At 46.8% G+C, this 69,314-nt stretch overlaps 5 protein-coding genes across 12 annotated transcripts in view; 3 read left to right on the top strand and 2 right to left on the bottom strand.

The window, feature by feature from the left end:
- The window catches only part of RAB6A (RAB6A, member RAS oncogene family), a 65,426-nt gene extending 56,448 nt beyond the window's left edge, over positions 1–8,978 (bottom strand). For both annotated transcript variants that reach the window (XM_083362192.1, XM_083362191.1), the window contains exon 1: positions 8,576–8,978. In XM_083362192.1, the coding sequence (XP_083218318.1) occupies positions 8,576–8,645 (70 nt within the window). In that variant the 5' untranslated portion in view covers positions 8,646–8,978. The remainder of the gene's footprint in view (positions 1–8,575) is intronic.
- Positions 8,979–15,751: 6,773 nt separating this feature from the next.
- Positions 15,752–29,984, top strand: MRPL48 (mitochondrial ribosomal protein L48). Of its 3 annotated transcripts, XM_083362187.1 has the most exons (8): positions 15,752–15,943; positions 20,260–20,312; positions 21,432–21,475; positions 23,389–23,474; positions 24,510–24,682; positions 25,631–25,733; positions 27,610–27,699; positions 29,660–29,984. In XM_083362187.1, the coding sequence occupies exons 1-8, from the start codon at positions 15,923–15,925 to the stop codon at positions 29,732–29,734; spliced, it is 645 nt and encodes a 214-aa protein (XP_083218313.1). In that variant the 5' UTR covers positions 15,752–15,922; the 3' UTR covers positions 29,735–29,984. The 3 variants fall into 3 exon arrangements, with proteins under 3 accessions (XP_083218313.1, XP_083218315.1, XP_083218314.1); XM_083362189.1 differs by lacking the exon at positions 27,610–27,699; XM_083362188.1 differs by lacking the exon at positions 20,260–20,312 and having other exon boundaries at positions 15,795–15,943.
- A 4,765-nt stretch (positions 29,985–34,749) lies between these two features.
- COA4 (cytochrome c oxidase assembly factor 4 homolog) lies at positions 34,750–36,620 on the bottom strand. Of its 3 annotated transcripts, none has more exons than XM_083361574.1 (2): positions 36,601–36,620; positions 34,750–35,303 (listed from the first exon to the last, which is right to left on the bottom strand). In XM_083361574.1, the coding sequence occupies exon 2, from the start codon at positions 35,291–35,293 to the stop codon at positions 35,027–35,029; it is 267 nt and encodes an 88-aa protein (XP_083217700.1). In that variant the 5' UTR covers positions 35,294–35,303; positions 36,601–36,620; the 3' UTR covers positions 34,750–35,026. The 3 variants fall into 3 exon arrangements, with proteins under 3 accessions (XP_083217700.1, XP_083217699.1, XP_083217698.1); XM_083361573.1 differs by lacking the exon at positions 36,601–36,620 and adding an exon at positions 36,508–36,596; XM_083361572.1 differs by lacking the exon at positions 36,601–36,620 and adding an exon at positions 36,472–36,586.
- Positions 36,621–36,672: 52 nt separating this feature from the next.
- On the top strand, positions 36,673–57,841 carry PAAF1 (proteasomal ATPase associated factor 1). 3 transcript variants are annotated; one of them, XM_083362154.1, is made up of 12 exons: positions 36,673–36,782; positions 38,428–38,468; positions 39,581–39,684; positions 40,572–40,667; positions 42,804–42,902; positions 43,081–43,231; positions 44,685–44,879; positions 46,918–47,009; positions 48,690–48,805; positions 50,424–50,506; positions 52,718–52,800; positions 57,051–57,841. In XM_083362154.1, exons 1-12 carry the CDS (start codon positions 36,730–36,732, stop codon positions 57,126–57,128), a joined length of 1,191 nt encoding a protein of 396 aa, XP_083218280.1. In that variant the 5' UTR covers positions 36,673–36,729; the 3' UTR covers positions 57,129–57,841. The 3 variants fall into 3 exon arrangements, with proteins under 3 accessions (XP_083218280.1, XP_083218281.1, XP_083218282.1); XM_083362156.1 differs by lacking the exon at positions 38,428–38,468 and having other exon boundaries at positions 36,732–36,782; XM_083362155.1 differs by lacking the exons at positions 50,424–50,506; positions 52,718–52,800; positions 57,051–57,841 and adding an exon at positions 48,469–48,612 and having other exon boundaries at positions 48,690–48,789.
- Positions 57,842–61,806: 3,965 nt separating this feature from the next.
- Positions 61,807–69,314, top strand: part of DNAJB13 (DnaJ heat shock protein family (Hsp40) member B13) — a gene marked incomplete at its 5' end in the record, with an annotated part of 12,393 nt that continues 4,885 nt past the window's right edge. The window contains 5 exons of the mRNA XM_083362168.1: positions 61,807–61,874; positions 62,543–62,646; positions 63,562–63,723; positions 66,350–66,507; positions 68,769–68,882. Of these exons, the coding sequence (XP_083218294.1) occupies positions 61,807–61,874; positions 62,543–62,646; positions 63,562–63,723; positions 66,350–66,507; positions 68,769–68,882 (606 nt within the window). The remainder of the gene's footprint in view (positions 61,875–62,542; positions 62,647–63,561; positions 63,724–66,349; positions 66,508–68,768; positions 68,883–69,314) is intronic.

Below are 69,314 nucleotides of genomic sequence, written 5' to 3'. Positions count from 1 at the left end.
TCCGGTTTCAGACCCGGCTACAGCACGGAAACGGCATCGGTCGCACTGGTGGATGATCTCTGGCGGGCCCGGGACAAGGGCTGTTTCTCTGTCCTGGTCCTACTTGACCTCTCAGCGGCTTTTGATACCATCGACCATGGTATCCTGCTGCGATGGCTGGAGGGGTGGGAGTGGGAGGCACTGTTTTATGGTGGTTCTCCTCCTACCTCTTGGGCCACTCGCAGTTTGTATTGGCAGGGGGACAGAGATCTACCCCGAGGCCCCTCACTTGTGGGGTGCCTCAGGGGTCGGTTCTCTCCCCCCTCCTGTTTAACATCTACATGAAGCCGCTGGGTGAGATCATCTGCGGCTCTGGGGTGAGGTATCACCAATATGCTGATGATACCCAGTTGTTCATCTCCACCCCGAGCCAACCCAGTGATGCCCTTGACGTGATGTCCCGGTGCCTGGAGGCGGTGCGGGTCTGGATGGGAAGGAACAGGCTCAGGCTGAACCCCTCCAAGACCGAGTGGCTGTGGATACCGGCGTCTCGCATTGTCCAACATGTTCCATCTCTTTTGATGGGGGGAGAGCTCTTGCCCCCCTCAGAAAGGGCCCGCAACTTGGGTGTCCTCCTGGATTCACAGCTTAACCTGGAAGATCATCTAACGGCTGTGACCAGGGGGGCCTTCGCACAGGTTCGCCTGGTGCACCATTGCGCCTCTTTTGGACCGAGATGCCCTATGCACGGTCACCCACGCCCTCGTCACTTCTCGTTTGGATTACTGCAATGCTCTTTACATGGGGCTGCCCTTGAAGAGCACCCGGAGGCTTCAACTGGTGCAGAATGCAGCCACACAGGTGCTTATGGGAGTATCTCGGTACTCCCATGTTACACCACTCCTGCGCGAGCTGCGTTGGCTTCCGGTTGCCCTCCGGGTGTGATTCAAGGTGCTGGTAATAACCTTTAAAGCCCTACATGGCTTAGGCCCGGGGTACTTGCGAGACCACCTGCTGCCATTGTCAACCTCCCATCGCCTGGTTCGCTCCCACAGAGTCGGCCTCTTCAGGGTGCCGTCGGCCAGGCAATGCCGGCTGGCGACCCCCAGGGGGACAGCCTTTTCTGTGGGCGCGCCGACCCTCTGGAATGAATTGCCCCCGGAGCTGCGGACGACCCCTGACCTTCGGTCCTTCCGCCGTGACCTGAAGACCTGGTTGTTCCAAAAAGCGGGCCTGGACTGACTACGGTTTTAATTAGCTTTTTACTGGTTTTTAAATTGTCATATAATTATTGTATTTATTGTTTAATTCTTTTTTAAATTTTCTATTTTATGTTTTTAATTTTTATTGTTGTGCACCGCCCTGAGTCCTTAGGGAGAAGGGTGGCATATAAATTTAAATAAATAAATAAATAAAAAATAAATAGATAGATAAATAATAAAGGAATTTCCTGTAAGTTGTCAACCACTTCCAAAAACTGCAAATGTACCCCTGCAACCGCAGCATTCCATGCTTTTAAATCTAGCAGTGAGACAGGCTGATTTTTCCAGCAAATATATTCCAAGTATATGCCTCGGGAATCTTTCAATTTGGTTTGTATATTGTTTTCTCTCTACTCTGTTCATCCTTCTCTTGAGGTAACAACTCTAATTGTCTCTAGAGAAAAACACCGCTCTTTATAGTGCTGCCAGTGCACTTCATAACTCTTGCAACAGTACTTTATAGAAAATATCCGGAGGGACAGTTGTCACGGCTAATAGCTATATAAATCAAGTTTGAAAACCTGAAAATATGAGTCCAAATTACTAACTGAAGGATGTAAAAAGGAGGGGGGGGGAGGAGGACCCTTGGCTGACATCCTGTTCTCAGCTTTTCAGGTACAGGTACTTGAATTCCCCAACTCTCCTTCAAGAAAGGACATTATTGTGTAATCTTTTTTTTCTGAATGAGGCTAAAAAAAGTCGTCTGAAGTTCATCCAAATGGCAGTTTCTCAAGCACGCAAACTCTCGAGATATATATATATATATATATATATATATATATATATATATATATATATATATATATATATATATATGGATCCTTGGTTTTTCGGGTTTTTCCCCGCGTAGAACTAAAGGTGTAGGCGCAACGTTTCGACGGAATCCCATCCGTCATCATCAGGCTTTAGCTTCCTTCTTCTGGGAGAAGCATGTGGCTGTTTGTTCCTCTTTTTTAAACTGCCAGAGGGGGTGTGTTCTGTGGAGGTGTGCTCTGATTGGGTAGGGGACCAAGTGTGTTCTGATTGGGTGGGAGTGTGTTTTGAATGGTGGGTGTGTTCTGATTGGGTGGGGGGGTGTTCTGAGTGGATGGGCTGGTCTCAGCTGCCAGCTCCAGACCTGAGCTGGTGAGTTGTGCTGCTTTTGTTCGGCTTCGTGTTTGTGGTGGTGCCATGTTTTTATAGTGGGTGTCAGTTTGCTTATTGTGTGGTTTGGAGGGGTTTAAAGTGGCTGATGTTGCAGCTGTAGTTAGGTTTCTGTTTTGTGGTTGTGTGTCTTTATCGTTGTGGGTTCGGATTTGCTTTTTGAATGGTTGTGTGGTGGTGATGTCATGTGATGTTATCATGAGTTTGGGTCTGGTATCATTCTTTGTGGTTGGGCTTCGTCTGTCAATCAAGGCGGGTTTCCAAATGGCTGGTAGACGAGAGGTATCATCTCGTTTATTCATGCTGTGGGGGCGTTTTTCTATCTCAATGGCTTCTCTGATTATTCTGTTGTTAAAATGTTCAATTTTGGCGATAGTTTTGGTTTTTTTAAAATCAATTTCATGTCCCGTGGCTTCAAAGTGTTGGACCAGGGATGAAGTTTGTTCTCCCTTTCTGAGTGAGTTTTTGTGCTCTTCAATGCGTGCACTTATTCTTCTGTTGGTCTGTCCGATGTATGTGGTGGGGCAGGTGGTGCATGGGATTTCGTATACTCCTTGGTTTTCTAACCCAATTATGTCCTTGGGGTTTCTTAGGATGGTGGATATTTTTCTGTCTGTGTAGAATGCTGTTTTGATGTTGTGTTTTTGGAGGACCTTGCTGATTCTGTCTGTGGTCCCTTTTAAGTATGGGAGGAGGGCTTTGCCATTTTCTTTCTTATATATATATAAAGGTAAAGGTTCCCCCACACATGCGTGCTAGTCGTTTCCGACTCTAGGGGCCGGTGCTCATCTCCGTTTCAAATCCCAAGAGCCAGCGCTTGTCTGAGGACGTCTCCGTGGTCATGTGGCCGGCATGACTAGACGCCAAAGGCGCACGGAACGCTGTTACCTTCCCACCGGAGTGGTCCCTATTTTTCTACTTGCATTTTTACGTGCTTTCGAACTGCTAGGTTGGCAGAAGCTGGGACGAGTAACAGGCGCTCACTCTGCTACACGGCACTCGGGATTCGACCCGCCATACTGCCGACCTTCAGATCGACATATATATATATATACACACACACACACACATACACACACACACACACACACACACACACACACACACACAGAGAATGAACCATTAAGTCAACCCTAATTAGGTGACTTCTCCAAGACCATCCTTGATTTGGAAAGCTAAAAGAAAAATCTTAAAATTTAGATTCCCCGTGCAGATGCCGATGTAAGGGCATTGATTTCTGTGTACTGCCGCGAAGAAACCTGTGTTTGTGGCTTCGTTCACCTTTGCAATAACAAAACTACTCTTGCCGAGTCATATCCATGAGCCTTTTGCTAAGTAAGGCATTTCCTAAATAAAGGTTGTTTAGAATCTATTTAGAGCTCAACAATAAAGGGATGGATTCAGGTCCCCATGCCTATAATATTTTTTTTTACAAATCACCAAGGAAATAATATTATGGTTTTCATTATTTCGTCTGTAGCTTATTTTTCATCACAAAATATCACCAGTGGCCTACACAAAAGCCTATAAACAAAAGTTGGTGAGTTAAGAGTCTAGAGAAGTGTTCCAGTTCCTCTAAAGATAGAAAACTCACTGGATGAACTTCAGACAGTAACTTTTTTTAGCTTTATTTCCCAAGGGCTTTTGTTTTTCAGGAAAAACAAATGGCACATAATAATGTGCCTTCTTGGAGGAAAGCTGGAGATTCCAAGCACAAAATAAACCAGTAACATATTCATAAACAATACTGCACCTATATAGCTGGTTTACGTGTGTGTTGAGTAGATATAAGTGAATGGAAGAACACACACAGGAACATGCACAGTTCAATTCACAATTACTTCAGAAAAGAATGGGTTTCACTTGGAAATATTACTATTTAATCTACAATAAATATTTTATTGAGATCTGTGGTATGCTTGCCACCAACATACCCGCTGCATCATACAAGCAATGGCATCAAACAATACACGAGACAATAAATATCTATTATTCCTAACCGATGGAAAATTGTGATTACTGAGCCAAATGGTAACCATTGGAAGTATATAAATTATGAGTTGTCTTACCTGTGAGATTGGCAGCATATACATTTAATAAATAAAGGTATAAAAAGTACTTTAAAAAGATTCACCTGAGCATTTTTACTGATGCCATGCAGATACCACCAGAATCATAAAGACACCAAGCATATTGATGCAGCTGTTCATGATCTCGGGGTATTTGTCTACACCTAGTTAGCTTTTTTAAAAAACTAGAAAGATTAGGGAGAAATCATTCCACAGCGTTTTATGACTAAGTGGTTCTTACCCCCTGCAAAATAATAAAAACAATACGGAATTCTGGATTTTGATATTGATGGAAGAATGGGAAAGTAGAGAAGAGACAATAGATATCCTGTAGTAAAAGTTTAGATCAAGGGTGTCAAGTATTGCAACTTTTTTCCCATTGCCGAAGTTGGGGTGGGCACTGTTTTGGCACGATGCATCCGGCCCGCAGGCCAGCAGTTTGATACCCCTGATTTAGATTATTATCACTACTCGAAGTGTTTTGTTTCTAAGACTCAATGCCTGTCTTTAAAGCAAACTGTCTACTTTTCACCTCACCCCACACCCTATAAAACCACATCAACCGAGTATGAATCAGCAGTATTTTTACTTTGTAGGTATGTAAACATATTCTCTAATCATTTTTAGGAGCATGAAATTAATAGAAATGTTCATTTTTGAAGAGTGAGGGCAATTACATTCAAGCAGACTTGTCACAATGGTGTACCACAAGGACAATTCCAATATCATGGTTGAGAAAAATCTACCTTTTCTTTCTTAATGGATCCTATCACTGTTCCACTGAAGAAACTAGACCAAAACAAACAGTAAATTCAAGTGCTTACCAAAATAATATTTTAAAAGGATCAGCCCTTAACAAATTTAGCGATTATAATTCTTTCAAAAAATATACATAAACGCCCTTTCTAGTTTTCAACCCAATCAACACTGTCAGGGACAGGTACACCAAAATACAAAGATAATATTCATGACATGTTAATGATTTATTCTTTCACCAAATTGAAAATCTCAGCGCAGAACCGGCCGTGTTGAGTACATATTTATCCTAAAAGAAAACCACTTTCTTTTCATATGGTGTGGATAGCCAAGCTAAATTCTTATGATGAATCTGAAACTACTAAATTATTCCAGACTAAATTCAACAGGGGGTTTCAGAGTGATTGAGGATTTATCTATTCCCAGCAAAAGAAGAAATTACAGAATTACAGAATATCTTAAAATGCAATTAATTGAGAAAACCAAGTCTCTATGGAACTTAGTCAACATACTATTAGAAAAATGTAGTAATTCCCAGATCCAGAAAATTGTAAAATTCCTCCTGAAGTTAGAAATAGCTAGGGTGTTTAAAGCTCATGGTTTCCAAATTAGCAACTGAACTATGACAGGGAGAAGCAGCCAAAGAAAATGAGTGTTTCTTTCCACCGTTTGTGTTAGCTTCCAGTTCCGATGCTCCAGAGAAAACCAAAACAGGCTCAGACACACAACACAATACAAAAATCCCACTGCTTCAGTGTGGTTTACCGGATCAGCCCAGCCAACTAGATGTGCATTAGCATGCTAAGCTGGATTCACAAAATACATTTGCCAACAGCCATGTTTTGGCTTATTATGCAGTATAAATACAAGCTAAGCCTCAGAATTGGAAATAAAAACATGCATTGAGAGGGGCCTGACACCCTGATCTGGATTAATAATTGGGTTGTTTTCCTCCCACTCCACAGAAAGATGGGCCAGCAGCAGAGAATGCCAGGTTGTCCAGCGGCCACTGTGAGCCTTTTAATACACAGATATAAAAATGTAATGAATGAATGCATTACGTTGCTTTCCAGGTAGCTTCTCCTGTTTTTTTAGAAGTGATCCAGTGAAAGCAGAGGTGGTTTAATACAAAGGGGCTTTCTCGGAAAAGGGGAGGATTCTTTTAGGATGGGGGAAAGAGGCTAAGGAGATCGGGACCCTTCCACCACCACCCACCACTATTTATCGTTTGCTCCAAATGGAGGTAATTAATAATAAAAATAATCCAGGTTTCTTTTGGCCCCACCCGGGATCTGCCTTTCCTTCCTGTCCCTCGCTGGTCAGATGGAGGAGGAAATCAGAGTGCAAGAGAATAACAAGGAGGAAGAGGAGGAGATGATGATGATGATGAAGACGAAGATAAGATGATAATGAAGATGAGGAGGAGGAAGATAATGAAGAAATTGATGAAGAATTATAAAAACGACAATGGAAATGATGATGAAGATGATAATGAGGAAGATAATGAAAAAGTGAATGGAGATGAAGATGAGGAAGTTGGTAATGAAGATGAAGACTATAATGAAGATGGAAATGAAGATAATGAAGAAGATGAGGAAGATTATGAAAAAACTGATGGAGTTGAAGATGATAAGGTGACGAAGATAATGAAGACGAAGACTATAACAAAGCTGGAAATGAAGATAATGAAGAGGAGGATGAAGATGATAATGAAGAAGTTGATGGAGATGAAGATGATGATGGAGATGAAGACTATAATGAAGACGGAAATGAAGACAAGGAAGATGAAGATGATGTGGAAGACAATGATGGAGAAGCTGAAGATAAGATAATGAAGATGAAGACTATAATGAAGCCAGAAATGAAGTTAAAAAAGATGAAGATGAAGATAATGAAGTTGATGGAGATGAAGATGAAAATAAAGAAGCTGGAGATGAAGATGATAAGATAATGAAGACTATAATGAAGATAACAAAGATGAAGATGATGATGAAGGTAATGAAGTTGGAGATGAAAATGAAAAAGCTGGAGATGAAGATGATAGGATAATGAAGATGAAGACTATAATGAAGATAAGAAAGATGAAGATGATGATGAAGATAATGAAGTTGATGGAGAGGAAGATGAAAATGAAGAGGCTGGAGATGAAGATGATAAGATAACGAAGATGAAGACTATAATGAAGACGAAAATGAAGATAACAAAGATGAAGATGATGATGAAGATAATGAAGTTGATGGGAGATGAAAAGAAGCTGGAGATGAAGATGATAACGAAGATGAAGACTATAATGAAGACGGAAATGAAGATAACAAAGATGAAGATGATGATGAAGATAATGAAGTTGATGGGAGATGAAAAGAAGCTGGAGATGAAGATGATAAAATAACGAAGATGAAGACTATAATGAAGACGAAAATGAAGATAAAGATGAAGATGATGATGAAGATAATGAAGTTGATGGGAGATGAAAAGAAGCTGGAGATGAAGATGATAAGATAACGAAGATGAAGACTATAATGAAGACGGAAATGAAGATAACAAAGATGAAGATGATGATGAAGATAATGAAGTTGATGGGAGATGAAAAGAAGCTGGAGATGAAGATGATAAGATAACGAAGATGAAGACTATAATGAAGACGGAAATGAAGATAACAAAGATGAAGATGATGATGAAGATAATGAAGTTGATGGGAGATGAAAAGAAGCTGGAGATGAAGATGATAAGATAACGAAGATGAAGACTATAATGAAGACGAAAATGAAGATAAAGATGATGATGATGATGAAGATAATGAAGTTGATGGGAGATGAAAAGAAGCTGGAGATGAAGATGATAAGATAACGAAGATGAAGACTATAATGAAGATGGAAATGAAGATAACAAAGATGAAGATGATGATGAAGATAATGAAGTTGATGGGAGATGAAAACGAGGAGGCTGGAGATGAAGATGATAAGATAACGAAGATGAAGACTATAATGAAGATAAGAAAGAAGGTGACGATGAAGATAACGAAGTTGATGGAGAGGAAGATGAAAATGAAGAAGCTGGAGAGGAAGACGACAAGATAACGAAGATGAAGGCGACAACGAAGAGGGAAATGAAGATAACGAAGAGAAATAAGAGGAGGAAGATAAGGAAGAAGTTGATGGGAATAATAAAAGACGATAGAAAGATCCAAGTTCTCCTGACGGAGCTGGAGGAGAAGCCAGAACCCAGGCGAGGCGGGCCCGGGGCAGCCCCCGCGCTCTTTCCCCCCACCACCACCGCCCGCGCGGGGGCTCATGGGAGTTGTAGTCGGCGCGCCGAGGCGATCGGCGCGCCGCGCTTCCGAAGGGGCAAGGGCCGGGCCGGACTCACCGCTTTGCTCGCCGAGGAAGACCAGCTTGAATTTCCGCAGCGGGTTGCCGAAGTCGCCGCCCGCCGACATGACGAGGAGGAGTTGGAGGAGGAGGCCGCTGCTGGAGGACGACGAGGAGGAGCGGGAGGAGAGAAGGGTCTCCCCGGCTGACTCTCGGGGGGGAGGGAGAGGAAGAGGAGGACGGGCCGCGCCGCCTCAGGCGTTCTCCTCAGGCGCCTGAGGAGAGTTAGGCCTTTCCCGCCACGGAGCCGGCCCGACGCGCGGAGGACTGAGGGAAGACGGCGGCCGGGAGACGGCGGCAGCTCCTCCGGCGGGACTGAGGGAAGCGGCTCCGAGCGGATCCCTCGGCCACGACACCAACTTCGCCCGGGCGCCGCGCTGAGGCAATGCCGGCTCCGCCCGCCGTCCGCCTCTCCTCAGGCCAGGCCCCGCCTCGCGCCCGCCCGCTGCTCGCCGCCGCCGCCCAATCAGGAAAGGGGAAAAAGCAGCCCCTGCCTCGCGCGGATTGGAGGGAACAGGAAAGCGGGGGGCGGGGCCGGGCTCCCGTCGCTCACCCGCCGGCTCCAACCTCCGGGAGGAGCAGGAGGGTGACGCCAGCAGGAGTAGTGCGCAGGCGCCAAAACGGAGGGAGGGAGGGAGGTCTTGGGAAAAGAGAGAGAGAGAGGGCGTGTTTTGCGAGGTCGTGACGTCAGCCTACCTGCGGCGTCACACGGAGGGTAAGCATTGGTCGAAATGACCCCGGGAGGCGGGTTTTGTGGAAAAATCGTTACCCGTTCCCATGGTTACTCGCACCTCCTCTCCCTGCTTGGGTCTCGGGGAACATCCTTAATGGTAAAGGCTTCTGCAACGTGGCGCCCGCGAGTATTATTGTTATGTCTTTACATTTATATTCCGCCCGTCTCGCTACAGACTAGGCAGCATTACAGCTTCCATCATCCTCACCCTGACACGAAGGGAGTTGTAGTCCGAGAGCTCTGAACTGCACCTTGGCCAAAGAAAGTAGAAAAATTGGGATAATTTCATTTTGTATATAATATAATATAATATATAATGCAATGCAATACAATACAATACAATATAATACAATACTATAATGTAATATACTATACTAATAATATAATACTAATATAATAATACTATACTATACTAATAATATAATATAATATATAATTATAATATAATGTAATACTAATATAATATATTATATTAATATATAATAATAATAATAATAATATATAATAATAATAATAATAAACAGGCATATACATAGAATGAAGGCTACTGCTAAGCTTGTAAGCCGCCCTGAGTCTTCAGAGAAGGGCGGGATATAAATGGAATTAAAATAAAAAATAAATAAATAAAAATATAATATAATGTAATGCTAATATACTATACTATGTTATACAGTATTGCAGTTTGAAATCTGTGCAATACCTTGAATTGTTGGGTGACTGTGATTTTCTGTTAAGATTTATTCTTTTCTCCTCTATGCTTGTGAGATTCTGTACTAACACATCAAACAACTGGAGAAATTGCCCCTGTGTGGTCTCCACTCCATCCCGATTTACGGCCTTCCTTACCGCAGTTGTTTTAAGTGAATTGCTGCAATTGTTAAGTTAGTCGGGCGATTCTTAAGTGAATCTGCCTTCCCCTTTGATTTTGCTTGTCGGAAGTTTGCAAAAGGGGATCTCGTGAACGTGGGATGCTGCAACCGCCATAAATATGAGTCAGTTGTGAAGTGTCTGGATTTTGATCATGTGATGATGGGGAGGCTGCAGTGGTTGTAAGTGTGAAAAACGGTCGTAAGTCATGTGTTTGAGCTGAACTTCGGATGGGCACTGAACAAACTGTTGTAAGTCGAGGACTGCCTGTATTAATTATTTATTTATTGGTTTGATTTATTTGATGGCCACTGATCTTGCTTTGAATATAAAGTCGTCCTGGCTTTAGAAAATGTCTAGGCCAGGGCTAGGCAACCTTGGCTCTTTTATGACTTGTGGACTTCAACTCCCAGAATTCCTGAGCCAGCATGGGGGAACTTTGGCCCCTTCATGACTCATGGACTTCAACTCCCAGAATTCCTGAGCCAGCATAGGGAAAAATATGGCCCCTTCATGACTCGTGGACTTCAACTCCCAGAATTCCTGAGCCAGCATGGGGGAACTGTGGCCCCTTCATGACTCGTGGACTTCAACTCCCAGAATTCCTCAGCCAGCATGGCTCAGCTTGGAAACCTCTCCCTTTCCCCTCAGCATGGCTGACTCAGGAATTCTGGGAGTCGAAGTCCACGAGTCATAAAAGAGCCAAGGTTGCCTACCCCTGGTATAGGGCAGTGGTGGTGAACCTATGACACGCAGGCCAGAGGGGGCACTCATTCCCCATGCTGAGGAGAAAGGGAGAGGTTTCCAAGCTGAGCCATGCTGGCTCAGGAATTCTGAGAGTTGAAGTCCACAAATCATGAAGGGGCCAAAGTTCCCCCATGCTGGCTCTGGAATTCTGGGAGTTGAAGTCCACGAGTCATAAAAGAGCCAAGGTTGCCTACCCTGGTCCAGTGTAATCAAGAGAAGGACCAGGGGTGACCTGACAGCACTCTTCCAATATCTCAAGGGCTGCCCCAAAGAAAACTTGCCCGTCAACCTCTTCTCCAAAGCACCTGAAGGCAGGACAAGAAGCAACAGATGGAAACCAATCAAGGAGGGAAGCAACCTGGAAATTTCCTGACAGCAAGAACAATTAATCAGTGGAACGACTGGCCTCCAGAAGCTGTGGGTGCTCCATCGCTCGAAGCTTTTAAAAAGAGACCGGTCTGAAATGGTTTTGGGCCTCCTGCTCGAGGAGTGGGGTTGGACTAGAAGACCTCCAAGGTCCCTTCCAACTCTGTTGTTCTATGCTGGAGGTTAAGATTACCACAAAGCTGCTTCGAAACGGCTTTGCTTCGTCCAAGGAACAGGACCAAACTCGAATGCTCTTGAAAGGAAGGGAGAATAATCAGCAGAATAATTCATTTGTTTTTAAAACGAATGGCAGAGTGACATCGGCGTCTCTTTTCAACAAACGGGGAGAAAAGCCGGGCTCGTGAATGCCGGCCTCGCCAGGAGAGTGACTTTGTGGTTGTCTCCTCTTGCTGGGAGCCGTGGATAATTGATCAGGAAATGAACGAGAGCTGCCCAACTTCGCCGAGGCACGCAACCTCCCCCCCCCGTACAATTCCCACGCCTTTCAATCAAGTTTGCTACAAGGCAAAGCTCCCTGGTGGATTGAGCCCATTAGCAGACCCGCAGGTTGCTAAGCACCTGCCTCCGAGAATATCAAATCATAGCTACCTTGCAGCAACACATCATTACGTGATCTTTTCTTCTTCTTCCCCCCCCCCGAAGCTCTGGTAAACGGACGATGCAGTCTACATTCTATTCATAACCCAGCCAGCTTCCTCCGTGTTGTGTGATTCATCCTAGCTTTTCACGAGGGGGCAACAGCGGCGACCTGCAATCAAATCTTACGGCAGATAGACCACCTATTTGCATCACTCAGGTGACCCTGAGGACACAGGTAAACCTCCAAGTGGCCTCAACGACTCTAAAAAGAATGCAAATGACCGGCTGTCTACGAGGAGTATAAATCCTCCCATTCCTCACCATGCAGTCAGAGCGGATGGTGAAGACGGGAAGCGAAATGTCTCCAAAGAAAAACAAGAAAGTCCAGTTCGTCTCCTGAAAAAGCACCCTTGGGTATTTCCTTGAAGACGTTCCGCTTCTAGTTCCAAGAAGGCTCCACACCCATTTGCACCACTCAGGTGACCCTGAGGACACAGGTAAACCTCCAAGTGGCCTCAACGACTCTAAAAGGATGCAAATGACTGGCTATCTGGGAGGAGTATAAATCCTTCCGCTCCCCACCATCCAGTCTGAGCCGAAGAAGCTTCCTGGATGAGAAGCGAAACGTCTTCAAGGAAAAACCCAAAGGTGGTTTCTTTCAGGAGGCAACTGGACTTTGTTTTCCTTTGAAGACGTTTCGCTTCTCGTCTTCTCCATCCGCTCTGACTGGATGGTGGGGAGTGGAAGGATTTACGCTCATTGCGGACAGCTGGTCATTTGCCTTCTTTTAGAGAGTCGGTGAGGCCACCTGGAGGTTTACCTGTATCCTCAGGGTCACCTGAGTGGTGCAAATGGTTGTGGAGCTTTTTTATGTGTGGAACATCCTGCAGCCAAGAAGGCTCCCCGCCCATTTTCACCACTCAGGTGACCCTGAGGACACACACAAACCTTCAGGTGGCCTCAACGATTCTCTAAAATAATGGAAATGACCAGCTGTCCGCAAGGAGTGTAAATCCTTCCATTCCCCACCATTCAGTTGCCCTGGTTGTTAAGTGAATCACTGCAGTTGTGAAGTGAGTAACACGGTTGTTAAGTGAATCTGGCTTCCCCATTGACTTTGCTTGTCAGAAAGTCTCAGGTGATCACATGACCCCAGGACACTGCAACCGTCATAAATATGAGTCAGTTGCCAGACATCTGAATTTTGAATCACGTGAACAGGGGGATGCTGCAACGGTCATAAGTCACTTTTCTCAGTGCAGTTGTGACTTTGAACAGTCACAAAAAAATGGTTGTTAAGTCGAGGAATATCAGTACCCCCGTCTGGAATGAAACGGCCCCATCCAGTCCCCAAACCAGGTTTTTAGGCTTTTAACCAAAGGCCAAAAGGATGTTGAAAACCGTCATAAGTCACTTTTTCAGTGCCGTTGTAACTTCAAACGTCCATTAAATGAACTGTTGTAAGCTGAGGTCTTATTGAACTAAGGCAGGGGTAGGCAACCTTGGCTCTTTTATGACTTCAACTCCCAGAATTCCTGAGCCAGCATGTGGAAACCTTGGCCCCTTCATGACTTGTGGACTTCAGCTCCCAAAATTCCTCAGCCAGCATGGGGAAAAATATGGCCCCTTCATGAGTCGTGGACTTCAACTCCCAGAATTCCTGAGCCAGCATGTGGAAACCTTGGCCCCTTCATGACTCGTGGACTTCAACTCCCAGAATTCCTGAGCCAGCATGAGGGAACTATGGCCCCTTCATGACTCGTGGACTTCAACTCCCAGAATTCCTGAGCCAGCATGGGGGAACTATGGCCCCTTCATGACTCGTGGACTTCAACTCCCAGAATTCCTGAGCCAGCACGAGGGAACTATGGCCCCTTCATGACTCGTGGACTTCAACTCCCAGAATTCCTGAGCCAGCATGTGGAAACCTTGGCCCCTTCATGACTTATGGACTTCAGCTCCCAAAATTCCTCAGCCAGCATGGGGAAAAATATGGCCCCTTCATGAGTCGTGGACTTCAACTCCCAGAATTCCTGAGCCAGCATGTGGAAACCTTGGCCTCTTCATGACTCGTGGACTTCAACTCCCAGAATTCCTTCTCACCTGGGAAGGGTTTGATGTGCTGGTTGACGTTCATTTCCTCATATAAGCCACCATTCCTGCATTTGCACAACACAGGTAGCCACATGCCAACAAACCCAAATGCAGGTGGTGGGTTTGTTGGCATCTTTATAAAAATTCACAACTCTTTGTTGTTATATCTCATGATTTAAGTTGATTGCTTTTATTTAGTATCCCATGACTATCACTAGTGTTGTATCTTATGATTTGTGATGATTATGACCATGATTTATCACTTGTTGCTTGTATGCACATTGAGAGCTTCTGCACCAGAGACAAATTTCTTAGGTGTCCAGTCAACACTTGGCCAATCAACAATTCTAACCCTAATTCTAAATTGTACTTTCCTAGTGGACAATCAATTAAATATGAGTCAGCAGTGTGCAGCGGAGCCAAAAAAACAAATACAATCCTGGGCTGCATTAACAGAGGGATTGAATGAAAATCACATAAGATACCAATATCTATAAAGTCTTACGAAGACCACACCTAGAATACTGCATCCAGTTTTGGTCACCACACTATAAAAAAGAATTTGAGACTCTAGAAAGAGCACAGAGAAGAGCAACAAAGATGATCAGGGGACTGGAGGCTAAAATATATGAAGAATGGTTGAAAGAAATGGGCATGGCTAGTATAGTGAAAAGAAGGACCAAGAGTGACATGATAGCAGTCTTCCAGTATTTGAGAGGCTGCCCCAAAGAAGAGGGGGTCCACCTATTCTCCAAATCATCTGAAGGCAGGACAAGAAACAACATGTGGAAACTAATCAAGGAGAGAAGCAACCTGGAACTAAGGAGAAATTTCCTGACAGAACAATTAACCAGTGGAATGGCTTAACCAGAAGTTGTGGATGCTCCATTACTTGAGGCTTCTAAGAAGATACTGGACAGTCACTTATTTGAAATGGTAGAGACTCTTCCACTTGAGCAGGAGGTTGGACTAGAAGATCTCCAAGGTCCCTTCCAGCTCTTTATTATTATTCTATGTTTTATACCAGTTTCAACCAAGGGTTTCTTACTATTTCTAAACATTAATATGGAAACGGTGTGCTAGAGCTAAAACATATAGGGAACGGTTGCTGGAATTGGGGATGACTAGTTTAATGAAGAGAAGGACAAGGGGGGACAGGATAGCCGTGTTCCAGTATCTCAGGGGCTGCCCCAAAGAAGAGGCAGTCAAGCTATTCTCCAAAGCGCCTGAAGGCAGGACTAGAAGCCACAGATGGAGACTCACCAAGGAGAGAAACAGCCTAGAATTAAGGAGAAACTTTCTGACAGTTAGAACAATTAACCAGTGGAACCACCTGCCTCCAGAAGGGGTGAATGCTCCAACGCTGGAAGTTTTTAAGAAGAGACTGGACAGCCATTTGTCTGAAATGGTATAGGGCAGAGGTAGGCAACCTTGGCTCTTTTACGACTCGTGGACTTCAACTCCCAGAATTCCTTAGCCAGCCATGCTGAGGGAAAAGGGAGAGTTTCCAAACTGAGCCTTGCTGGCTCAGGAATTCTGGGAGTTGAAGTCCACGAGTCATAAAAGAGCCAAAGTTGCCTACCCCTGGTATAGGTAGGGTCTCCTGCTTCAGCAGAATGGGTTGGGCTAGATGACCTACCAGATCCCTTCCAACTCTGCTCTTCTGTGCATTTCTCTTCTTCCTCTTTGTCTCTCTATGCTCCTTTCTTAGCCAATCAAAACAGCCAGTGCGGAGAGGGCACTCCTGCTTGCCTGTCGCGGAACAAACTCGCCGCGGAACTTGGAGTCCGCGGGAGAGGGAGGAAGGGGGACCGTTTTAGTGACGGACCGCGGAGCTGCGGGGGAACGCATTAGGGTGACCTCTTCGGATTCGTGATTTCAGCCCCCCCCCCGTCGCCGTGGTTACCGCCTGGAGGGTCTGGGGCGTCGCTGAGGATCATGAATGCGGCCTTGGGGAAAGTAGGTATCTTGGGGAGGGGGCGCCCGCGTCCCGAACCCCCATCCTCCTCTGCCTGGTTCAGCCGGCTGTCCTTGAAGTGGGTGGGATCCCAGCTCCCATCATGCCCAGCCGAGCCATCTGGGGGTCCTTAAGGTGGGAGAGCGTGAGCGGATGGAAAAGGGAGGGTGGGGGGACCCAGCAAGTGCTTGGGGAATTGGGGGATTACCTGTCTGCAGGTAATTTGGTTTATCCAAACTCTTATTTTCCCCCCATAATAGGGATGTAAATATATTTCTCTGCTTTTGCACTTTCTACTTGTATTTATTTGGGATTCAGTAAACTTTACTCGTTTCTTTCTTTGACGTTGTATCCCGCCTTTCTTATTGTTTATAAATATGCCCCCCAAGAATAGCAATTTTCTTCCTAAAAATGCCCCGTTCCCCTGGAAGATAAGTTCCAGTTGGTTATTTATACATTTCTAGGTCTTTATTTTATTTATTTTATTTATTTAGATTTATATACCGCCCTTTCCCGAAGGACTCAGGGTGGTTTACAGGGCATTTAAAAGAGAGTCAATGCAAACGTTAAAACAAATTAAAAAAGATTAAATAAAACCCTGAGAACAGTAAAAACCCGATTAAAATTAAAATTAAAAAATTCTCAGCCTGGGCCAGAGAGCTCGAAGAGCCAGGTCTTCAGGTCCCGGCGGAATGAACGGAGGGTGGGGGCAGTCCTAAGCTCCACAGGCAGCTGGTTCCACAGGGCAGGCGCACCCACTGAGAAGGCCCTACCCCTGGGTGTTGTCCGCCGGCAATCTTTAACCGGCGGCACCCTGAGGAGACCCTCCCTGTGGGAGCGCACTGGACGAAGGGAGCTTGATGCTGGCAGCAGGTGATCCCTCAGATATCCCGGACCCTCGCCATTTAGGGCTTTATAGGTCATCACCAGCACCTTGAATCTCACCTGGGCAACTGGAAGCCAATGCAGCTCGCTGGTGAACCACCTGTTCGGTTCCGCCGCCCAGCAGTGGGGGGTAGCATAACGGAAGACCAGCCGCAGGAGATAGTGGTCGGACCATGACAGGGGAACAATGACCGGTGAACCCCCTCCTAGATCATCCAACCACTGTCCAGACAGGAACACCAGGTCGAGAGTGTGACCCCCCGCATGAGTCGGGCCCTGAATTACTTGGGTCAGGCCCATGGCTGTCATGGAAGCCATGAACTCCCGAGCAAGCTCAGACGACCCTCCCAGTGAAGGCAGGTTGAAGTCACCCAGTACCATAAGCCTGGGGAACTCCACCGCCAACCCTGAGAGGGTGTCAAGCAGCTCGGGCAGGGCTGTTGCCACACAGCTGGGCGCCAGGTATGTGAGCAACAAGCCCATCTGAACCCGAGGGCCACATCTCAGGAGGAGGGTCTCACTCCCGCCAGTCTGGACAATGGTGGTCTCCCGCGGCCATAAAGTCTCCCTGATAACCACTGCCACCCCTCCACTCCTGCCCTGAGCCCGCGGCCGGTGTAGCACATGGAAACCTGGGGGACATAGTTCAGTCAGAGGGACCCTTCCCTCCGAGCCCACCCAAGTTTCCGTAATGCATGCCAGATCCACGCATTCCTCCTCGATCAAGTCACGAACGAGGGGAGCCTTGTTAACAATGGATCTGGCATTAAAATAAACCAGCCTAAGCTCAGGGACCTGATCACCCTCACCCCCGGGCAACAGGGTGCTAACCGGAGGGTCGGAGCGCGCCACCGCTCAAAGACAGCGGGGGCGCGATCCCAGATGTTGATATGGCCCTCTTCCCCCCCCGCTTTTTAAAAAAATATAAATTAGTGTCAGGACACTTGGGAATTAATCCTTGACTTAGACCACAATTGAGCCCCAAAAGAATGACGTAGGCAGCATGCAGCTAGTCCTCAAATTACGACCACAGTTGAGCCCAGTTGTTGCTAAGTGAAACAATTGTTAAGTGAGTTTGCCCCATTTTACGACCTTTCTTGCCACAGTTCTTAAGTGAATCGCTGCAGTTAAGCTAGTAACACAGTTGTAAAATAAATCTAGCTTCCTCATTGATTTTGCTTGTCAGAAGGTCTCAAAAGGTATCCTGGGGCACAGCAGGGGTCATAAATGTCAGTTGCCCGGCCTCTGAATTTTGATCACGTCAGCACAGGGTTGAGGCAACGATTGTGAGTGTTGAAAACCGTCATAAGTCACTTTTTTCAGTGCCGTTGTAACTTTGAACTGTTGTAAGCTGAGATCTTATTGAACTAAGGCAAGCGGTAGGCAACCTTAGCTCTTTTATGACTTCAACTCCCAGAATTCCTGAGCCAGCGTGAAAACTTTGGCCCCTTCATGACTTAGAGACTCCCAGAATTCCTGAGCCAGCATGGGGGAACTATGGCCCCTTCACGACTCGCGGACTTCAACTCCCAGAATTCCTGAGCCAGCATGGGGGAACTATGGCCCCTTCATGACTTGTGGACTTCAACTCCCAGAATTCCTGAGCCAGCATGGGGGAACTATGGCCCCTTCATGACTCGCGGACTTCAACTCCCAGAACTCCTGAGCCAGCATGGGGGAACTATAGCCCCTTCATGACTTGTGGACTTCAACTCCCAGAATTCCTGAGCCCGCATGGGGGAAGCTATGGCCCCTTCATGACTCGCGGACTTCAACTCCCAGAATTCCTGAGCCAGCATGGGGAAACTATGGCCCCTTCATGACTCGACTTCAACTCCCAGAATTCCTGAGCCAGCATGGGGGAACTATGGCCCCTTCATGACTCGTGGACTTCAACTCCCAGAATTCCTGAGCCAGCATGGGGGAACTATGGCCCCTTCACGACTCGCGGACTTCAACTCCCAGAATTCCTGAGCCAGCATGGGGGAACTATGGCCCCTTCATGACTTGTGGACTTCAACTCCCAGAATTCCTGAGCCAGCATGGGGGAACTATGGCCCCTTCACGACTCGCGGACTTCAACTCCCAGAATTCCTGAGCCAGCATGGGGGAACTATGGCCCCTTCACGACTCGCGGACTTCAACTCCCAGAATTCCTGAGCCAGCATGGGGGAACTATAGCCCCTTCATGACTTGTGGACTTCAACTCCCAGAATTCCTGAGCCAGCATGGGGGAAGCTATGGCCCCTTCATGACTCGTGGACTTCAACTCCCAGAATTCCTGAGCCAGCATGGGGGAACTATGGCCCCTTCACGACTCGCGGACTTCAACTCCCAGAATTCCTGAGCCAGCATGGGGGAACTATGGCCCCTTCACGACTCGCGGACTTCAACTCCCAGAATTCCTGAGCCAGCATGGGGGAACTATAGCCCCTTCATGACTTGTGGACTTCAACTCCCAGAATTCCTGAGCCCGCATGGGGGAAGCTATGGCTCCTTCATGACTCGCGGACTTCAACTCCCAGAATTCCTGAGCCAGCATGGGGAAACTATGGCCCCTTCATGACTTGTGGACTTCAACTCCCAGAATTCCTGAGCCAGCATGGGGGAAACTTTGGCCCCTTCATGACTTGCGGACTTCAACTCCCAGAATACCTGAGTTAGCATGGGGGAACTATGGCCCCTTCATGACTTCTGGACTTCAACTCCCAGAATTCCTGAGCCAGTATGGGGAAACTATGGCCCCTTCATGACTCGACTTCAACTCCCAGAATTCCTGAGCCAGCATGGGGGAACTATGGCCCCTTCATGACTTGTGGATTTCAAGTCTCAGGAATTCTGGGAGTTGAAGTCCACGAGTCATAAAAAAGAGCCAAGGTTGCCTACCCCTGAACTAAGGAAATGTGTATCATAAATTTTAGGTCAAGAGTGCAACATCAAGGATGAATTTAGACTTCGGGGTTCCCCTAAATATTGGACTGTTGAAATAGTTGTCCGGAAGTGAGAGATACGAAGCAGAAAGAGAAATGTAGGACATCGGCCGTCTTACGGTTTCTTGCAAAGAGTTTTACGGGTTTACACAGTCAGTTTTGGAAAGTCACTAAGGGGTAACCTTCTCCTTTGAAAAGGGCTTGATAAGTTATTTCTTATTGACTCAGCCTTCCATCCTTCCGAGGTAGGTAAAATGAGGACCCAGATTGTTGGGGGCAATTAAGCTGACTTTGTAATAATGTCGCTTGGGGGGGGGGGGGCGAAAGCCCTAATAATAAGCAGGCATATACATAGAATGAAGGCTATTGCTAAGCACATTTGATTTGTGATTCTTAGATTGTAAGCCGCCCTGAGTCTTCGGAGAAGGGCGAGATATAAATGGGATTAAAATAAAAAAATAAAAAAAATTTCCGGAACTGACGATTTAGCTTTCTTCCTGCAGGTTTTGTCCCTAGGAAAGGAATCTGTTTTAAAACAAGGATCTGTTTTTTTCAGGTAAGGTACCCAGTGCTCTGCACATTACAGAGAATCCCTAACAACCATTTGTTTAACAACCGTTTGAAGCTATAGCCGCCTGGGAAGAAGTGGCCTATGACTGCTTCTCACGCTTACGATCATCTCGGCATCTCCATGATCACTTCATTAAGATTTCAGAGCTTAGTAATCAGCATCCATGATGCTTGGAACATCCCAGAGTCGTGTGATCACCATTTTCAATCTTCCCAGATTTGCTTCTAACAAGGACCCTCCACGAGGGAAGTGGATTTGTTTAGCAAAGGCTGATCCGCTGAGCATCTGCTTAACGATGGCAAAAGTCATAAAAAATTGGGCACAACTCAATAGAAGACTGCCTTGCTAAACAACGGGAATTCTGGCCCCAGTTAACGGACAACAATCTGTATCTTGTTTTGGGTCTTATCTTTATCTTTATCTTTATTAGACTTATATACCGCCCTTCTCCCGTAGGACTCAGGGCGGTTCACAAGGTTTTTAAAATAACAATAGAACAATTACAAAAATTAAGAACAGTTAAAATGATTACATTTAAACCTTGAATAAATATAAAACCCCAATTAAAATCCAATTAAAACCCCAATTAATACTCTCAGTCCAGGCCAGAAAGCTCAAAGAGCCAAGTCTTCAGGTCCCGGCGGAATGAGCGAAGGTCATTTACCTTATAACTTCATTCCATACCTTAATATTATTATTTTGAAATAACATACAGTTCATGTTTGTCATATTAACAACAAAGAATTTTATCTTCTTGATCTTAAAACCCATTTTATCCATCAATTTTGATGGAAGACATCACTAAAAAAAGGCAGGAAGAATTTCGACGCTTAGACCCTTATTCTAAACATTGTAAAATGGAGGGAAACGGTGTAAAAAGACACATTTGGGTAGGAGAAATAAATTAATGCAGGATTGTTCTCTTCGGCTATATGACCATGCACTCTTCCTAGAGATTTGCAAACTGCCCATCGGGATGGGAGCTTTGCGTTCTAATTACATTTTCATTAGAGAACCTCGAGGAGGCCGTGAAAAGTTATTGTCCTGTGGAAGTACTTCCCAAGTTTAATAATGATTGTATCTCCCTGTTTTGCTTGTTTTTAGCCTTTCATTAAAATCATCCGGAAGGAATCCAATCTGTTCTGTAGGTAAGACGATATTGTTGTGTTTTTTTTTAAAAAAAAAACAATTTGTCATAACCTGGGAAAGAGAACCAACTTTGGGGCTGTGGAGTGATATGATGAGTTTGCTGCCCAGAGTTGTTTCTTATGAGATGGGCAGCAAATTTATTTATTTATTTATTTATTTATTTATTTATTTATTTATTTATTTATTTATTTGATTTTTATATACCGCCCTATTCCCGAAGGACTCAGGGCGGTTCACAGGGCGAATTAAAACAATACAAAATAAAGAAAGCTAAAATAGAATTAAGTTAATACTAGCCCACAATTAAAACAAAAGTTAAAATTTAAATTTAAAATTAATTTAAAACCCCTCAGTCCAGGCCAGAAAGGTCAAACAACCAGGTTTTTAGGTCCCGGCGAAACGAGTGAAGGTCGGGGGCAGTCCGAAGCTCCACCGGCAGTTCGTTCCATAGGGCGGGCGCACCCACAGAGAACGCCCTCCCCCTGGGAATCACCCGCCGGCATTCCCTGACCGGCGGAACCCTAAGGAGGCCCTCCCTGTGGGCGCGCACAGGACGATGGGAAGCTGATGCTGGTAGCAGGTGCTCCCTAAGGTAATCCGGACCCATGCCATTTAGGGCTTTATAGGTCATCACCAGCACCTTGAATCTCACCCGGAGGGCAACCGGAAGCCAATGCAGCTCACGGAGAAGAGGTGTTACACAGGAGTATCGGGAAACTCCCATTACTACTCGCGCGGCTGCATTCTGCACCAGCTAAAGAAATGAGAGGATATTATATTCTCCCCTTTTCTGGCAAAAACAGTTGGCCAGTCATTTTCCCACTATAAAAATTTCAGATGGATCAGACTTCTCTGGTCTGTTCCCTTTCACATGCTGGATTACAACCTCTGTATTTCCCACCTACATAATTGTTCCAACATATATGGGGGATACTGTTACATACATACATACATGCATACAATCAAGCAGAGTAGAGCTGAAAGGGACCTTGGAGGTCTTCTAGTCCAACCCCCTGCTCAAGTGGGAGACCCTGTACCAGAGGTCACCAGCCTTTCTTGGTTGGCGGACCGGAGGGAAAGGGGGGGAAGCATTTAATGCATGTGCGCACGCGCACAGGGCCGCAAGCATGCACATGACGCAAACGGGACGGGGCTAGCGCTTGCGTGATACTCGCTAGCCCTGCCCCGTTCTTGCGCACAGCGCCCTGTTCCTGAGCCCTGAGGCGTGGTGTCGGCCCATTTTTGTGCGCCGCAGCATGGCGGCATCCCGTTTTCACGACCCATGGCGCAACAGTGTCCCATTTTTGCACCCTGTGGCGCGGCAGTGGCCTATTTCTGCGCCCCGGGGCATGGTGGCCCGTTTTTGCAACCTGAGGCGTGGCGGTGGCCCATTTTTGCACCCTGAGGCGTGGCGGTGGCCCGTTTTGTGCCCCAAGGCATGACGGGGGCCCGTTTTTACACCCCAAGGGACGGCAGCAGCCCATTTTTGTGCCCCGAGGCGTGGTGGTGGGCCGTTTCTGCACCCCAAGGCATAGCGGCGGTGGCCCATTTTTGCACTGTGCAATGTGGCATCCTGTTTTCACGCCCCCACGGCCGTGGCACTAGAGCGAGTGGGGGGTTATGCACACACATATGCACAAACTGGCCAGCCTGTCCCACGGCCTGGTGGCCAGCAGCTCACAGCCCTCTACCGGGCCGCGGCCCACTTGTTGGGGACCCCTGCCCTGTACCATTTCAGACAAGTAACTGAATTATTTACATTTGATCTCTAATTTCCAATTGATCTCATGCAGGCCCGACAGGGACAGCCAAAGGGCTGGATGTGGCCCGGTCAGGTTATCTGTGTGTGTAAAATGCTGAGATCTGCTCTAGATCTTTAAAATTTCTGTATTTTTTGTTTCCTCTTTCAAAGGCATCCTACAGCAGAATTTTCAACGACACTACAGATCTCAGCCCACCCACGGCATTGGCCGCTACAGACACCTCCTTCCCCCAGAGGTGAGCATTACAAATCTCAAATTTTGCTGTTTCTGTCATTTCTTAAAGACAAGATTCCTAGAGGGACATGACTATCGGCTGAGCCTGCAAGGGTAGGCAACCTTGGCTCTTTTATGACTCGTGGACCTCAACTCCCAGAATTCCTGAGCCAGCCTTGCTGAGGGGAAAGGGAGAGGTTTCCAAGCTGAGCCATGCTAGCTCAGGAATTCTGGGAGTTGAAGTCCACGAGTCATGAAGGAGCCAAGGTTTCCCCCATGCTGGCTCAGGAATTCTGGGAGTTGAACTCTGCAAGTCATGAAGGGGCCATAGTTCCCCCATGCTGGCTCAGGAATTCTGGGAGTTGAAGTCCACAAGTCATGAAGGAGACATATTTCCCTCATGCTGGATCAGGAATTCTGGGAGTTGAAGTCCATGAGTCATGAAGGGGCCACAGTTCCCCCATGCTGGCTGAGAGATTCTGAGAGTTGAAGTCCACGAGTCATGAGGGGGCAAAGGTTTTCCCCATGCTGGCTCAGGAATTCTGGGAGTTGAAGTCCACGAGTCATGAAGGGGCCAAGGTTGCCTACCCCTGGCCTGAGGGCTCTCCGGATTAGAAGGAGGCTATTGATTGCTCAGCAAGCCATTAAAAAGTAGATCACAACTGAACATGGAGGCACACAGGTAGTCCTTGACTTATGACAGCAATTGACCTCCAAAATTTCTGTTGCTAAGCAAGACAAGTTGTTAAGTGAGTTTTGTGCCTTTTTACAACCTTTCTTGCTACGGCTGTTAAGTGAATCTGGCTTCCCCCATTGACTTTGCTTGTCAGGAGGTTGCAAAAGGAGATCGCACGATCCCAGGACACTGCAACCGTCATAAATACGAGTCAGTTGCCGAGCATTTTGATCATGTGAGGATTCTGCAATGGTCATAAGTGCGGGAAACGGTCCTAAGTCATCGTTTTCAGAGACGTTGTAACTTTGAAGAGTCGCGAAATGGACTACTCGTTAAGTCTACCTGTATAAATGTTAACAAACCCTGCTGCCTTTTCCCCAGGATCCTAAAAAAAGGAAGAATCATGTCGAAATGAAGGAAATTGACCCTGGCACAGAACACGAATACGGGACCCTGAACATCGTGATGACGGGCTACGACGTCTGTCTGGTTGAGCACTATGCTTGCTATGTGCATCGGCTTTGCAACAAGTTGTCTATCAGTGTGGTCGAAACGTAAGAGGCTCCGGATGTGAAAAACTGTGCTGCCCACTCACTCACTCACTCACTCGCACACACATAACTGTGGTTTAGTGCAGAGGCCCCCAACCTTTGGGGGCACCAGGGACCACTGGTTCCGTGGAGAGAGGTTTTTCCACGGATCGGAGGGTGCGTGATTTTGGGTGCTGCCTGCATCTCGCGGATGGGGCTTTGCTTGTTTGTGGGGACTGGTTACTGGCATTCTAGTCCACGGCCCGGGGGTCGGGGACCCCTAGTTTAGTGAGTTTATTAATGTCCCCCAGCCATTCCCTTTACCAATACTAAGAACTGTCCCCGTAAGGTCAGCCACGAGCAAGCCAAGATTAATCCACAAACGAATTGGTCAATAGCCCATAAACCAGCGAAGGCTTGCTCAAACAAATAACAAACTTCAATCCACCAGGCAAGAATGCAAAACACACACACACACTTTTTCACATTTACGTGATTTCCCCCGAGGTCACGTGATCCAAAGTCAGAGGCTTGACAACTGGATCACATTTAGGATGGACGCAGCGTCCCCAGGGTGTGGGTGTGTGTGTGTGTCTCGTGATCCCCCTTTTGTGACCTTCTGACAAGCAAAGTCAATCGGGGGAGCCAGATTTACTTAACAACTTAAAACAACTGCAGGGATTCGTTTAACAGCGGTGGACGAGAAAGGTCGCAAAATGGGACAAAACTCGCCGAACAGCTGACTCGGCAGAAAATTGGGGCGCGGTTTCGGTCGTAAGCCAAGGACCCCCTGTACGTTGGAACTCCTGTTCTAGGAAAGTAGGAGACGAACCTAAGAAATAAACGGGCTAAAATGCCACTGGTGTATATGACTGTCACTTAGCAAGGGAAATTTTGATGACAGTGGTCGTAAGTTGAGGACTACCTGTAATTCCCTCCCTCCCCCCTGTGTCTCCCTCTGCTTCTCCCCAGCTATGCCATGCCCACGAAGACTATGGAGCTGGTGTTGGCCGGGGAACACGACAACAAACTGCGCGTGGACGCCGTCCTTACAAGCCACCAGCGTGTCGTCCAGGTAAGTTGCCTTCCTGATTTTGTTTTCCAAACTACGGTCGGTCCTCAAGTTAACGCCCCAGATTTATGCCGCTAAGCGAGATAGTTGTTAAGTGAGTCTGGCTTGTTAGGGGGTCGCGTGACCCCGGGATGCTGCAACCGTCATAAATACGAGCCAGTTGCCCAGCATCTGAATTTTGATCGACTGACCGTGGGGATGCTGCAGTGGTTAAAAAAAATGGTCAAAAGTTTCTGTTTTCAGCCTTGCTGTAAATTCGAATGGCCACTAAATGAAGTGTTGTAAGTCGAGGACTTCCTGTAGTATAATGGCGGTCAACGGTCCTCCAGCTTCTTCCTTGAAACCTCCTGAATGACCGCAAAGCGAGATCGTTGAATGTTCCTTGAAAAGCTCAGCTTGTCCTCCAAAACCACGGACATCCCCCTCCCTCAGTTAGAGCCACAGCTGGTCCTCGCTTAATGACTGGTTGATTACCGATCATTCAAAATGTTGGCCGATGCCCCCCCACAAAAGCTACTTGTGACCCAATTGTCCCAAAGGTGCTTTTTTTCAGGAGGGAATTGGATTTTTCTTGTTTTTCTTTGAAGATGTTTCGCTTCTCATTCCAGAAGCTTCTTCAGCTCTGACTGGATGGTGAAGGATGGAAGGATTTATACTCCTCACAGACAGCTGGTCATTTGTATCCTTTTAGAGAGTCGTTGAGGCCACTTGGAGGTTTGTCTGTGTGCTCAGGGTCACCTGAGTGGTGCAAATGGGTGATCTATCTACCTCCAGTCTACAACACAATCCTTTCCGCAATTCCAAGAAGGCTCCACACCCATTTGCACCACTCAGGTGGCCCTGAGGACACAGACAAACCTCCAGGTGGCCTCAATGACTCTAAAAGAAGGCAAATGACCAGCTCTTTGCAAGGAATATATATATAAATGACACCATCCATCTCCATTCTACAACACAATCCTTTCAACAATTCCAAAAAGGATCCACACCCTTTTGCACTACTCGGGTGGCCTTGAGGACACAGATAAATCTCCAAGTGGCCTCAACGACTCTCTAAAAGGATGCAAATGACCAGCTCTCTACAAGGAGCATAAATCCTGCCACTCCCCACCATCCAGTCGGAGCTGAAGAAGCTTCTTAGATGAGAAGCAAAACGTCTTCAAAGAAAAGGCTCCACACCCGTGTGCAGCACTCAGGTGACCCTGAGGACACAGACAAACCTCCAGGTGGCCTCAACAACTCTCTAAAAGAAGGCAAATGACCAGCTGTCTGCAAGGAATATAAATATAAACGACACCATCCATCTCCAGACAGTCCTTTCTGCAGTTCCAAGAAGGCTCCACACCCATTTCCACCACCCAGGCGACTCTGAGGACACAGATAAACCTCCAAGTGGCCTCAACGACTCTCTAAAAGGATGCAAATGACCTGCAAGGAGCATAAATCCTGCCACTCCCCACCATCCAGTCAGAGCTGAGGAAGCTTCTTGGATGAGAAGCGAAACGTCTTCAAAGAAAAGGCTCCACACCCGTCTGCACCACTCAGGTGACCCTGAGGACACAGACAAACCTCCAGGTGGCCTCAACGAGACTCTAAAAGGATGCAAATGACCAGTTTTTCTGCAAGGAGTATAGGTGCATTTTGGGGAGGCAACTGGACTTTCTGGTTTTTTTTCTTTGACGACGTTTCGCTTCTCATCCAGGAAGCTGATTTTTGAACTGGTTATCTTCTGAAACAAAAAAGTGTGGGAAGTCTCCTGTAAATTAGCTGGCATTGAAAAGCAAAAACAGACAAATCAATCGGTCGCAATAATATGTCCAACGCTGCAAATTGGTTTTCTCTTTTCCCCTGGAAACACGATTCTTCTCCGTTCCTCCAGATTAAACAGTTGGCTGCCACGTTTAGTCCTATTTTCTTGGAAATTATTCAGAATAACCTGCCCGAAGGAGTCCATCTCTTAGTGAAAGAGGTACGTGGATGCTTACGGAAACATTTAAAATTGAGAATGAAATAATTGAAAACATCAATAAATTTAACCTCAAACACTTTGAAACACGGAGGAGGAGGAAGAGAAGGAGGAAGAGGAGGAGAATTGTAGGGTCCTTGGTGCTCTCTGAGCTTGGTGGTATTGTTGCAGACGTTTCATGACCCAACTAGGGAACATCATCAGTGCTAGAAGGAAGGAAGGAAGGAAGGATTGATTGATTGATTGATTGATTGATTGATTGATTGATTGTGGGGGTCCTTAGTGCTCTCTGAGCGTGGCGGTTTTCTTGCAGATGTTTCATGACTCAACTAGGGAACATCCTCAGTGCTAGAAGGGAGGAGGAAGAGGAAGATTGGTGATAGAGGACATCTGTAGGGTCCTTGGTGCTCTCTGAGCTGGGTGGTTTTCTTGCAGACGTTTCATGGCCCAACTAGATAACATCATCAACACTAGGAGGAAGTGAGGTTTATTGGAGAGGAGGGGGGAAGAGGGGGTGCTGTGGGGTCCTTGGTGTTTCTGAATTTGGTGCTTTTCTTGCAGACGTTTCATAACCCAGCTAGGTAACATCATCAGTGCTAGGAGGGAGGGAGGAAGGAAGGAAGGGAAGGAAGGATTGATTGTGGGGGTCCTTGGTACTCTCTGAGCTGGGTGGTTTTCTTGCAGACGTTTCATGACCCAACTAGGTAACATCATCAGTGCTAGAAGGGAGGGGGGGTTTGTGGAGAGGAGGAGGAGGAGGAGACACAGTGGGGTCCTTAGAGCCGGGTTGTTTTCTTGCAGACATTTCATTATCTGACTAGGCTTCATCATCACTGCTTGAAAAGCTCGATATAAAACTGGCTGTATAAAGAGACATCAATTTCCCAAGCAACCCTAGAATTCTCTGGGCCACCACGTTCCGATCCACCCTGGCATAAGCCAAGTCAAAAGCTAGATTTGTAAGAGTGTTCAATTTTTTTTAGCCAAGTTTAATGCACAAATCCAGCCTCAGTATCTTGATAAATTTTATATGGCTTAGATCAGGAGTTCCCCCACTACCGGGCCGTGGCCTATTCAGAATTGGATCACGCAAGTGGCTGGCCGGAGTGTGTGTGCGTGCGTGCGCAGCTCAACTCGCCTGAGTGGCAGGCTGGCAGGCACTCGTGTGTGCACCGACCCGTTTTTGCAAGTTGAGCCGTGCGCCTATGCGCCACTCGTGCAGGGGCTGCACACGTCCATGCACCTCCGTTTGAGCCGGCCCGTCGCTTGCGTTGCCCAATTTCCCCCTCTTCCCCTCAGCCAGCCCGTAAAGGTTAGGGGACCGCTGGTTCAGGTGATCTAAACCTTGGCAGGTACAAAGACTTTGCAACTTTCTTAAGCCACCCTAATAGTGCCAAAGAATGGAGGCCTTTGAACTGTGGTGCTGGAGAAGACTCCTGCGAGTCCCTTGGACTGCGAGGCGATCAAACCGGTCAGTCCTAGAGGAGACCAACCCTGACTGCTCTTTAGAAGGCCAGATCCTGAAGCTGAAACTCAAATACTTTGGCCACCTAATGAGAAGGAAGGACTCACTGGAGAAGAGCCTCATGCTGGGAAAGATTGAGGGCAAGAGAGGAAGGGGACGACAGAGAAGGAGGTGGCTGGATGGAGTCACTGAAGCAGGAGGCGTGAGCTTAAATGGACTCCAGAAGATGGTAGAGGACAGGAAGGCCTGGAGCAGAGGTCTTCAAACTCGGCCCTTTTATGACTCATGGACTTCAACTCCCAGAATTTCTCAGCCAGGCATGCTGGCTGAGGAATTCTGGGAGTTGAAGTCCATGAGTCATAAAAGGGCCGAGTTTGAAGACCCCTGGCCTGGAGGAACGTTGTCCATGGGGTCGCAATGGGTCATACACGACTTCGCAGCTAACAACAATGGTGCATTATCTGAGATCCTAATGTTTGGTTTGTTTCTTCCTTTCAGCACACGGAGGAAGACTTCAGGATTCGATTGAAGATTCGCCCCGAGCTGGATGAGCTTCGGGCCAAACTGCAGTGAGGCGGCCCAACAGCCGATCATGTTTTTCATCCGTCGAAGCCATCCTTCCGGAGTTCCTCAGACAGCAGGGGTGGACTTCAGCTCCCAGAATTCCCCAGCCAGCACGGGTGGACTTCAAGTCCCAAAATTCCCCAGCCAGCCAATTCTGGGAGTTGGGAGTCCGCCCATCTTCAAATTGCCACGGCTGAGAAACAGCCATGCAACATAGCTTCTGTGTAAGTGGGAACATTAAACAGGTTGTGCAGCGGAAGTCAAATGAACTCGTTCTTGAACTCGCGATCTTCAAACCGACTCTAATCTTTACACTTAGGCCGGAAACCCAGGTGACACCGCGAGGCGTTCAAAAGGCACCTGGAATGATAAGCGTTAATTAGCGCCAGGGTGGCGCAGTGGTTGTAACGCAGTATTGCAGGCTAATTCTGCCGACTGCCAGTAGTTCTGTCGTCGTAGGTTGTCTAGGCCGACTCAGCCGTCCCGTTTTTCCGAGGTCGGTAAAATGAGGAGCCAGCTTGTTGGGGGCAAGAGGCTGACTCTTAGAGAGAGGGCTGTAAAGCAAAGTTCCCCAACGTTTCCGGCTTTGTGGACCGATGGGGGGGGCAGGAGGAGAGGGTATGTTTGCGTGCAAGCAGCCGGCAAGCCTGTGCGTTGGCGCGCACAGCTCCATTTCTGTGCAATCCTGAAGCAAGATGGTGATCTGCAAAATTCTCTTGCCCAGCCAGTAACCGCTGGACTTCAACTGCCAGGATTCCTGGGCCAGCCATGTTGGCCCAGGAATTTTGGGAGTTGAAGTCCCCTGGTTGTAAAGGGGTGATAGTTGCCCCTCCCCTGTCTTTTGTTCTACAAAAGGTCCAGATCCTTACTGGGTAAGCCCACCTCAGAGGTTCCGCGAAGTGAAGCGCTTAGTCTGAATTTACAAGAGGCACCGCTGGCTTCTTACTTGCCAGATGCTTCCCCAAAGCCTCTTTACAACTGGGAAAAAGTATGTGTCGAGGTTTTGCCTCTATTTTGACGAGAAAAAAAAAGACAAAAATAACGCAGGAATGACAGAAACTGCAGGGTGGGAGGTTGAGAAAAAGCATAAACATGCTTGGCTCTCTCAATAGTAGTAACTGTGAGAGGGATCTCGGAGTCTTAGTAGACAATCACTTCAATATGAGCCAGCCTTGTGCTGCAGCTGCCAAAAAAGCCAACACAGTGCTAGGCTGCATTAACAGAGGGATAGAATCAAGATCACATGAAGGGTTAATACCACTTTACAAGGCCTTGGTAAGGCCACACCTGGAATACAGCGTCCAGTTTTGGTCACCACGATGTAAAAAAGATGTTGAGACTCTAGAAAGAGTGCAGAGGAGAGCAACAAAGATGATCAGGGGACTGGCTGCTGGAATTGGGGATGTCCAGTTTAATGAAGAGAAGGACGAGGGGTGTCATGATAGCAGCCTTCCAATATCTCAGGGGCTGCCCCAAAGAAGAGTTGGGGGGTCCGCCTACTCTCCAAAGTACCAGAAGGCAGGACAAGAAGCAACGGATGGAAACTCATCGAGAGAAGCAACCTGGAAATAAGGAGAAACTTCCTGACAGTTAAAACAATTAACCAGGGGAACAACCGGCCTCCAGAAGTTGTGAAGGCTCCAACACGAGGTTTTTAAGAAGAGACTGGACAGCCATTTGTCTGAATTGGTATAGGGTTTCCTGCCTGAGCAGGGGGGTTGGACTAGATGACCTCCAAGGTCGCCTCCAAATCTATTATTCTGTTAAATTCCTGTGGCCGCCCCCCCAAAAAAGTGGAAAAGATCAATGCTTGGCCCTTGTTTTTTTCACCCCAAGAAGCAGCACCACCTTAATACAAAACAGCAGTGAGTTCTGGACTTCAAAATTCCAGTAACACAGCTTTTCAGCAGTTTTTCCCTTTTACTATATAGTATTTCTCAAACTTGGTAACTTCTAAGATGTACGTATGGGCTTCAGCTCCCCGAATTGCCCAGCCAGTCAACTTCCAGAACTCTGGAAGTTGACGTCCCACACATCTTAAAAAGTTGCCACATTTGAGGAACACTGCTCTTCCTGTGAACTTGTATCGCCAACATTTTAATAGCAGCGAGCTTTATGATGTAAAACTTCCAAGGCTGAAAAAGGCACGTTGAGAACTAGCCGATTGGTCTGCCTGCAGAGAGGCGAAGGAGAAAATTTTCAAGGCAATCCTAATCCTTATAGGAGCCTTGGTGGAGCAGTGGGCTAATGCCTCCTTGAGTAACACCAGCTGCCTGCAATTAGTGCAGGTTCGAGTCCCACCAGGCTCAAGGTTGACTCAGCCTTCCATCCTTCCCAGGTAGGTAAAATGAGGACCCAGATTGTTGGGGGCAATTAAGCTGACTTTGTAATAATGCCACTTGGGGTGTGTGTGAAAGCCCTAATAAGCAGGCATATACATAGAATGAAGGCTATTGCTAAGCACCTTGATTTGTGCTTAAGAGTGTAAGCAGCTCTGAGTCTTCGGAGAAGGGCAGGATATACCGGTAAATGGGATTAAAATAATAATAATAATAATAATCTGGCTTCCTTCCACCAGATGCGGCTTTATTTATTTCTCAAGTTTATATGCCCTTCCCCGCCCCCCCCCCAATCTCACCATCAGGGAACTCTGAACTAAAATTTGCAGGTCGAGTTTGCACATCAGCCTCGGCTCCTGTAGCTGTTGCTGAACTGATAAGTGACACAGTGCACTCACCGGGCTAAATAACTATGGTTGGTTTGATTTGGGACTTAGCACGTTGTGTGAATCCAGCCGCACATGGAGTGCACACATTCTGCTCAACCATACTGTAGCCAGGAATAAATAGAACACCAGAAACCAAACGAAGTCATGACTATTTGGCTTAACATACTGTGTTAAATGAACTCTCAACTAGCCTAAGCCACCTTCCTTCCTCCTCCCTACTTTTTTTCCCCTTCCTTCCATCCATTTTTCCTCCGTTCCTTCGTCTCATTCTCCTTCCTTCCCTCCCTCCCATTCTCACTTCCCTTCCTCCCATTCTCCTTCCTGTTAGGCATATGGTGATAGCCTATCTAGTTGGGTTGGAAATATATAAATCATGATGTTGTAACTTTAAGGTGCTAATTGGCCAATGGGTGTGTAGGTTTTTGGATGGCCACAAGAGGGAGCTAGGAACGTAGCTTCTCTCTCTCTGCTCTCACTGTTTTTCACTGTTAGTTACTCTGATACTGCTATTGTTGGTTTACTACTGTGTTAAACCTAAACAACTGTGTTTTTGACCTCTGGACCGGTAAGAAGACTGCATTTGGATTACTACTTGGACTGTTACTATTGTGTATGACCTCGACTGTTTACTTTTGACCATGCTTTGTTTTTTCAGCCACAAAGTAAAATATTTTTCTGTTTATCACAACTCAATGTCTCTTGTGGTTACTGTGTGACTCTTACTGCTCTCAGTACCCTTCATTGTCTGTGCAACTTCTTGTCAGCTCAAGGAGACCTCTGCACAATTACTGACACTTCCCTCCCATTCTCCTTCCTTCCTTCCTTCCTTCCTTCCTTCCTTCCTTCCTTCCTTCCTTCCTTCCTTCCTTCCTTCCTTCCTTCCTTCCTCCCTCGTATCCCACCATAATTATTAAGAAATCGTACTCTTCTGGAGGGTAACAGACTGGAAAAAAACATTCCCTTCGTGCTGGTTTTTCTCAATCTGGACAATTTCTGAGAGATCCTTGGTGCCCTCTGAGCTGGGTTGTTTCCTTGCACACGTTTCACTACCCAAGTAGGTAACGCCATCAGTCACCTAGTTCTGGTAATGCAATGTCTGCAAGAAAACAGCCATCCGAGAGCAACCAAGACCACTCATTTCAACCCTGAGCTATAAATATTTTCCTTTACTGGGCAATTTCTAGATCAACTCCCAAAATTCTCAGCGATGAAATCCTAGGAACTGCCCAGATTGGGAAAACACTGCCAATACCTCAAATGATAAACGATGAAGTCGGGGGGAGGGAGGAGGAGGAGAAAGAGTACTCCATTTATTCTGGCAGGAAACTTCACATTTTTCCTATTGAAAGCAATAATAAATAAATAAAAGAATTCCGTGCCGTTTTTGTATTAACAAGTCTGGCAGCTTAGACAACTATGCCTACAAAAAAATATGAGCTCTTTAAATATTAACAGGAAACTAAAAATTGGGAAAAACTAATTAGGACATTGATTGTCTATCTATAAAGACTGAATATTAAAATCAGGATATGTACAAGCCAGGGGTAGGACACCTTGGCTCTTTTATGACTCGTGGACTTCAACTCCCAGAATTCCTGAGCCAGCATGGGGGAAATTATGGCCCCTTCATGACTCACGGACTTCAAATCCCAGAATTCCTGAGCCAGCATGAGGTAATTATGGCCCCTTCATGACTTGTGGACGTCAACTCCCAGAATTCCTGAGCCAGCATGAGGGAACTATGGCCCCTTCATGACTCACAGACCTCCAACTCCCAGAATTCCTGAGCTAGCATGGGAGAACTATGGCCCCTTTATGACTTGTGGACTTCAACTCCCAGAATTCCTGAGCCAGCATGGGGAAAAATATGGCCCCTTAATGACTCGTGGACTTCAACTCCCAGAATTCCTGAGCCAGCATGAGGGAACTATGGCCCCTTCATGACTCGCAGACCTCCAACTCCCAGAATTCCTGAGCTAGCATGGGAGAACTATGGCCCCTTTATGACTCGTGGACTTCAACTCCCAGAATTCCTGAGGCAGCATGGGGAAAAAAAAGGCCCCTTCATGACTTGCGGACTTCAACTCCCAGAATTCCTGAACCAGCATGGTTCAGCTTGGAAACCTCTCCCTTTCCCCTCAGCATGGCTGGCTCAGGAATTCTGGGAGTTGAAGTCCGCAAATCATAAAAGAGCCAAGGTTGCCTACCCCTGGTATAAGCTAAAAATTATTGATAAATGTAAGAATGACATTTTTATTTAATTGATATAATAAGAATTGTAACAGGAGACAGTAAATAGTAAGGGGAAAAGAGAGGAAATATTTAATGTAGTAGTTTGAGACTTGTACGAAAGATACTTGTAGGTCATTGAATTATCGATTAACTCAGCCGCCACGTTGCTTTTTTAAATACTTCAATGTAAAACTAGAAAATCAATAAAACATTGAAAAAGAAAAAAGAAAAAAAAAGAGCTCTTTCCAAATTTCCAAATCCGCGACGGCTTCGTCCAGCGCCAGCCCTGCCAGGCCCGGGTGGTTTTGCAGCCTTGGGAGTCTAGCAGGACTTCCCTTCGGTCAGCTGGCGGCCTGGTGCAACTCCTGCCTCTTCCTCAACTCTTCCGCCCGCTGCTTCTGATGTTCCGCCATGCAGGTCCGGAAACGCTGCACCGGCTCCTGGCACTTGCGCCAGTCCTGGTGTTCCGCCATGCACTCCATCACGGAGTAGTGGAAAGCGGCGCAACCGGTGCGCTGGATCATTTGGTCCAAAGGGTCTGCCTCTTCCTCCTCCTCCTCCTCCTCCTCCCTTGCTTTCGTCTTCTGGTTCCAGCTGTGGCCGGACATCCCGGCAGATCTGGGGAAAGGAGACCACCCACCACCACCCATTGCTTTAAAAAAAAAATCCTTGTTGTAGCTACACGAGGGTGAAGCTACTCAAACCAAGCGAGGTTATAACCCCCTGACCCAGCCGTTCTTCCACTTTTTAAAGTTAACTTTTAATTCAATTACAGGAAGTCCTCGTTCATCCAGTGACCGTTCAAAGTTACAACGGCAGTAGAAAGAGAATAGCAATAGTACTTAGACTTATACAGGCAGTCCTCGGCTTACAACAATTTACCAGCTGAGGACTTCAACTCCCAGAATTCCTGAGCCAGCAACTATGGTCCCTTTATCAGCTGTGGACTACAAGGCCCAGAATTCCTGAGCCAGCAACTATGGCCCCTTTATCGGCTGTGGACTGTGACTCCCAGAATTCCTGAGCTATGGCCCCATTGCGACCTGTGAACTACAACTCCCAGAATTCCCAAACCAGCAACTATGGCCCCTTTAACAGCTGTGGACTACAAGGCCCAGAATTCCTGAGCCAGCAACTATGGCCCCTTTATCAGCTGTGGCCTGCGACTCCCAGAATTCCTGAGCTATGGCCCCATTGCAACCTGTGGACTACAACTCCCAGAATTCCCGAACCAGCAACTATGGCCCCTTTAACAGCTGTGGACTACAAGGCCCAGAATTCCTGAGCCAGCAACTATGGTCCCTTTATCAGCTGTGGCCTGCGACTCCCAGAATTCCTGAGCTATGGCCCCATTGCGAGCTGTGGACTACAACTCCCAGAATTCCCGAACCAGCAACTATGGCCCCTTTAACAGCTGTGGACTACAAGGCCCAGAAATCCTGAGCCAGCAACTATGGCCCCTTTATCGGCTGTGGACTGCGACTCCCAGAATTCCTGAGCTATGGCCCCATTGCGACCTGTGGACTACAACTCCCAGAATTCCTGAACCAGCAACCATATCCCCTTTATCAGCTGTGCACAACAACTCCCAGAATCCCTGAGCCAGCATCTATGCCCCCCTTGGCGACCTGTGTACTACAACTCCCAGAATCCCTCAGCCGGCACGGCTTCCCACAAGCAAAGTCAATGGAGGAAGCAAGGAATGCTGGGAGTTGAAGTCCACCGGTCCCAAAGGGGCCCGAGTTGCCCGTTTCTGCCTTAGATCCCCAAACTACTCAATTTTTACCTCTTCGGCAAAGAAAACGTCGAGAAGGAAGCCTACCTCGCAGGATAGGAGCGACCACCACCAGCCGTGCCAAGTAGGCCACGCCGGGTCGTTTCCCCCCGCCCTAAACACCCCCGTAGCCCCGCCCACCTCCGCGAGCGCCTCCAACCGCCGCCTCCGTCTCCGCCCAGCGGCTTCCGTGGTGGGCGGCGCCCGGGCCTTCCGGGGGGGCGGTCCTTAGGCGGCGGCTTCCGGGGCGGGGCCGAGGCCGCTGCGAAGATGGCGCAGGCGCCGGTGCTGCGGATCCAGAGCGACTGGGACCAGGTTTTGAGGTGGGGGGAAGCCACGCCCACCGCGACGCCGGCCACGCCCCTCGGCCTCCTGTGGCGTGCCTGGCGGGGAAGGGAGACCACCCGGAGATCCCTGAAGGAAAAATCAGGGCAGAGTACGGTGTAGGGGGCGGGGAAAGCTGCCAAAGGCAAACTTGGAGCCGGTGGGCTTGTCTTGTGTGTGTCAATATAGACCCAGCCTTCTGGGTGCGGGAGTCCAAGGCAGAGAAGACATTGTTGCCCATCCGGCGTGCTCAGGGACTATGCCACCCCTGCTTCACCTGTGGGCCTCCCCCCCCCCTTCTGCTCCTCTTCTCTGCCCGTTGATTGGTAGCCTTTTGGGATCCACTAGGAATCTTCTGGAAGGGGATCCAAAGGGGATCCCTGTTGCTAGGCAACAGATTCTTCCTCAGCCCCCCCCCCAAAAAAAATATGTCCCCTAAAGTTGCTAAGGTTTCGGGAAGCACCAGGAGTCAGTGAGGTCCAGTTCAAAATCCTAATCGTTAGTAATGTTAACAATATTCCTCCCTGAGGGAGACGGGTGGTTTAGAAATAGGACAGGTAAATAAAAAAATATGCATGTATGTATTACCCAGTTTTTTCAAACTAGACTCTGAGGCGGCTTGAATTCCGCATGGAAATGTCACCACCAGGAGTAGCTTTTTGCCCTTTCTTGCTTGCCCGCCTTCCCCTCCAATCTGTCAGATTCCAACTCGTGTCATTCACAACTAAGAGTGTGGGGTTGTTTTTTCTTCTACTTCCTAAATTTAGCCCAGGGGTCTTCAAACTTGGCCCTTTGATGACTTGTGGACTTCAACTCCCAGAAATCCTCAGGCAGTGTGCCTGGGTGAGGAATTCTGGGAGTTGAAGTCCACAAGCAGGGGTCTTCAAACTCAGCCCTTTGATGACTTGTGGACTTCAACTCCCAGAATTCCTCACCCAGGCTATGCTATGCTAAGTCCATTCCTACTCCTATTCTATTCTATTCTATTCTATTCTATTCTATTCTATTCTATTCTATTCTATTCTATTCTATTCTATTCTATTCTATTCTATTCCATTCCATTCCATTCCATTCCATTCCATTCCATATTTTCTATTCTATTCTATTCTATTCTATTCTATTCTATTCTATTCTATTCTATTCTATTCTATTCTTTCTACTCTATTCTATTCTGTATTTCTATTTTCTATTCTATTCTATTCTATTCTATTCTATTCTATTCTATTCTATTCTATTCTATTCTATTCTATTCTATTCTATTCTATTCTATTCTATTCTGTATTTCTAGTCTAGCCTAGTCTATTCCGCTGTTGCTATAATCCACTTTTGACCCTATTCAGCTTTTCTAAGTTAGAAAACCACTTGCTGCCATTCAGCAGGGCTCTCTAGCATTCTCCTGGCTGGGGAATTCTGGGACTTGCAGCCCACCCATCTTCGAGTTGCCAAGTTTGACAAAGACCGGGCCAAAACCCCATTTACTTTACAAGCCCGAAAGCCCTTGGCCGTCTGGATGCAAACAACAAAATCCTTTGAATTATTGCTTTTGTTTATGAAACGTGTATATCTCTCATCTCGCGGTCTCGTGATTCTGGGCTAATGGATTATTTCCCTTTTTCTCTCCCCGCACCCCAAAAATTTTTCTAGGAGAAATGAGGAGGAAGTTTGGCTGAGCTGCCGGACTCCAGGTGAGAGAGGAAAAAACCTGCCTCTCCTGCTGTTGTTGAACAATTCTGTCAAGGCGGTCCAGTTCTTTCTTTTCCTCCATCCTAAATGTCTGTGGAGCTTCTCCGTCATTCCAGCTCATGGGTCACCCAAAGGCGTTTTATTTTTTTTATTTTTTTTCCCAGGAGGCAACTGGACTTTCTTGTTTTTTCTTGGAAGATGTTTCACTTCTCATCCCAGCTCTGATTGGAGGGTGGGGAATGGAAGGATTTAGACTCCTTGCAGACAGCTGGTCATCTGCCTTCTTTTGGAGGGTCGTTGAGGCCACCTGGAGATTTACCTGGGTCCTCAGGGTCTCCTGAGGGGTGCGAATGGGTGTGCTGAAAGCAGTTCCAAGAAGGCTCCACACTCATGTGCTCCATCAGGTTACCCCGAGGACACAGACAAGCCTCCAGGTGGTCTCAATGACTTTCTAAAAGAAGGCAAATGACCAGCTGTTGGCAAGGAGTATAAATCCTCCCCACCATTCTATTCTATTCCATTCCATTATTTGATTCTATAAGTGATTCTGCATCTACTATTCTATTCTATTCTATTCTATTCTATTCTATTCTATTCTATTCTATTCTATTCTATTCTATTCTATTCTATTCTATTCTATTCATTCCTAATTCTATTCTTTTCTATTCCATTCCATTCCATTCCATTCCATTCCATTTATTCCTATTCTATTCTATTCTATTCTATTCTATTCTATTCTATTCTATTCTATTCTATTCTATTCTATTCTATTCTATTCTATTCTATTCTATTCATTCCTAATTCTATTCTATTCTGTTTTGTTCTGTTCAGTTCTGTCTATTCTATTCTATTCTACTCTACTCTACTCTACTCTACTCTACTCTACTCTACTCTACTCTATTCTATTCTATTCTATTCTATTCTATTCTATTCTATTCTATTCATTCCTATTTCTATTCTACTCTACTCTACTCTACTCTACTCTACTCTACTCTACTCTACTCTACTCTATTCTATTCTATTCTATTCTATTCTATTCTATTCTATTCTATTCTATTCTATTCTATTCTATTCTATTCTATTCCAGACAATACCACTTGTTCTTCTCCTTTAGGGAAACCAACTTTATATGGAACTCTGACCTGCCACGGTTTGAGCCCAGATGGGATTCCTGAAATTGTAGCCTCTGAAGGATTTGAAGTCAGTGCAGTAACTAAGGTATTCTCTAAAATCGGAGCCTGGTGGCTTTCCCCCCCCCAAAAAAAAATCACGTTCCGTGGAAAGGCAGGCACATTTGTGAACCAGAGATCATGTCATTTGATGCATAGCCCTGTAGTTTTCAACCTTGATGACTTTAAACTACCTGGACTTCAACTCCCAGAATTCCCCAGCCAGCACAGCTGGCTGGGGAATTCTGGGAGCTAAAGTTCAGACAGTTTAAAGTCACCTTGGCTAAGTGGGAAGGTAAGGCAGGTTGGCTATGCAGGTACAACTTGTATGTGAGACACACTGGAGGGACACTTATTATTATACTATGCTAAACATCCACCGTGTGTTCTGAGACCTGTTGAGAGAACCTGAGATAAAATAATATAAGCAATGGGAGAGGAGGTCAAGTTGGATCTAGTGATTAAAGCGCCAGGTTAGAACCCAGGAGAAGGTGAGTTCTAGTTCTGCTTTGGATATGAAAGCCAGCTGGGTGACATTGGGCCAACCACCAGGAGACGGTGAGTTCTAGTCCCACCTTAAGGCATGACCAATCAGACACGACCCATCACTTTCTCTCGGCCCAACCCACCTCGCAGGGTTGTTGTGGGGAAAAATGGGAGGGAGGCGCATGAGGTATGTTCATTACCTCGAGTTACTTATAAAAACGATAAAGGCAGGGATTAAATAAATAATAAATTAAGCATGACACCCTCTTGCCTTTTTTGGGGGGATGAAACCGTTGCGTGCCTGCTGACTGAAAGCTCGGCTTGACCTCTCAATTTTTTTTTTTAACATTTTGTGATGAGTGAAAGAGTGAACGATTGAACGTCGAGACGATCTGCTTCCGGCCAATCTTATTTTTGTACCCTATTTTCCTTTTTTTCTACCCGCTTCAGAAAAGTCTGCTCGTCTCCTGCTCGCGGGAAAACAAAAAAACCTCTAGCAAATTTCTGGCAGCCTATACTGCCTTCTGCAGGATCCATCAGAAAAGTGTACGTATTCTTTTACCGCCTGGTTTCGAAAGGCTATTAAAGGAAGTTAAAGGCAGGATAAAAAACAAAACACCTTATGGTTTTTACCAAATCCATGGCTGGTTTTATTACCGCGACGTTGGCTTCATGACCTCTGCGGTCACATGGCTGACCTGTTTCCCAAACGTGACACAGGACCGGAATGGGCAGGCTTCATTACGGTCGTATGTCAAGGACGACCTGAACTTCTAGCAGCAGAAGTTAGCTTAGCTGAATGTCGAGACTCTAGAAAGGGTACAGAGAAGAGCAACAAAGATGATTGGGGGACCGGAGGCTAAAACATATAGGGAACGGTTGCTGGAATTGGGTATGTGTAATTTAATGAAGAGAAGGACGAGGGGGGACAGGAGAGCAGTGTTCCAGTATCTCAGGGGCTGCCCCAAAGAAGAGGGAGTCAAGCTCTTCTCCAAAGCACCTGAAGGCAAGACAAGAAGCAACGGATGGAAACTCATCAAGGAGAGAAGCAACCTGGAACTAAGGAGAAACTTCCTGACAGTGAGGACAATTAATCAGTGGAACTCCTTGCCTCCAGAAGTGGTGAATGCTCCAACACTGGAAGTTTTTAAGAAGAGACTGGACAGCCATTTGCCTGAAATGGTATAGGGTTTCCTGCCTTAGCAGGGGTTTGGACTAGATGACCTCCAAGGTCCCTTCCAACATTATTATTATTATAATCTTGAAAGCATCCCCCATGCCTTCATGGGTTCCTTCTAAGGACCGTGAGGTTGAGGTAGGACTGTTCTGGATCACTTTCTCATGCTTCCTGTTTTCCCAAGACTGAGGAGACACTTTCCACTCTCCCTCTAAGATTAAAATAAATGAACAGAATATCAAAATTGGAAGGGACCTTGGATGTCTTCTAGTCTAGCCCCTTGCCTGTGAAGGAGGCCCTATACCAGGGGTAGGCAACCTTGGCTCTTTTATGACTCGTGGACTCCCAGAATTCCATGCCGGCTCGGATTCTGGAAGCTGAAGTCCACGAGTCATAAAAGCCAAGGTTGCCTACCCCTGACCTATACCATTTGAGACAACCAATCTCTTCTTTAAAATCTCCAGTGATAGGAGAGGAGAGAGGAGAAGAGAAGAGAAATACAGAATAAAATGGAATGGAATGGAATGGAATGGAATGGAATGGAATGGAATAGAATAGAATAGAATAGAATAGAATAGAATAGAATAGAATAGAATAGAATAGAATAGAATAGAATAGAAAAAATGGAATGGAATGGAATAGAATAGAATAGAATAGAATAGAATAGAATAGAATAGAATAGAATAGAAAATATGGAACAGAATAGAAAATATGGAACAGAACAGAATAGAATAGAATAGAATAGAATAGAATAGAATAGAATAGAATAGAATAGAATAGAATAGAAAATATGGAACAGAATAGAAAATATGGAACAGAACAGAATAGAATAGAATAGAATAGAATAGAATAGAATAGAATAGAAAATATGGAATAGAATAGAATAGAATAAATAGAATAGAATAGAACAGAACAGAATAGAAAAAATGGAATGGCATGGAATAGAATAGAATAGAATAGAATAGAATAGAATAGAATAGAATAGAATAGAATAGAATAGAAAATATGGAATAGAATAGAATAGAATAGAATAGAATAGAATAGAAAATATGGAATAGAATAGAATAGAATAGAATAGAATAGAATAGAATAGAATAGAATAGAATAGAATAGAATATAGCAGAGTTGGAAGGGACCTTGGAGGTCTTCTAGTCCAACCCCCTGCTCAGGCAAGAAACCCTATACCATTTTGGACAAATGGCTGTCCAGTCTCTTCTTAAAAACCTCCGGTGTTGGAGCATTCACAGCTTCTGGAGGCAGGTGGTTCCACTGGTTAATTGTTCTCACTGTCAGGAAATTCCTCCTTAGTTCTAGGTTGCTTCTCTCCTTGATGAGTTTCTATCCGTTGCTTCTTCTCCTGCCTTCAGGGGCTTTGGAGAAGAGGTGGACCCCCAACTCTTCTTTGTGGCAACCCCTGAGATACTGAAATGCTGCTATCATGTCCCCCCTTGTCCTTCTCTTCATTAAACTATTTCTCACCTCTCTTGTTCTCTCTTTAACTTTAGATCACCTGTCTTGACATTTCGAGCGGAGGTGGGCTCGGAGTATCCACCAGCGCGGACGGCACGATGAAAATTTGGCAAGCCGCTAACGGGGAAATTAGAGTAAGTCTTGTTTCTCAACCTCAGAGGGGTGGACTTCAACTCTCCAGAATTCCCCAGCCAGCCTACGTGGCGTGAGTCGTTTAACAACCTTGCCTTGCTTAGCAACAAAAGCTCCCGGTCCCAGTTAGCAAGGATGCCTTCCCATTGCGACCGTGGGCTCAATTCCCTGTCTTTTCAGAGGAATTTGGAAGGTCACGTATACGATGTGAATTGCTGCCGTTTTTTCCCATCGGGCATCGTGGTGCTGAGCGGAGGGATGGACGCCAGGCTGAAGATCTGGTCTGCAGAAAGCGGCAGCTGCGTCGCAACCTTTCAAGGACACAAAGCAGGTACAGAGAAGCGAGCGTTGGAGTCAGCCCAGCGTTGCGTTGAATGAAGCCAGCTGCATATCTGGCTGACGTTTGTGGAACTGCATCTCAAGTGGGTCAATCGGTTGGACGTGTAGCAGACAGAACATAGAACATCATCAGAATTGAAAGGGACCTTAGAGGTCTTCTAGTCGAACCCCCCCCCCCAGCTTAAGCAGGAGAGCCTAGACCATTTCAGATAAATGGCTGTCCAGTCTCTTCTTAAAAACCTCCAGTGATGGAGCACCCACAGCTTCTGGAGGCAAGCAGTTCCACAGGTTAATTGTTCTCATTGTCAGGAAATTCCTCCTTAATTCCAGGTTGCTTCTCTCCTTGACTAGTTTCCATCCGTTGCTTCTTGTCCTGCCTTCAGGGGCTTTGGAGAAGAGCTTGACTCCCTCTTCTTTGGGGCAGCCCCTCAAATACTGGACGGCTGCTATCGTGTCATCCCTGGTCCTTCTTTTCATTAAAAAGAATAACAGAGTTGGAAGGGACCTTAGATCAGGGCTTTTCAACCAGTGGTACGGGTACCACCTGTGGTACATCAGCACCTGGCAGGTGGTACGTGATCATCCTAGAAAAGTGGTAGCTGGGGAGGGGAATGAGCTGAACCAGTGGCAGCACCGTGCAAGCCGGAGCGAGAGACGGCTGGAGCTGCAGGGCTGTCGGGGCTCAGCGGAAGCACCAGGATCAGTGCCAGGATCCAGCTGGAGCTCAGCACTGATCCTGGTGCTTCTGCTGAGCCCAGAAGAAGTGCCGATCAGCTGGAATGTTGCAGCATCTCCAGGGTCTTCTGATTGACATTCAGATGCTTGGCAAATGATTCATATTTAGGACGGTCACAGCGTCCCAGGGTCACGTGAAGTGAGCAAAACCTGCTGCAACCACCCAGCAGAGGGGGGGGATAAAAACCAAACACCCCCACACACCTCACCCCCGCTTCCAATCCTCAACAGAAATGCTCACAACCATGAAAACCTCGGACAGGAGAAAGAGCGCCACTGGGCAGGCAAGCAGGTGTCTTGCTCGGCTGTGGCTTGGGGGGCACTTTTTTCAGGGCCATTGTAACTTCAAACAGTCAGTAAGCGAACTGTTGTAAGTCGAGGACTACCTGTACTTCATCACTTTTTCCCTTTTTTTTTTTGTCATCAAGTTTTTGACACCTTGCTAGGCGACTGGTGGTACTCGGGTGTTGCCGTATCCTAAAAGTGGTACAATGGGTGAAGAGGTTGAAAAGGCCTGCCTTAGAGGTCTTGTAATCCAGCCCCCTATGCCATTATTATTATTATTATTGTTATTATTACTATTATTATTTTGATGAGCTGTCCGAAAGCAGAGCTGAGCCCCGGCACCTAGCGAGCAGTTAGTTGTGAGCGGTCTGGCAACGGAAGTGGCCGAGCCAGTAGCTAAATATTTCTCTTTTATGATCCGGGAGGAATCCTGGACACAGCCATTGTGGAGAAGGGCAGGAATGTGGTCTCCAGCTCAAGGGACGGCACAGCGCGCCTTTGGGATTGCGGGCGATTGACCTGCCTGGGCGTTGTCGCCGACTGCGGCTCTCCGATCAATGGGATTGCTCTGGATGCAACAGACAACTCGTTAAACTTGGGATCCCCTGAAGAACTTCCCAGTAAGTGATCCTATTGCAACGAGTTGCGTTTTTTTTACTTCTAAAAGCAGGGAGAAGCTCTTTGCGTCTCTTTGAGTCGTGCCAAAAACCCGCACCTTGTTTTGGGAACGCCCAGTTGGCTGGCTTCTAGCGTGGTGTCTGGTGAAGCACGGGTGGATGGAAACTGTAGTCCCTGAGCATGCTGGATTGGCTCCGTGCCTCTTCCCAAGGGTGCTTTTCAATGAGGCCACTGGACTTCCTTGTTTTTCTTTGAAGGCGTTTCCCTTCTCATCCAAGAAGCTTCTTCAGCTCGGACTGGATGGTGGGGAACGGAAGGATTTATACCCCTTGCAGAAAAACTGGTCATTTGCATCATTTTAGAGGGTCATTGAGGCCACCTGGAGGTTTATCTCTGTCCTCGGGGTCACCTGAGTGGTCCAAATGGGTGTGGAGCCTCCTTGGAACTGTGTTCAGCACACCCATTTGCACCATTCAGGTGACCCCGAGGACAGAGATAAACCTCCAAGTGGCCTCAACGACTCTCTGAAAGAATGCAAATGACCAGCTGTCTGCAAGGAATATAAATCCTTCCACCCTTCACCGTCCAGTCAGAGCTGAAGAATTGTATTATTAATTTGTTGATGTAGATGGTGAGAACTCAGATAGATAAGAGGTGTATCCTGAACATTAGATCTTGTGATGAATTGTGATAAAGGGAATTGGGGGGTCATTTAAAATTTGGAAATGTTAAATATTAAACTTTAATTTTAAATATTAATGGAAAATTAAAGTCGGGAAAAATTTACTAGGGTCATTGTTTGTCTAAAAAGATTGAAAGTTAAAACAGTTTTTATATATAAATAAATACACACACACACACACACATATATATATAAACTAAAACTGCATAAATATAAGAAAGTTATTTTTTTATTTGATTGGTGTAATAAGAATTGTATTAATTTAAATACGAGACAGTACATACTAAGGGGAAAAGAGAGGAAAGAAACATTTAGTGCAATAGTCTGAGATCTTTTTTTTTTAATCCCATTTATATCCCGCCCTTCTCCGAAGACTCAGGGTGGCTTACAATTTAAGCACAAACCAATGTGCTTAGCAGTAGCCGCCATTCTATGTATATGCCTGCTTATTAGGGCTTTCACACACACACCCCAAGCGGCATTATTACAAAGTCAGCTTAATTGCCCCCAACAATCTGGGTCCTCATTTTTCCTACCTGGGAAGGATGGAAGGCTGAGTCAACCTTGAGCCTGGTGGGACTCGAACCTGCACTAATTGCAGGCAGCTGGTGTTACTTAAGGAGGCGTTAGCCCACTGCTCCACCAAGGCTCTGTACTAAAGATAATTGTATGTTATTGAATTATTGACCAACTCAGCCGCCGGGTTGCTTTTCAGACATTTAAATGTAAAATTGGAAAATCAAGAACTGAAGAAGCTTCGTGGATGAGAAGCGAAACGTCTTCAAGGAAAAACAAGGAACTCTAGTTACTTCCTGAAAAAAAAAATAACCACCTTTGGGACAATCGTGACCTGGATGGTGGAGAATCTCCATAGACACCGAGTGTCTTCTTTGCCGTGGACTCCTGCACCCAGAAGGCTTGGGTCTATATTAACCCCAAGACCCCTAAGCCAAGTCCACGCAGTCCAAAGTTTGCCTTTGGGTGCCCCCCCCCCGCCGCCCCCCCGGGGGAGACTTACCCACTAGACCGGATAACTTTTAAGACTTGCGGACTTCAACTAGAACTAGAACTCCCATTTGCCTGGCTTTTAACCTGATGCCTTAACCACGAGACGATGCTGGCTGGCTGGGGAATTCTGGGAGATGAAGTTCACCAGCTTTAAATTTGCCCGGTTTGGAGCACACCCCCCCCCCCCGGTGTATCCAATTCAGAGTGAGGAATTCTGGGAGTTGAAGTCCAGCAGCCTTAAAGTTGCCAGGTTTGGAGACCTCTGATACAGGGATTAAGGCCCGAACGAGGCTAGCAGCCAGGCAACTGCACCTCCTACCTAGGCCAAACCGTCTCTCTTTCCAATCCAGGTGAGCGCGAAGTTGGCACGGAAGGAAAGCTGTTGCTCTTGGCCCGGGAGGACAAAAAATTGCAAGGCGTGGGGTTACAAAGCAGGCAGCCGGTAAGATTTCTCCCCCACTTGGGATAAAGCGTGGCTCTGTTTTCTTCCTTTGTCTTGGAAGCCCCGGATTGCAAATGATCTCAAAGGAAAGGCCATTTTGCTCCTCAGCCGCTCAGGTGAGTTTTGCCTATGATCTGGCAGGTTAGGAGGTAGCAGCCTTTGTGAGGTGAGCTGAGTTCACTTTTGATTTATCTGTTCTGTTCTGTTCTGGTCTGGTCTGTTCTGGTCTGGTCTGGTCTGGTCTGGTCTGGTCTATTCCATTCCATTCCATTTTATTCTGTAATTCTATTCTATTCTATAATTCTATTCTATTCTATTCTATTCTATTCTATTCTATTCTATTCTATTCTATAATTCTATTCTATTCTATTCTATTCTATTCTATTCTATTTTTATTCTATTCTATTCCATATTTGCTATTCTATTCTATTCTATAATTCTATCCTATCCTATCCTATCCTATCCTATCCTATCCTATCCTATCCTATCCTATCCTATCCTATTTTCTCTTCCATTCCATTCCATTTTATACTCTCTTTTACATTCTATTCTATATTCTATTCTATATTCTATTCTATTCTATTCTATTCTATTCTATTCTATTCTATTCTATTCTATTCTATTCTATTCTATTCTATTCTATTTTTATTCTATTCTATTCCATATTTGCTATTCTATTCTATTCTATAATTCTATCCTATCCTATCCTATCCTATCCTATCCTATCCTATCCTATCCTATCCTATCTTATCCTATTCTATTTTTTCTTCCATTCCATTCCATTTTATACTCTCTTTTACATTCTATTCTATATTCTATTCTCTATTCTATTCTATTCTATTCTATTCTATTCTATTCTATTCTATTCTATTCTATTCTATTCTATTTTTATTCTATTCTATTCCATATTTGCTATTCTATTCTATTCTATAATTCTATCCTATCCTATCCTATCCTATCCTATCCTATCCTATCTTATCCTATTCTATTTTTTCTTCCATTCCATTCCATTTTATACTCTCTTTTACATTCTATTCTATATTCTATTCTATATTCTATTCTATTCTATTCTATTCTATTCTATTCTATTCTATTCTATTCTATTCTATTCTATTCTATTCTATTCTATTCTATTCTATTCTATTCTATTCTATTCTATTCTATTCTATTCTATTCTATTCCATTCCATTCCATTCCATTCCATTCCATTCCATTAAATTCCATGAAGAACTCTACTTTAAGAGGAGAATATTTGCAGCTGGGGGTCAAAATGAGGGGTCCTTGGTGCTCTCTGAGTTGGGTGTTTTTCTTGCAGACGTTTCATGACCCAACTAGGGAACATCATCAGTGCTAGAAGGAAGTGGGGTTTGTGGAGGAGGAGGAGGAGGAGGGGGAGGGGGAGGACGAAGAAGTAGGCTGGGGTCCTTGGTGCTCTCTGACATGGGTGAATTTCTTGTAGACATTTCCTGACCCAGCTAGGGTACATCATCAGTGCCAGAAAGGAGTGGGGTTTGCGGAGAGGAGGAGGAGGAGGAGGACTGTGGGGTCCTTGGTGCTCTCTGAGCTGGGTGTTTTTCTTGCAGACATTTCATGACCCAACTAGGTAACATCATCAGTGCCGGAAGGGGGTGGGGTTAGATGAGATTCCAGGCCACTTTTTTCTTCTGATTTCTTCCTTAGATTTTCCTTTTTATTGGTTCGGATGCTTTCAACTGTTGCACCTTCCTCTCCAACACGTATCTGCTGGGAGGGACGCAGGATGGGACCGTATACCAGCTGGATGTGAGAAACACCAAGTGAGTTTAGATTCCCAGCTGTTTTGAAATGGCTGGTGTGGGGGGGGGGAATCCGGCAACTGTTTCCTTTCTTTCCCCCCCCCCCATTTTTATTTTATTTTATTTGAAACGTTGAGATACACAAAACTCCCCCCAAAAGGAAAAAAGATACAAAAAGCAACACAAGAGCAAAACTGTACAAAAATGTGCAAAAGCCCCCCAAACAAGCATAGACATAAATTGTACCCCCCCCAGTTGAATACTGATAAATACATTTCAGAGATGATGATATTATTATATTATATTATAATATTATATTATATTATATTATATTATATTATATTATATTATATTATATTATATTATATTATATTATATTATATTATATTATATTATATTATAATATTATATTATAATATTATATTATATTATATTATATTATATTATATTATATTATAATATTATATTATAATATTATATTATATTATATTATATTATATTATATAATAACAATAACAATAACAATAACAATAACAATAAAAATAACAACAATAATAATAATAATAATAATAATAATAATAATAATAATAATAACAACAACAATTGCGTATAGTCAAGGCGATGGTCTTCCCAGTTGCAATGTATGGCAGTGAAAGATGGACCATAAGAAAGGCTGAGCGCCAAAGAATGGAGGCCTTTGAACTCTGGTGCTGGAGAAGACTCCTGCGAGTCCCTTGGACTGCGAGGCGATCAAACCGGTCAGTCCTAGAGGAGATCCACCCTGACTGCTCTTTAGAAGGCCAGATCCTGAAGCTAAAACTCAAGTACTTTGGCCACCTAAGGAGAAGGAAGGACTCACTGGAGAAGAGCCTGATGCTGGGAAAGATTGAGGGCAATAGAAGAAGGGGACGACAGAGAACGAGGTGGCTGGATGGAGTCACTGAAGCAGGAGGCCTGAGCTTAAATGGACTCCAGAAGATGGTAGAGGACAGGAAGGCCTGGAGGAACGTTGTCCATGGGGTCGCGATGGGTCGGACACGACTTCACAGCTAACAACAACAACAACAACAATAATGTTGGAAGGGACCTTGGAGGTCATCAAGCCCAACCCCCTGCTCAGGCAGGAAACCCTATACCATTTCAGACAAATGGCTGTCCTTTTTAACAATCCCCCCCCTCCCCTTGCGACGCTTCATTTGGCTATTGGTTTTATCCGTGAACCATGTTTCCATAGGCGGCTAGTCCTCAACGTATTGCCACAATTGAGTCCCAAATTTACATCGCTAAGCGAGACATTTGTGAAGTGAAGTTTGCCCTACTTTACGACCTTCCTTGCTACAGCTGTTAAGTGAGTCACACGGTTCTGAAGTGAATCCGGCTTTTCCCCCCTTGACTTTGCTTGTCGGAAGGTCGCCCAAGGGGATCACGTGACACACACACCCCCGGGACACTGCGACCGTCGTAAGTATGAGTCAGTTGCCGAACGTCCGAATTTTGATCCCGTCACGACGGGGATGCTGCAGCGGTTGTAAGTGCGAAAAATGGTCCTGAGTCATTTTTTTCCGGCGCCGTTTTAACTTCGGTCACTAGATGAACTGTTGTTAAGGCAAGGACTTTATTCCACTTCATCTGTTTTCAGAGCTCCCGTTCGAGTGATCCAGCGATCCGGAGCCCCAGTCCTCTCCCTGATGCCTTATAAAGACGGGTTTGTTGCCAGCCAAGGTAATTTTGTGCATTTTTTTATTTATTTAGTCAGGAAATGCAAATGACTGCTCAACTCACAATAATAATAATAATAATAATAATAATAATAATAATAATAATAATAATAATAATAATAATAATAAAGTTGGAAGGGACCTTGGAGGTCATCTAGTCCAGCCCCCTGCTGAGGCAGGAAACCCTATACCATTTCAGACAAATGGCTGCCCAGTCTCTTCTTAAAGACCTCCAGTGTTGGAGAAGGGAGGGAGGAAGGAAGGAAGGAAGGAAGGAAGGAAGGAAGGAAGGATAACAGAGTTGAAAGGGACCTTGGAGGTCATCTAGCCCAACCCCCTGCTCAGGCAGGAAACCCTATACCATTTCAGACAAATGGCTGTCCAGCCTCTTCTTAAAAGCTTCCAGGAAAATTTGGGACTGTGTGGAAATGGATAGGCTCACATTGAAAATGAAAGGCAAATAATAATAATAATAATAATAATAATAATAATAATAATAATAATAATAATAATAATAATAATAATAATAATAATAATAAAGTTGGAAGGGATCTTGGAGGTCATCTAGTCCAGCCCCCTGCTGAGGCAGGAAACCCTATACCATTTCAGACAAATGGCTGCCCAGTCTCTTCTTAAAGACCTCCAGTGTTGGAGAAGGGAGGGAGGAAGGAAGGAAGGAAGGAAGGAAGGAAGGAAGGAAGGAAGGAAGGAAGGAAGGATAACAGAGTTGGAAGGGACCTTGGAGGTCATCTAGTCCAACCCCCTGCTCAGGCAGGAAACCCTATACCATTTCAGACAAATGGCTGTCCAGCCTCTTCTTAAAAGCTTCCAGGAAAATTTGGGACTGTGTGGAAATGGATAGGCTCACATTGAAAATGAAAGGCAAATAATAATAATAATAATAATAATAATAATAATAATAATAATAATAAAGTTGGAAGGGACCTTGGAGGTCATCTGGTCCAGCCCCCTGCTGAGGCAGGAAACCCTATACCATTTCAGACAAATGGCTGCCCAGTCTCTTCTTAAAGACCAGTGTTGGAGCATTCGCAACTACTTGAGGCAAGGAGTTCCACTGGTTAATTGTCCTCACAGTCAGGAAATTTCTCCCTATTTCTAAGTTTGCTTCTCTCCTTGACTAGTTTCCATTCTTCGCTTCTTGTCCCGCCTTCAGGTGCTTTGGAGAATAGCTTGACTCCCTCTTCTTTGGGGCAGCCCCTGAGGTACTGGAAGTCTGCTATCATGTCACCCCTCACCCTTCTCTTCATTAAACGAGACATACACACGTTGATTGCTATTTATGACTATCACTGAGTGTTGTATCTTACGATTTATGATGATTGCGCTTATGATTCTGATCAGGATTTATCACTTGTTGCTTGTATCTACGTTGAGAACTGATGCACGGGAGACAAATTCCTTGTGGGTCCAATAAAGAATTATACTCTATTCTAATTTTAAAAAAATAAATAACTTTTTATATTTTTTTATCTGTCAATTTATTGTTAAGATACTTAAAAAAGTTTATATGAGCGGCCTTAAAGTCTTTTGAATAAGGGTTCTTTCTTTCTTTTCTTTTTTCTTTCTTTCTTTCTTTCTTTCTTTTTCTTTTTTCTTTCTCTTTTCTTTTTCTCTTTTATTTTTTCTCTTCTTTTTTCTTTCTTTCTCCTTTCTTTTTCTTTCTTTCATTTCTCTCCTTCCTTCCTCTTTCTTTTTCTTTCTTTCTTTCTCTTTCTTTTCTTTCTTTCATTTCTCTCCTTCCTTCCTTCCTTCCTCTTTCTCTTTCTTTCTTTCTTTCTCTTTCTTTTCTTTCTTCTTTCTTTCTCCTTTTTCTTTCTTTCATTTCTCTCCTTCCTTCCTTCCTTTTTCCTTCCTTCCTTCCTCTTTCTTTTTCTTTCTTTCTTTCTTTCTTTCTTTTTCTCTTTCTTTTCTTTTTTCTTTCTTTCTCCTTTCTTTTCCTTTCTTTCTTTCATTTCTCTCCTTCCTTTTTCCTTCCTTCCTTTCTTTCTTTCTTTCTTTCTTTCTTTCTTTCTTTCTTTCTTTCTTTCTTTCTTTCTTTCTTTCTTTCTTAAATTTATATGCCACCCACCTCACTATCCAGCCGATTCTCGGGGGGGGGGGCTTGCCAAAAACAAACAGCCAAACAATTACAAGTATAAAAACAAGTACAATGATAAAGGTTAAATGCAGAGCTTCATTGCTTCCCTCTTTGCAGGTGACGGAACCTGTTTCGTTATGCAACAAGACCTCGATCACGTTCTTGACCTGACTGGACCGGACTGTGATCCTGTGTACAAGGTATGTTTAAAACACAACATTCAGCACAATCTCGCTTGAGCAAAGAAAGGACGTGTGGAAGGGGAAAATCAGAATCGGGGTCCTATTTCCCAAAACAGGGAAGGAAGCATTGGGATAGAAAATCAAGATTTCTCTGCCTGGCAAGATGATGAAAATGAAATTCAGCGGTGAAAAAAGTAAGGTTTTACATCTAGGCAAGAAAAACCAAATGCACAGGTACAGTACTATAGGCCACCGATGGGGAACCTTTTGGAGACCGAGTGCCCAAACTGCAACCCAAAACCCACTTATTTATCACAAAGTGCCAGCACGGCAATTTAACCTTGCTCAATAGTAGCAATTGCGAGAGGGATCTCAGACTCCTAGTGGACAATCACTTAAATATGAGCCAGCTGTGTGCTGCAGCTGTCAAAAAAGGCCAATGCAATCCTAGGCTGCATTAACAGAGGGGTAGAATCAAGATCACGTGAAGTGTTAATACCACTTTACAATGCCTTGGTAAGGCCACACCTGGAATTTTGGTCACCGTGATGTAAAAAAAGATGTTGAGACTCTAGAAAGAGGGCAGAGAAGAACAACGAAGATGATGAGGCGACCGGAGGCTAAAACATATAAGGAACGGTTGCTGGAATTGGGGATGTCTAGTTTAATGAAGAGAAAGATGAGGGGGTGACATGATAGCAGTCTTCCAGTATCTCAGGGGCTGCCCCAAACAAGAGGCAGTCAAGCTGTTCTCCAAAGCACCTGAAGGCAGGACAAGAAGCAACGGATGGAAACTGATCAAGGAGAGAAGCAACCTGGAACTAAGGAGAAACTTCCTGACAGCGAGAACAATTAACCAGTGGAACCACCTGCCTCCAGAAGCGGCGAATGCTCCAAGACTGGAAGTTTTTAAGAAGAGACTGGCCAGCCATTTGTCCGAAACGGTGCAGGGTTTCCTGCCTGAGCAGGGGGCTGGACTAGATGACCTCCAGGGTCCCTTCCAACTCTGTCATTCTGTAAGGCTCTCCAGCTTGAGCGGGGGGGGGGGGGGGGGGTGTGAGGGGGTGGGGGGTGGACTAGATGACCTCCAGGGTCCCTTCCAACTCTGTCATTCTGTAAGGCTCTCCTGCTTGAGCAGGGGGGGGGTTGGACTAGATGACCTCCAGGGTCCCTTCCAACTCTGTCCTGTAAGGCTCTCCAGCTTGAGCGGGGGGGGGGGGGTGGACTAGATGACCTCCAGGGTCCCTTCCAACTCTGTCATTCTGTAAGGCTCTCCTGCTTGAGCAGGGGGGGGTTGGACTAGATGACCTCCAGGGTCCCTTCCAACTCTGTCATTCTGTAAGGCTCTCCAGCTTGAGCGGGTGGGGGGTTGGACTAGATGACCTCCAGGGTCCCTTCCAACTCTGTCATTCTGTAAGGCTCTCCAGCTTGAGCGGGTGGGGGGGGTGGACTAGATGACCTCCAGGGTCCCTTCCAACTCTGTCATTCTGTAAGGCTCTCCAGCTTGAGCGGGTGGGGGGTTGGACTAGATGACCTCCAGGGTCCCTTCCAACTCTGTCATTCTGTAAGGCTCTCCAGCTTGAGCGGGTGGGGGGGTGGACTAGATGACCTCCAGGGTCCCTTCCAACTCTGTCATTCTGTAAGGCTCTCCTGCTTGAGCGGTGGGGGTGGACTAGATGACCTCCAGGGTCCCTTCCAACTCTGTCATTCTGTAAGGCTCTCCTGCGTGAGCAGGGGGGTTGGACTAGATGACCTCCAGGGTCCCTTCCAACTCTGTCATTCTGTAAGGCTCTCCTGCTTGAGTGGGGGGGGGTTGGACTAGATGACCTCCAGGGTCCCTTCCAACTCTCATTCTGTAAGGCTCTCCAGCTTGAGCGGGGGGGGGGGGGGTTGGACTAGATGACCTCCAGGGTCCCTTCCAACTCTGTCATTCTGTAAGGCTCTCCTGCTTGAGCAGGGGGGGGGTTGGACTAGATGACCTCCAGGGTCCCTTCCAACTCTGTCATTCTGTAAGGCTCTCCAGCTTGAGCGGGTGGGGGGTTGGACTAGATGACCTCCAGGGTCCCTTCCAACTCTGTCATTCTGTAAGGCTCTCCTGCTTGAGCAGGGGGGGGGGTTGGACTAGATGACCTCCAGGGTCCCTTCCAACTCTGTCATTCTGTAAGGCTCTCCAGCTTGAGCGGGTGGGGGGTTGGACTAGATGACCTCCAGGGTCCCTTCCAACTCTGTCATTCTGTAAGGCTCTCCTGCTTGGGGGGGGGGTTGGACTAGATGACCTCCAGGGTCCCTTCCAACTCTGTCATTCTGTAAGGCTCTCCAGCTTGAGCGGGTGGGGGGTTGGACTAGATGACCTCCAGGGTCCCTTCCAACTCTGTCATTCTGTAAGGCTCTCCTGCTTGAGCAGGGGGGGTTGGACTAGATGACCTCCAGGGTCCCTTCCAACTCTGTCATTCTGTAAGGCTCTCCTGCTTGAGGGGGGGGTTGGACTAGATGACCTCCAGGGTCCCTTCCAACTCTGTCATTCTGTAAGGCTCTCCAGCTTGAGCGGGTGGGGGGTTGGACTAGATGACCTCCAGGGTCCCTTCCAACTCTGTCATTCTGTAAGGCTCTCCAGCTTGAGCGGGTGGGGGGGTGGACTAGATGACCTCCAGGGTCCCTTCCAACTCTGTCATTCTGTAAGGCTCTCCAGCTTGAGCGGGTGGGGGGTTGGACTAGATGACCTCCAGGGTCCCTTCCAACTCTGTCATTCTGTAAGGCTCTCCAGCTTGAGCGGGTGGGGGGGTGGACTAGATGACCTCCAGGGTCCCTTCCAACTCTGTCATTCTGTAAGGCTCTCCAGCTTGAGCGGGTGGGGGGTTGGACTAGATGACCTCCAGGGTCCCTTCCAACTCTGTCATTCTGTAAGGCTCTCCAGCTTGAGCGGGTGGGGGGGTGGACTAGATGACCTCCAGGGTCCCTTCCAACTCTGTCATTCTGTAAGGCTCTCCAGCTTGAGCGGGTGGGGGGGGTGGACTGGATGACCTCCAGGGTCCCTTCCAACTCTGTCATTCTGTAAGGCTCTCCAGCTTGAGCGGGTGGGGGGTTGGACTAGATGACCTCCAGGGTCCCTTCCAACTCTGTCATTCTGTAAGGCTCTCCAGCTTGAGCGGGTGGGGGGGTGGACTAGATGACCTCCAGGGTCCCTTCCAACTCTGTCATTCTGTAAGGCTCTCCAGCTTGAGCGGGTGGGGGGGGTGGACTGGATGACCTCCAGGGTCCCTTCCAACTCTGTCATTCTGTAAGGCTCTCCAGCTTGAGCGGGTGGGGGGTTGGACTAGATGACCTCCAGGGTCCCTTCCAACTCTGTCATTCTGTAAGGCTCTCCAGCTTGAGCGGGTGGGGGGGTGGACTAGATGACCTCCAGGGTCCCTTCCAACTCTGTCATTCTGTAAGGCTCTCCAGCTTGAGCGGGTGGGGGGTTGGACTAGATGACCTCCAGGGTCCCTTCCAACTCTGTCATTCTGTAAGGCTCTCCAGCTTGAGCGGGTGGGGGGGTGGACTAGATGACCTCCAGGGTCCCTTCCAACTCTGTCATTCTGTAAGGCTCTCCAGCTTGAGCGGGTGGGGGGTTGGACTAGATGACCTCCAGGGTCCCTTCCAACTCTGTCATTCTGTAAGGCTCTCCAGCTTGAGCGGGTGGGGGGTGGACTAGATGACCTCCAGGGTCCCTTCCAACTCTGTCATTCTGTAAGGCTCTCCAGCTTGAGCGGGTGGGGGGTTGGACTAGATGACCTCCAGGGTCCCTTCCAACTCTGTCATTCTGTAAGGCTCTCCAGCTTGAGCGGGTGGGGGGTTGGACTAGATGACCTCCAGGGTCCCTTCCAACTCTGTCATTCTGTAAGGCTCTCCAGCTTGAGCGGGTGGGGGGTTGGACTAGATGACCTCCAGGGTCCCTTCCAACTCTGTCATTCTGTAAGGCTCTCCAGCTTGAGCGGGTGGGGGGGTGGACTAGATGACCTCCAGGGTCCCTTCCAACTCTGTCATTCTGTAAGGCTCTCCAGCTTGAGCAGGGGGGTTGGACTAGATGACCTCCAGGGTCCCTTCCAACTCTGTTATTAAAAAAAAAGGAAAAGGGGGGAAAAAAACCCGCACTTAACAAACGTCTCATTTAGCCACAGAAATTTTGGGTGCCACTGTGGCCGTAAGCCGAGGAACATCTGTAATTCAAACGGGCAGGAACCCTATGAGAGTTGAGATCTTTTTTCTGGGTTGTTTGTGTTTTTTTCTAGGTAGCCACCTGGGGAAAAGAAATCTACACTTGCTGCCGAGATGGGATAGTGAGGAGATACCAGCTTTCCGATCTCTGATCGGCCTGGAAAATTCAACAACGGACTGCAAATCCTGGATTTAGTTCCGCAATTCCTTTCAGCGGCCATTTTGGAAAGGTGCCCACGGGGCGCCCGGTTTCTCGTTATTCCCGCGTTTCTGAAGCTCGGCCCCTTTAAGAGGGGTGGACTTCAACTCCCAGAATTGGCTGGCTGGGGAACTCTGGGAGTTGAAGTCCACCCCGTCTTAAAGGGGCCGAGCTTCAAAAAAAAACACTGGCTTATACAGTCGCTTGAATAGAGCTGATACAGGGGTCTTCCAACTTGGCCCTTTTATGACTTGTGGACTTCAGTTCCCAGAATCCCTGGCTGGGGAACTCTGGAAGTTGAAGTCCACCCTGTCTTAAAGGGGCCGAGCTTCAAAAAAAACCACTGGCTTACACAGTCGCTTGAATAGAGCTGATACAGGGGTCTTCCAACTTGGCCCTTTTATGACTTGTGGACTTCAGTTCCCAGAATCCCTGGCTGAGGAATTCTGGGAGTTGAAGTCCACAAGTCATAAAAGGGCCAAGTTGGAAGACCCGCCCCCCCCCCTCCTGACCTGAAAGATATGACTTTAAGAAGACCTCACCTGAACTCAGGGCTGACCGGAGACTTCCTTGCCGAGACAAGACACACCTGTCTGAAAAATGTGCTTTGAGTAGCCAGGAAGGTTTTGAGTTTAATTAAAGACCACTTTGCATTTGGAAAAAAAATCACTTTGGGTTTTGATTTTGATTTTGTTTGGATTCTTCTAAAGCCCCGGTGAAGGAAGTGACGGCAGGAATTCCTTTTAGGTAGCCCCTTTGGATGGCAAGGACCCTGGCCCTTGGCAAAACTTGAGAAATCATAAAAATCCAATCATGGAAACTCAAACAGAGGCTTCTTAAAGGTACGGTGCTTTATTTTCGATCGAAATATTTAAGTTCCCTCCCTCTCCCTCAAATTTGGCCTGGAAAGCAGAATGAGGGAGAAAGCTTTTGATTTACAGAAGAGAATGCAGAGTAACAGAATACAAAATAAGGCCTTGGTAAAACCACACTCGGAATGCTGCATCCAGTTTTGGTTGTCACAATAAAAAAGATTTTGGGACTCTAGAAAGAGTACAGAGAAGAGCAACCAAGAGGATAAGGGGACTGGAGGCTAAAACATACAAGGAACGGTTGCTGGAAATGGGTATGTAGAAGAAAAGGACCAGGGGTGACAGGATAGCAGTCGTCCAATATCTCAGGGGCTGCCCCAAAGAAGAGGCAGTCAAGCTATTCTCCAAAGCACCTGAAAGCAGGACAAGAAGCAACGGATGGAAACTCATCAAGGAGAGAAGCAACCTGGAATTAAGGAGAAACTTCCTGACAGTGAGAACAATTAACCGGTGGAACAACCTCCCTCCAGAGGTGGTGAATGCTCCAACACTGGACATTTTTAAGAAGAGACTGGACAGCCATTTGTCTGAAATGGTATAGGGTTTCCTGCCTGAGCAGGGGGTTGGACTAGACGACCTCCAAGGTCCCTTCCAACTTTATTATTATTATTATTATTATATTATTATTATTATTAAACTTTTATTCATTAAACATGAAACTCAGGCAACTGAACACTCAAATTGACTAGCACTAATGGTTGTTGATCGGAAGGTCGGCAGTTTGGCAGGTCGAATCCCGAGTGCCGTGTAGCAGAGTGAGCGCCTGTTACTTGTCCCAGCTTCTGCCAACCTAGCAGTTCGAAAGCACGTCAAAATGCAAGTAGAAAAATAGGGACCGCTACGGTGGGAAGGTCACAGCGTTCCGTGCGCCTTTGGCGTCTAGTCATGCCGGCCACATGACCACGGAGACGTCCTCGGACAAGCGCTGGCTCTTCGGCTTTGAAACGGAGATGAGCACCGGCCCCTAGAGTCGGAAACGACTAGCATGCGTGTGCGGGGGAACCTTTACCTTTACCTTTTAATGGTTGATACGGGCTGCTGCCAGCATCCTAGGTATCATCCAGGTGTCTCCTTAAAATGTAAGATGTTCCAAGTAGCGCAGTTTTTTGTAGCTTTGCTGGAGTGATTGCAGGAAGCTGCAATTTCTTGATGTGTTTTGCAAAGTTTTTGGACATCGTTCCCAGTGCCCCGATGACAATGGGTATCACAGTTACACATTTCATCCATAATCGCGCAGTTTCGATGGCCAGGTCGCGGTCTTTCATAATTTTTTCCAGTTCTTTTTCTTCGACTCTGGCATCTCCTGGTACAGCGATATCAATCAACTGTACGCTTCGGTTCTCTACGACTGCGATATCTGGCGTGTTGTGTTCCAAATGGCGATCTGTAGTTGTTGTTATTATTATTGTTGTTGTTGTTATTATTATTATTATTATTATTATTATTATTATTATTATTATTATGTCATAAGTTCCTTCTTTTCACTGCTGTTGTAAATTCGGTCACTAAACGAGTGATTGCATGTATGTCCAGGACTGTACGGGCAGCCCTCGACTCACCACCATTCATTTAACGACTGTTCAAAGTTACAATATGCACCGGGAAAAGTGAATGAGGACCGTTTGGCACAGCGACGACCGCTGCAGCTTCCCCGCGTTCACGCGATCCGAATACAAAGGCTTGGCAGTTGGTTCAGAGTTATGACCGTGGCTGCGTCCCCCTTTTTGCGGCCTTTTGACAAGCAAAGTCGACGGGGAAGCCGAATTCACTTAACAACCGGCCTACTAGCAGATCAACTGCAGCGATTCACTTAACCAACGTCTTGCTTAACAAGAGATTTGGGGCTCCCTGGTCGTCGTAAATTGAGGACTGCCTATAAACAGTTAAAGAGACGGGAAGCTTTCCAGGAAAACCTTTTTTCCCCCCCTCCTCCTCCCTCCTCCGGTCTGCAGCTGCTGATATATCTGAATTGTGGATAAAGTACCATCCCATAATTATGTTTTCCCGGGCCTAGTCTGTCTTTAGCCTCCCGCCCCCCCTCCTCAAAAGCTCCATTACCCCCTTGGCTTTTAAGTCACTGCAGGAGCAAAGTGGCTGAAGGGTAAACAGAGAGAGCATTTTGCAGCCACGTGTAAAGAGTCTAAAGAGGTCATAAAAAGAGGTTTTGCAAAGGGTCAGACATTTCTTGATTTCAAAGTCAACAAACACCCCCCCCAAAAAAGCTGCAATTACCAGGCCAGACTGCATGCCCCCCCCCTCACTCCACCGAAGCTGAACAATGTGCATGCAGCTTTACTGATTTTTTTACAGTTGTTTTCAGCACTAAGCACCCTCACCCTGGAAAAAAAAATGGGACAGAAAAATATTATTATTATTATTAATTTAATTTCTATACTGCCCTTCTCCCGAAGGACTCAGGGCGGTGTACAGGGCACTAAAATGCAATAAAAATACAATATACAAAAGTTAAGATAAAAATGAAATAGAATAGCCCAATTACAGTAAAAGTTAATTAAAATTACGATTAAAATACCCCAAACCCATCAGACCAGGCCGGCTTGTTCAAATAGGTGAGTTTTCAAGTCACGGGCGGAAGGAGCGATGGGTGTTAAGCAGGGGTCTTCAAACTTGGCCCTTTTATGACTTGTGGACTTCAGCTCCCAGAATTCCTCAGCCAGGCATGCTGTCTGAGGAATTCTGGGAGTTGAAGTCTATAAGTCATAAAAGGGCCAAGTTTGAAGACCCCTGGTGTTAAGTCATTCCTCCTCCTTGCCGGATCTGTGATAGGCTTCACACGTTGTGTGCAAAGTCACAGGTGGGGGTTTTTTTGTGTGTTTTTTTAAGGGGGCTTGTGAACCAAACCGCACCTTGTGAAAGAGTTTAGCAGACCAGAGAAATTTCCTTCACAGTGAGAAGAGTTTTAATTAGTGGGCACGACTTGTCTCCAGATGTTGCGGGTGCTCCAACACTGGAGGTTTTTAAGAAGAGACTGGACAACCACTTATCTGAAATAGTATAGGGCGGGGGTCTTCGAAGTTGGCCTTTTTTATGACTTGGGGACTTCAAATCCCAGATATTCCTCAGTCAACGTGCCTGGCTGAGGAATTCTGGGAGTTGAAGTCCACAAGCGGGGGGGGGGGTCTTCAAACTTGGCCCTTTGTTGACTTCTGGACTTCCAACTCCCAGAATTCCCCACCCAGGCACACTGGCTGAGGAATTCTGGGAGCTGAAGTCCACAAGTCCTAAAAGGGCAGAGTTTGAAGACCCCCTAGTCTAGGGGGTCTCCTGCTCCAGCTGGGAGGTTGGACTAGAAGACCTCCAAGGTCCCTTCCAAGTCTGTTATTCGGTCTGGGCGGGGGAATCGCCTGGTGGTCTCCCATCCAATGCAAAGTGGCCACCGGACATTGCAGAACTTCAGACTCCGGCAAATAGCCCAAGGACATTGGCGTGGGTGTGCAATCCTTTCCCAAACCCTTTGCAAACCAGGGTTTGGGGGTCTCCTACCGCCCCCCACCCCCCACCCCCCCCAAAAAACTTTGCAAACCGCCCCTCCCAAGGGACGCCCCTTCTTGTGCAAAGGAGAGGGACCGGCGGGGGTCCCAGGAAAACAAGCCCCCCACCCCCAACCCTGAAACGAGGCTCCCACTGCAGCTCCGGGCTTCCCAGCAGAGCCGAAGACTACAACTCCCGTCATGCCCCGGGCGGGCGGCGGCGGCGGTCGCCATAGCAACGGGAGAAGCCCGAGCAAAGCAGGCCGCGATGGGGCAGGATTACTACGTGGTGCTGGAGCTGAACCGCAACGCCAAGGATGCGGACATCAAGAAGGCGTGAGGGCCTGAGGCGGAGGCTGCAAGGCGGGGGAGAAAGAGGGGCGGCGGGTGGGGGGAAAGGCCTCCAGACGCCTGGGATTGCAATGCCCATCCTCCTTGGCCGTGCAACATGGGCTTTGCGCAGCCTCCGCCCATGCCCGCTTGGCCACTTTTGAGAATTCCTGCATTAGCAGGCTGCATGGACGTGGGGAGCTCCAAAACGGCCCTCTTAGTGCAAGGCTGTCCGAATGTGGCAACTTTTAAGACTTGTGGACGTCAATTCCCAGCATTCCCCGTCTTAAAGCACTCCGGCTGGGGAATGCTGGGAGTTGAAGTCCACAAGGGTTTAAACGTTGCCACGTTTGGAGACCTCCCTTGCGCTAAGGCAATGCCTTCTCCATCTGAAGAGAGGTGGACTTCAACTCCCAGAATTCCCTGTCTGAAAGCACTTCTGGCTGGGGAATGCTGGGAGTTGAAGTCCATACCCCTTCAAGTGCTGCTCTAGGGGGTGGCACGAGGCTTTGCGCCACTCCCGAGCTTGCCAAGATGCAAAAAGCATTGAACGGATGAAAGCGATGCCCCGACACGGCTTAACAAACCTGGCAAAAGCCGCTTGTGTGAATCCAGTGTTGGGCGTTTGGGATGCCTGGAACGAAATTTGCAGCTTCCCTCTGTGTGGTTTGCAGATATCGGAAGCTGGCTTTGAAGTATCACCCGTTAAAGAACAAAGAGCCCTGGGCTCCTGGGAAATTCAAGCAGTTGGCCGAAGCCTACGATGTCCTAAGCGACCGTAAGTAAAGGAAAGGAGACCACACAGAGATGCAGCACGGAAGGTCCGCTTCTCTGCGACATCCAAGCGTCTTCCTTTAAATCTGAGGGTTTTTTTTCCTCCTTCCATTATACAACTGTGGGCTAAGCTGTCTCTTACTGACTGTTCCCTATGCATCCTTTCCTCAAGGTCTTTCTCACATGCCATTAAATCAAGGATGCTGGAGAGGATTTAGATCGGTGTTTCTCAAAAAAAAAGGGTAGGCCTCAATTCCCAGAATCCCCCTGGCTGGGGAATTTTGGGAGTTGAAGTCCATCCATCTTAAAAGTGTCCAAAATTGAGAGACACTGATTGAAATGGACGCGGGCTCTTTTCCAGTTAAGGAGAAAAGGATGGAAGAGCGCGAATTGAAGAACGCCACAAGAACAATTTGTGTACATGTGAAAAAAAGAACTCGACAAACTTCCTCCTCCCTTTTCTGCAAGGCCTACAGGTAGTCCTCAACGTACGACCGCCACGGAGCCCAAAATTTCCGTTGCTAAGCCGGGCAGTTCTTCAGCAAATGTTTGCCCCAGTTGTTAAGTCAGTCTCACTTGTTAAGTTAGTTACGCGGTCGTTAAGCGAATCTGGCTTCTCCCTTGACTTTGCTTGTCAGAAGGTCACAAAAAGGGGATCGCAGGATCCCGGGACGCTGCAACCGTCACAAGTACATGCCAGTTTCCAAGCATCTGAAGTTTGATCGGGTGACCACGGAGATGCCGCAACGGTTGTAAGTGTGAAAAAACGATCCTAAGTCACTTTTTCCAGTGCCGTTGTAACTTCAAACGGTCACTAAACGGTCGTAAGTCGAGGACCTCTTATACGATACCGTGCCCACCGGTTATTTTTCCTTCCTCTTTTTTTTGCCCAGCTAAATGTCGCCTCTTTGATCTTTAGCAGTGAAGAAAGCCGTGTATGATAAGTTTGCCGAGGAGGGTCTGAAGGGAGGAATCCCCTTGGAGTTTGGCATCGACACACCCTGGACCGAAGGCTACGTTTTCCATGGAAACCCTGACAAAGTTTTCCGGGATTTCTTCGGAGGAGACAACCCCTTCTCTGGTAGGTTCGGACAACCCACCTGTTCGCCTGTGACTTGCAGGTCAGCATTATGTCTGAGTGACGTCCAGGAGACGGGCAGGAGGGCAGCTTCTAGCCAGTTTACCAGGCGTGTTTATGTGAGTCTTTTTCTTTGTGTGTGTGTGTGTGTATGTGTGTGTCATGTGCAGTGTACTGTGCCTGTTCTGTTTTTTGTGTGTGTGTCAACCGTCCGACTAGCGAATTGACAATGAAAGTATCTTCCAGGCTTTTGAGGTGTCATACAAGGAAAGTTTTATTGAATACACATCCCGGTACTGAAGGAAGCAAAACCAACTCTGCTTTTCCCGTGCAAAAATCTGATTAGTTAACAATAGCTTTCCATAAACCCCACCCACCCAGTGTTCGGGTTGCCCAATCATGCTTCTTTGCTTGGTTATGAGAACGGTCCACCTCTCTGTCAGGCATCTGCGTTTCTGACCTTGGCTCTTGTGGTCCACAAGCGGCTTCTTAGAAATCCTGTTTCTTTGCTACCCCTTCCCCCTTTGTTTCTATGGCAATTCCACCTTGAGAGTGTGTGAGTGTGCTCAAAGGGAAGAGCGCGGAGGGGAAGTATTACGCTGTGTGTCTGATTACAGGTAGTTCTCGACTTACAACTATTTGTTTACTGGCCGTTCGAGGTTATAATGGCAGTGAAAAAAGCGACTTATGATCAGTCCTCATACTTACGACCCTCACGGCGTTCCCCCATGGTCACGTGATCAAAATTTGGGCAGAATTGTCAACTGGCATGTACTTACGACGGTTGCAGTGACCCGTGGTCACCGTTCCCAGCCGGCTTCCAATGAGCAAAGTCAAGGGGGAAATCCGGATTTGCTTAAGGACTGCGTTATTCACATCATAGCCGCGGTGTTTTGTTTAACAACCATGGCAAAAATTTCGTGAAATATGCCATGGCTTGCTTAACAATCTCCTAGATACAAAAATTGTCATCCCAACTACCTGTATTTAGTCAGGCTAGTGCAGGGTTTTTCAACCTTTGTTGTTGTTAGCTGCGAAGTCATGTCCGACCCCGCGCAACCCCATGGACAATGTTCCTCCAGGCTTTCCTGTCCTCTACCATCTTCTGGAGTCCATTTAAGCTCACGCCTCCTGCTTCAATGACTCCATCCAGCCACCTCATTCTCTGTCATCCCGTTCTTCTTCTCTTGCCCTCCACCTTTCCCAGCATGAGGCTCTTCTCCAGTGAGTCCTTCCTTCTCCTTAGGCGGCCAAAGTATTTGAGTTTCCACTTCAGGATCTGGCCTTCTAAAGAGCAGTCAGGGTGGATCTCCTCTAGGACTGACCGGTTTGATCGCCTTGCAGTCCAAGGGACTAGCAGGAGTCTTCTCCAGCACCAGAGTTCAAAGGCCTCAATTCTTTGGCGCTCAGCCTTTCTTATGGTCCAGCTTTCACTGCCATACATTGCAACTGGGAAGACCACAGCCTTGAGTATACGCACTTTTGTCGGCAGGGTGACGTCTCTGCTTTTTAGTGTGCTGTCTAGATTTGCCATGGCTTTCCTCCCCAGGAGCAAGCGTCTTTTAATTTCTTGACTACAGTCCCCATCTGCGGTGATCTTGGAGCCCAGGAAAATAAAATCTGTCACTACCTCCATTTCTTCCCCATCTATTTGCCAGGAATTGAGAGGGCCGGATGCCATGATCTTGGTTTTCTTAAGGTTAAGTTTCAACCCAAGTTTTGCACTCTCCTTCTTCACCCGCAACAAGAGGCTCTTTAGTTCTTCTTCACTTTCTGCCATTAGAGTGGTATCATCTGCGTATCTTAGGTTGTTGATATTTCTTCCGGCAATCTTAATTCCAACTTTTGATTCATCTAGCCCTGCCTTTCTCATGATGTGCTCTGCATATAAGTTAAATAGGCAGGGCGACAGTATACAGCCTTGCCGGACTCCTTTCCCAATTTTGAACCAATCAGTGGTTCCGTGTCCAGTTCTCACTGTTGCTTCTTGGCCCGCATATAGGTTTCTCAAGAGACAAATAAGATGGTCTGGTACTCCCATCTCTTTAAGATCTTGCCACAGTTTCAACCTTGGTAACCTATATATAGAATAGGAGCTGGAGGGGACCTTGGAGGTCTTCTAGTCCAGCCCCCTGCTCAAGCAGGAGAACCTATGCCATCTCAGACAAGTGACTGTCTAGTCTCTTCTTAAAAACCTCCAGCGATGGAGCGCCCACAATTTCTGGTGGCAAGCAGTTCCACTGGTTGAGTGTCCTCACTGTCAGGAAGTTTCTCAAGTCCCGCAGCCGTTCTTCGTATGTTTTGGTCTCCAGGCCTTGGATCATCTTAGTTGCTCTTCTCCGAATTTTTCCCAAACTCTCAACATCATTTTGTGTGTAATCCGGTGAGCAAAATTGGCTGCGGTATTCCCGGTGTGGCCTCACTTAAGGTTTTATCAAGCGTTACTAGTACTTCCCGCGATCTTGATCCTATGCCTTTTCAAGAGGTAAGGACTTCAACTCCCAGAATGCCTCAGCCGTCAGGGGGACTTCTGGGAGTTGAAGTCCACCCCATCTTAAAATTGTCGGGTCTGGCAAACCCTGGGCTGCCGGAAGGTAACCGGTGCCGACCTCTCCTCTCCATGCTTTAGAATTCTACACCGCCGAAGGGGCCGAAGTGAACATGGCTTTTGGCGGTCTCCGTGGCCGTGGGGTGAAGAAGCAGGACCCCCCCATCGAACGGGACCTCTACCTCTCCCTTGAAGACCTGTTTTTTGGGTGCACCAAGAAAATAAAAATCTCGCGAAGGGTAAGAGAGGAAAAACGTGAGGTGGAAGGAGGTTTAAGGTGGGGTGTGGGTGGGTGTTTGTGTGTTTTGGATCAGGGAGGGAGTTTTCACACAAAATGGGGGCGGGGAGGGCGGGACTTTGAGGCCTTGGCCGCCATCTTGAAGTTTTTGACCCCTGTTTTGCTTTGCCCATCTTGCCTCTCAGCAGAATATGGGCAGAATTGGCAACAGTACCTCCATTGTGTTGACAGCACAACTGCCACAACACCAAGCTTAGGGCTGCCGACTGTTCAGACGAACAACTAAGCTTGTGTAGGTACATCCATGGCTACCTACCATAACTGAGGCCAGAATTACAGTCGTAAGCCGTGCCGGTCGCTAAGCTGATCACCACGTGACTGACCACAAGTAGTTCTTTGACTTGCAACAATTCATTTAGCGACCGTTTAAAGTTACAACGGCACGGGAAAGAGTGCAGCCTTTGCAGTGTGCAATGTTAATCAACCTTGGTAACTTATATATAGAACAGAGCTAAAAGGGACCTTGGAGGTCTTCTAGTCCAGCCCCCTGCTCAAACAGGATAACCTATACCACGGGTCGGCAACCCGCGGCTCCGGAGCCACATGTGGCTCTTTGAGCTGTCTCCTGCGGCTCCCAGCCGCCCGGTGCGCGCGCACCTCTCCAAATGGAGAGTGGCACCGCCCGTTCCGAGAGGTGCGCACGCACCTTTCCGAAGGGTGGAGGTGCGCGCGCACCTCTCCAAGCCGCCGCCGTCCCGTCCGGAGACCTGCCGCGTTCGTCAAACATTGACGAACACGGCAGCTGTGCAAACGGGATGGCGGCGGTTTGGAGAGTGTGTGCGCACTCGCCAAACCGCCGCCATCCCGTCCGGAGACCTGCTGCGTTTGTCAAACATTGACGAACACGGCAGCTGTGCAAACAGGATGGCGGCGGTTTGGAGAGTGCGTGTGCACCTCTCCCAAGCCACCGCCGTCCGGAGACCTGCCGACGTTTGGGGAGGTTTTGCGCATGCGCAAAACGTTTTTTGCGCATGCGCGTGCATGGACGCACGCACGCGGCTCCCACTTTTTTTTATGTGTGATGGAACTGCTTCCCAGTGGCTCTTTTCCTTTTTCGGGTTGCCGACCCCTGACCTATACCATCTCAGACAGGTGATTGTCCAGTCTCTTCTTAAAAATCTCCAGTGATGGAGCACCCACAATTTCTGGTGGCAAGGAGTTCCACTGGTTAATTGTCCTCACTGTCAGGAAGTTTCTCCTTAATTCCAGGTTGCTTCTCTCCTTGATTAGTTTCCATCCGTTGCTTCTTGTCCGGCCCTCGGGCGCTCATAACTTCAAAGGTTTGCAAAACAACTACATAATCATAACTTGAGGGCTACCCATATCCCCTTAGAATAAATTACGGTTAGTCCTCGACTTACAATCATCCATTTAGTGACCATCCACCGTTATACAATCGAAATGAACAAAGTGACGTATGACCGTTGTTCACACGCATGACCGTCACAGGAACCCTGTGGCCACGTGATGAAAATTCAGACGCTTGGCAACTGGCTCACCTTTACGACGGTCGCAGCGTCCCGGAGTGTGTGTGTGTGTGTGTCGCGTGATCCCCGTTTGCGACCATTGGACCAGCAAAATCAACAAGGCAGATTCATTGCACAGTTGTGTTACTGACTTAATAAGTGCAGTGATTCACTTAATGACGGTAGCAAGGAAGCTGATAAAATGGGGCAATATTTCGCTTAAGATCCATCTGACTTAGGAGCAGAAGTTTTGGGGCTCCCTTGTGGCCATTAAGCTGAGGACTACTTGTATAGTCATATATTGGCTTGCGTTACCTGGTTGCTAAGTCCAGGCTTACCTGTATATCATGGATTTTCAAACTTGGCCGCTTTAAGACTTGTGGACTTCAACTCCCAGAATTCCTCGGCCAGCCAAGTCTTAAAGCGGCCAAGTTTGGCCAGCTGAGGAATTCTGGGAGTTGAAGTCCACAAGTCTTAAAGCGGCCAAGTTTGGCCGGCTGAGGAATTCTGGGAGTTGAAGTCCACAAGTCTTAAAGCGGCCAAGTTTGGCCGGCTGAGGAATTCTGGGAGTTGAAGTCCACAAGTCTTAAAGCGGCCAAGTTTGGCCGGCTGAGGGATTCTGGGAGTTGAAGTCCACAAGTCTTAAATTTGCCAAGTTTGAAGACCGCTGCTGTATGTGAACGGTATTCCACACACACACACCCACACACACACCCATCTCTTTCCAAACTCTCAGGTGATGAACGACGACGGTCATGCCTCCACCATTAAAGATAAGATCCTAACCATTGATGTTCAGCCTGGATGGAAGCCAGGGACTAAGATCACTTTTAAAGAGGAAGGAGACCAGGTGAGGTGAAGTAACGACAGGTGAGATGGTAAGACTGCTAATAGAAATCCTTCCCTTCCCCACCATTCAGCCAGAACTGAACAGACTTGGAAGGGACCTCGAAGGTCTTCTAGTCCACCCCCTGCTCAAGCAGGAGGCTCTATGCCATTCCAGACAAGTGGCTGTCCAGTTTTTTCTTAAAAACCTCCAGTGATGGAGCACCCACAACGTCCGAAGGCAAATTCCATCCCACTCATTAATTAACACAATAACAGTGTTGGAAGGGACCTTGGAGGTTTTCTAGTCCAGCCCCCTGCTCAAGGCAACTTCCGTTCCACCAGTCAATTGTTCTAACTGTCAGGACAGCTTGGTTGAAGTTAAGAGCATTTCTCTCTCTCTAAAACAGAAGTCTTCAAACTTGGCCCTTTTATGACTTGTGGACTTCAACACCCA

The sequence above is a fragment of the Vipera ursinii genome (assembly GCF_947247035.1).
Source record: "Vipera ursinii genome assembly, chromosome: 4".
Taxonomy (NCBI): Eukaryota; Metazoa; Chordata; class Lepidosauria; order Squamata; family Viperidae; genus Vipera; species Vipera ursinii.
Note: the sequence above shows the minus strand (reverse complement) of the source record. Positions and strands in the feature narration are given on the sequence as shown.

Coding starts and splice junctions, on each gene's coding strand:
- COA4 (XM_083361574.1), bottom strand. CDS start 35,293: ATGTCCGGCCACAGCTGGAACCAGAAGACGAAAGCAAGGGAGGAGGAG.
- PAAF1 (XM_083362154.1), top strand. CDS start 36,730: ATGGCGCAGGCGCCGGTGCTGCGGATCCAGAGCGACTGGGACCAGGTT. Junction 43,232..44,684: donor CTTTCAAGGACACAAAGCAG/GTACAGAGAAGC, acceptor ATGATCCGGGAG/GAATCCTGGACACAGCCATT. Junction 50,507..52,717: donor CGGGTTTGTTGCCAGCCAAG/GTAATTTTGTGC, acceptor CCCTCTTTGCAG/GTGACGGAACCTGTTTCGTT.
- MRPL48 (XM_083362187.1), top strand. CDS start 15,923: ATGAATGCGGCCTTGGGGAAA. Junction 25,734..27,609: donor GCCACCAGCGTGTCGTCCAG/GTAAGTTGCCTT, acceptor CCGTTCCTCCAG/ATTAAACAGTTGGCTGCCAC. Junction 27,700..29,659: donor TCCATCTCTTAGTGAAAGAG/GTACGTGGATGC, acceptor TCTTCCTTTCAG/CACACGGAGGAAGACTTCAG.